The sequence below is a fragment of the Microcebus murinus genome, chromosome X, assembly GCF_040939455.1.
Source record: "Microcebus murinus isolate Inina chromosome X, M.murinus_Inina_mat1.0, whole genome shotgun sequence".
Lineage (NCBI taxonomy): Eukaryota > Metazoa > Chordata > Mammalia > Primates > Cheirogaleidae > Microcebus > Microcebus murinus.
This window is the reverse complement of record NC_134136.1, coordinates 80,162,175-80,232,989: the sequence shown is the minus strand read 5'-3', so window position 1 is coordinate 80,232,989 and position 70,815 is coordinate 80,162,175. Positions and strand designations below refer to the sequence as shown.

General features: G+C 53.5%; 2 protein-coding genes across 2 annotated transcripts in view; both read right to left on the bottom strand.

The window, feature by feature from the left end:
- Positions 1-35,588: 35,588 nt before the first annotated feature.
- ASMT (acetylserotonin O-methyltransferase) lies at positions 35,589-55,683 on the bottom strand. The gene is made up of 8 exons (XM_075999159.1): positions 55,605-55,683; positions 51,656-51,830; positions 49,606-49,735; positions 47,034-47,102; positions 45,920-46,038; positions 43,789-43,929; positions 39,970-40,092; positions 35,589-35,800 (listed from the first exon to the last, which is right to left on the bottom strand). Exons 1-8 carry the CDS (start codon positions 55,671-55,673, stop codon positions 35,589-35,591), a joined length of 1,038 nt encoding a protein of 345 aa, XP_075855274.1. The 5' UTR covers positions 55,674-55,683.
- An 8,289-nt stretch (positions 55,684-63,972) lies between these two features.
- The window catches only part of AKAP17A (A-kinase anchoring protein 17A), a 10,845-nt gene continuing 4,002 nt past the window's right edge, over positions 63,973-70,815 (bottom strand). Inside the window, exons 3-5 of the mRNA XM_075999666.1 lie at positions 70,713-70,815; positions 67,116-67,356; positions 63,973-65,803 (exon numbers count right to left, since the gene is read on the bottom strand). The exon at positions 70,713-70,815 is cut by the window's right edge and continues 46 nt beyond it. Coding sequence (XP_075855781.1) covers positions 64,913-65,803; positions 67,116-67,356; positions 70,713-70,815 — 1,235 coding nt within the window. The 3' untranslated portion in view covers positions 63,973-64,912. The remainder of the gene's footprint in view (positions 65,804-67,115; positions 67,357-70,712) is intronic.

Genomic DNA, 70,815 nt, shown 5'->3' with positions numbered 1-70,815 from the left:
TGGGAGGAGTCAGCTCTACCTGGGTGGAAACTGCAAGCTGGCGTTCTAGCACCACGAGCCCCAAGGACAGCCCCACGGGGCCGGGGCGCTCACGCTGCCGGGGCAGCAAGGCGTCCAAGGACAGTGCCGGTGTGAGCTCACTCTGGGCTGCAGGATGTGGCTGTTTCCAGACAGGCAGGACGCTGAGGCCCCACGTGGTGCAGCAGGTTCTCTGCAGCCCCCGTGTGCATGTGAGTTTGTGGAGATGGCTTGGATTCTTGGGTTCTCTGCAGCCCCCATGTGCATGTGAGTTTGTGGAGATGGCTTGGATTCTTGGGTTCTCTGCAGTCCCCGTGTGCATGTGAGTTTGTGGAGATGGCTTGGATTCTTGGGTTCTCTGCAGCCCCCGTGTGCATGTGAGTTTGTGGAGATGGCTTGGATTCTTGGGTTCTCTGCAGCCCCCGTGTGCATGTGAGTTTGTGGAGATGGCTTGGATTCTTGGGTTCTCTGCAGCCCCCGTGTGCATGTGAGTTTGTGGAGATGGCTTGGATTCTTGGGTTCTCTGCAGCCCCCGTGTGCATGTGAGTTTGTGGAGATGGCTTGGATTCTTGGGTTCTCTGCAGCCCCCGTGTGCATGTGAGTTTGTGGAGATGGTTTGGATTCTTGGGTTCTAGGCAGCCCCCGTGTGCATGTGAGTTTGTGGAGATGGCTTGGATTCTTGGGTTCTCTGCAGCCCCCGTGTGCATGTGAGTTTGTGGAGATGGCTTGGATTCTTGGGTTCTCTGCAGCCCCCGCGTGCATGTGAGTTTGTGGAGATGGCTTGAAGGGGGAGTCCTACACCCATGTCTGAGTGTCTTGTGCCTGCCACGGCAAATTCCACAGCCCTTGTGGGCTAAAATAGAAATTCGTGGAGCCCAGGAGTGTGAGATGCAGGAGTCTTGGGGTCGCGCTCCCTCCACGGGCTCCAGGGGAGGCTCCTTCCCGCCTCTCCCGGCTCCCGGGGGCTCCAGGCGTCCCTGGGTTTGTGGCCGCAGCCTCACTCCCGCCTCTGCCTCCTCCGTCTGCCTCCACGTGGCTTCTCCTCCGCGTCTGCGTCTCCTCTGCTGTCTCTCACGAGGACGCCCGTCACTGGGTTTAGGGCCCATCCTAAACCAGAATGATCTTGTGATGCTTCATTTTATGTGTTAATTTGACTGGATCATAGGGTGCCCAGATAGTGGGTTAAACATGACTCTGGGCATATCTGTGAGGGTGTTTCTGGATGATATTAGTATTTGAGCTCAAAGGCTGGGAAGAGAAGGTCGATCTCCCCCATGTGGGTGGGCCTCATGCAATCGGTGGAGGGCCCAGATAAAACAAAAGTAAGGAGGAGGGAGAATTCACACTCTGCCTGACTGCTTGAGCCGTGGACATTGGTCTTCTCCTACTCTCTGACCAGAACTCACGCCATTAACTCTCCCAGGTCTCCAGCCTGCCAACTGCGGATCTTGGGACAGCCTCCAAAATTATATAAACCAGTGCCTTATTATAAATCTCTCAGTTCTGCTGTATTTTAGCTGGAAAAAAAAACAAGGAAAAAAGTAAATTAAAAAAATTAAAAAAGAAAAATTATCTTAAAATAAATAAATACATAAATCTCTCAGATGTGGATCTATAACTCCTATTGGTTCTATTTCTCTGGAAAACCCGGACTGATACCAGATCTCCTCATCTCGCGATCCTTTACTTAATCATACCGGCAAAGACCCAATTCCCGGCTGGGCGCGGTGGCTCACGCCTGTGATCCTAGCACTCTGGGAGGCCCAGGAGGGAGGATCACTCGAGGTCAGAAGTTCGAGACCAGCCTGAGCAAGAGCGAGACCCCCGTCTCTACTAAAAATAGAAAGAAATTAACTGGCCGACTAAAAATATATAGAGAAAAAATTCGCCAGGCATGGTGGCACATGCCTGTCGTCCCAGCTACTCGGAAGGCTGAGCCAGGAGGATCGCTTTGAGCCCAAGAGTTGGAGGTTGCTGTGAGCTAGGCTGACACCACGGCACTCACTCTAGCCTGGGCAACAAAGTGAGACTCTGTCTCAAAAAAAAAAAAGACCCCATTCCCAAATAAGTTTCCGTGCAGCACACATGCAGGGGTGAGAACTCAGGCATGTCTTGCTAGGGATGGGGGCATTAAACCCAGGACAGTTCCTGGCCCTGCTCTAGCCGCAAGGGAAGCTAAGAAAATGAGCTTTTTCCCACTTCCCTTTCTATAGGGGCAGGGGTCCCTTTGCCTCACGAGGAAAGGCCCCCTCAGATAGGATGAGGTCTGACTTCTGGGCAAACAAAGAGAGTGGGTGGCCGTCCGTGTGCAGCCCTGATCCGTGGCAACCCCTCTTACCTTTCCAATTGGGGAATGGCGACAGAGGTGGGGCTTCTTATCCTGCTCATCCTCAGGGACCCTCGGCTGTGAGTTCTTGCTTCGGGGCTCTAGAAATCGGTGTGGTGGAGGGGTTAACGCTGGGGTGGCCATGAGGAAAATTGCACTGATGAGTTCTCGGGTGTGGGTGGGAGGTGGCTCAAGACCAAATACAGAAACTAGAGACCGTGGACACCACAGTGGGGTACATTGGAGGGTTTCCCAGTAATGGGGTCACCCACACACTACCCCCCCACACAAGACCAAAGGTATCTTGGCAGTCCCGTTATTGGGACGTGTTACGTTGGCAATGGACCATTCTAATGCAACGTGGCAATGCAAGTCTGGACACATGGCAATACATCCAGACAAGTCGCAGATTTCTCACTTGTACACTGGGAAGCTGCCTTCTCTTCTCAATGGGATCGTGTATTTATCCTCCCCACGCCCCACGAAAAAAATCTGAGGATAATACATTCAGCGTTTGAAACGTGAAAAGATGAAAGAAAGAAAAGTGTTAAAGGTGAACAGAGACGTCATGTCAAATGGGGCCGGGCAATTTTGCAAGACAATGGTAACCAGAATCATTCCGGTCACAGGAAAGTGGGTAATTCACTTTGAGAAAAGATGGCTCTTAAAGAGAAGGTATAAAACAGGCCCTTGGGTTGTTCGGTCGTCTGGAAAACGAAGAGTGCGTCATCTGACCGCAGTGGGAAAAGATCTCCGTTTCTAACGGATTTAACACAAAGGACTACATCAATGTGGATGGCATATAATGTACAATACAAAATGCCACTGCACTGAGAACATTGAGAACCAGCCGGCTAATGAGTGCTGTTAGCTCAAAGTGGATCGAGATAGATTATTATGAGAGGAAAAAAATGAAATGTTATGAAATCCTTTTTTTTTTATATATATGTGACGGCAATCTTAGGTGAAGGACATTATCAATAAGAAATTATAGGCCAGGCACAGTGGCTAACACCTGTAAGCCCAGCACTTTGGGAGGCTGAGGTGGGATGATCACTTGAGGTCAGGAGTTCGAGACCAGCCTGGGCAACATAGTGAGACCTTGTCTCTAAAAAAAAATGTTTTAAAAATTAGCAAGGCATAGTGGTGTGTGCCTATAATCCCAGCACTTCAGAAGGCTGAGAAGGGAGGATCACTTGAGGCTAGAAGTTCAAGACCTGCCTGGGCAATGTAGTGAGACTTAGTCTCTAAAAAAAAATTTTTTTGCTTAGCTGGGCATGGTGGTGTGCACCTGTAGTCCTGGCTACTTGGGAGGCTGAGGCAGGAGGATCACTTGAGCCCAGGAGTTGGAGGCTGCAGTGAGCTGTGATGATGTCACGGCACTCCAGCCTGGGTGACAGAGGAAGATCTTTCTTCTAAATAAAAAAGAAAGAAAGAAAAAGAAAGAGAGAGAGAGAGAGAGAGAGAGAGAGAGAGAGAGAAAGAAAGAAAGAAAGAAAGAAAGAAAGAAAGAAAGAAAGAAAGAAAGAAAGAAAGAAAGAAAAAGAAAGAAAGAAAGAAAGAAAGAAAGAAAGAAAGAAAGAAAGAAAGAAAGAAAGAAAGAAAGAAAGAAAGAAAAGAAAGAAAACAATTATGCTCCACAAAGAAACTTTTCTATATTTTCAATAAAAAAATAAACTATGGTCAATTGTCCTGCAGCAAAGACTGAATTATCGCCCCAGTCCCTGCATAGATTGTATAAAATCGTCACCATACAAAGGTAAGATCAAAGAACATGCCACCAGAAACTGTCAGGAAAATACAATAGTGTCGGGCAGTTAGTTAATTTTAACAAGTTACTTTTCTAGATCCTGTGGTGTTTGGGATGTTTGTTGTCAGCCCTTCAAAACTCCTCCACCTTTTTGGGTCCTGAGAAATGGTTTCACTGTAAGGAACTCCCTTTCTCTGTGTGATGTAGATAAAACTGGTGGGTGGTTTCTTCTGCTTAGAACAGGTCCAAACCCTCCCAATTCCCACCGTTCGCCTCATAAATGTTCAGCTTGTCTGCATGTCCCCATAATCAACAAAGCGCTTTTTAAATCAAACTTTGGGTTGAGCTTCTATCCCCCTCTGTGCACCCCCTGACTCCTCTAGTCATTCTTGCATGCTGGCACATGGAACAGCCTCTCTTTAACACCCCCTCCTGAGAACCCACTGACCCCAAGGAAAAGCACTTCCTGATCAATTGTCCTCACATACTCCTCCCTATAAAAGAGATTTTTTTTTTTTGCCTGAGTCTTTGAGAGGCTGACAGATTTTACAGTCGAGCAACCTTCCTCTTGCAAAATAGTCTTTTTCCAGTGAAATCTCTCCTTATCTACATCCATGTATTTTGTTATTTCTACACCCCAGGAAATCAGTCTACACCCCTCCATGGCTGCCCATCCACCCAACTCCAGAAGAGGAAGGAGAGAAGGAGACTGATTTGACCCTGAGCATCCCAACGGTCACTGTCCATGGTGCTGAAATGAAGGGCAATCTCCCTCCCATATGGCGGCTGATTCGGGTCTGCTTGTGAAGCAGTGTCTGTCCCTTGAATCATGGTACTCACACAGCAAACTGGAGAGTAATATGGAAGAGGAGGGCCGTATCTTTGAGGAAAGGACAAAAAGGAACCCAGGGAGATTATGTTACTGACTCAAAAATCACAGAGGGAATAAATGGAGGATAGAAGGTGAGCTTTGGAGGGAGGCTTGGTAGTCTACAGGGTACGTGAAACATCCGTATTAGTGGATGCCCGGATGTGAACATTCCATATGAGATCCTCATCTCTGCAAAATGGGATTGGGTGAGAAAGCATATTCGGCTTCCTGTGTTTCTAATTTGAAAGCAAGGGCAAAACTTAGTGGGCTTTTTTTTTTTTTCCTGCCTTGGTTGTTTTGGACCAATTGCTATAGAAGACGTGATTGTTTTGGCCTCCTGGACTGTTTGCTAGGGACTGTGGTCTGACCCTCTGCTACTCTGACGTATATGTAGCAGGCTGCCTTGATGGGCAGGTTATTGCAGATAAGGAGTTGGTTTTCTGGTCAAGTTGCTATAGGTTGTGGGTCAGAGTTTTATTTTTATCGATGGTCTAGCTGTTATCTGTTTGACTATTCAGTTGGCTCATCACCATATATATTGATTCATGCTTATTAAAATGGTTTATATCCTTTTTATTGCTATCTGGACAACTCGTCCATAAATTCATTCTCACTCGAAAGAGTCGCATGATAGGATCACACAAATTTTGCCCGTGCCTGCTTCACACTGTCAGACTAGTTTTCCTTCTTCCTCCAGGGACCCTCTCTTAATAGTTTTTGGCTTATTCTTCTTGTCTGTTATCTGTCTATATTTTCATTAAACACAGCTATTTTTTTTAAATCCCTAATGCAATTGTAAAATAAAAACTGTTGTGCAACTTGCCTTTTCTTCCTTCATGATCTGTCATTGGGGAGACCTCCCTGAGTCTGTTCCTATTTGATTTTCTGGACCACTCACATCACCTTGTAGCATACAGTGGCACCAAAATTCATTTTTGCCTGTAACGGGCATTTGCCCCTGTTTTGGTTTGCAGACTTGGACTGCTGCTTCTACAGGGAGGGGATCTGGTATTGCAGGAATGAGCCCCAGTGGGAGGTCAGGCTTTGATCCCAGGTAGAGAGACCCATGGAGACAAATACTTGTCTCGGCACCATTCCAGAAAGGCTGTGGGGATGTGGTTTACAGCTGGCCAGGTGATGCACCAGGGACCTCGGATTCCAAAGAGGAGATGCCAGGACACAGAAAGAGTTTAGTAATTATTCATGGTGGGAGCGTGAGTCCTTCAACACGGGATTTCTGGGATCCAGGGGTGATGCAACAGGGCTGTGCACTAACTGGGCTATGCATTTCTGGGGCCATGGCTGGTCCATTTCCTATCCACCCACTTACCTGGGTTCCTGCCTGTCTCACTCCCAGTTCTCGGACGGACCCAAGATCTGTCCGTTTCTCTGACCTGCCCAAGACCCGTCCATTAATTTCCTCCACTCAACTAGAATCTATTTCTGTTGCAACCAAAACCCAGACCAGACCCTTAACTATCACCCTCTGAACAAGATTTCGACCTGTTTCCTGCAATTTGCAACTGAATGCTTCTTGCAGGAGATTCCCTTTACATAACCCTTGTGTGCCTACGAGCTGTAGGCTCGACGCCTACAAATTGAATCCTCGGTTCAGCAGATTTGTGCATTTTCAATTTCGTGAAAGAAACTTGTAAATTGGTCATCCGGAATTGGCTTTACCAATTTATACCCTTCACAGAGAACCCTTTCTCCCAACACCTTGAAAACTATCATATCGTTAATTTTCTTTGTATGTTTGCCAGACATACAGGTGACTATAGTATCTTTTAAAAATTTGCATTCCTCTGATTGTTCTTGCACATTGACCATCTTTTCACGAATGCATTGGCCATTTGTGATTATCTATGAAGCACCTGTTACTGAAGTCAGGCATATGGGGAAAAAAACGTTAGTTTTTTTTTTTTAGCAAAAGAATAAAAGGGGTTATATTTTAAAGAAAACAAGTGCTGTTGTGTGGGGGAGTCTTCTCAGATCTCAGACACTGGGGGTTTAACGGGCGGCTCCAGTTGCTGCTCTGAAATCCATGGGAACATTGGCTGCAGAGACTATATGCCCACGGCTGCCCACGGCTGCCCACGCCCACCCAGGACTGACTCAGTAGGGACACTAAGGCAGACCCATTCCTGGGTGTAGCAGCCCCACTGCTAACTTTGGATCCGGGTTTCCTGGCAGCCGCCCCAATGTTATGCAAGAGCCTTTCTTCCTTCCCTGTCTCCCTCGCTTTCTGTAGTGCGGTCAGATCTTCTGTACAGTCAGATCTGCAGGGGCTGGTGAGATCGGTGGTATGGTCATATCTGCAGCATGGTGAGACTTGCGGTATGGCGAGATCTGTGGTGTGGTCAGATTTTCAGTATGGCCATATATTCAGTATGATCATATCCGCAGTATGGTCGTATCTGCAGTGTGGTCATATCTGTGGTATGGTGAGATCTGCTGTGTGGTCAGGTCTGCTATATGGTTGAATCTATAGTATGATCAGACAGTTTCCCTAGCTTCCTCCAGCCTGCTTCCCATCCTCTTTCCCCGGGGTGTGATTCCCCAGCCTTCTCCTACAAGTCTCCTACAGCTCTTACCTCTGACATAACCGTGCTCATCTTGGTGCTGGCTTTTGTAGGAGTCAGGCTAACCTACCAACCTTGTAAGTAAAATAAATTCAGTTGTACAGATTTTTCTGACTCAAAACGGCTGCAAGCCCCAATTCCCTCTCCTTTTGCTAGCCAAGTTCAGCTGTCAACTCCAGTGTGCGGCTACGCAGTAAACGCCGCCTATGCCGGGAGACCGGGCTCAGCCGAGCATCTGGGCTTTGACAGCTGTGTTGAGATGAGCCAAATCGTGGACTTATAGCCTTGAGCGTGTATAAAACCACCCAAATCCAATTCAGCATTGTAGCCTTTTATAAGTGCTGTGGCTTGAATGTGGGTTCTCCTCACCAAAGCTCAAGTTGAGGCTCGGTCCCCAAGGTTGAGAAGACGTGGGATACTTGGGAGGTGATTGGGTAATAAAGATTATGCCCTTATGAATGGATCAATCTACTCATGGATTAATAGATTAGTGGGTTATCAAGGGAATGGGTTAGTTATCATGAGAGTAGACCTATTATATAAAAACAGGTTGATGCTCTTTCCTGAGGCCCCCCACCATGTGATGCCATGCACCACCACCTCAGAATTCAGCAGAGAGTCCCCCACAACAAAAATGCCCTCACCAGGTGCAGCTGCTCGACTTTGGACTTCCCAGCCTCCAGAACCGTAAGAAATACATTTGTTTTTTTCCTTTGTAAATCACCTTACCTCAGGTACTCGGTTACAGCAACAGAAAATCGACCGAGACAGCAAGAGTTCTCATGTGCCACAGCGGGTTTCACCTTGGTTCCACCCTCTGCAAGCTCCTGCTGGGTGGCCCTATACAAGTTTATAACTATAGCCACCAGCTCCTTTAAGATGGCCCTGATAGAGTTTTGTGGCAGGGAATGCCCCTGGGAAGTTTCAAAAACTCACAAATCATGTCAAAATCTATTTCAATCAAACACTGATCCTTTCCTTCAGAATGTGTCTGAGCTTCTGTGAGAAGACAGGACATCTAGGGGAGGCAGTCTCATGTTCCTGTACAGTGACCTTGAGCAAATCTTTCTCCCCTCTTCAAATCTCTCATCCTTTTAGTGGGGCTGAGGTTGCAGGGAGTGCGATTATCTCAGTAGAAGGTCCTGGTCACTCTGCCTTCCTTTGTCCAGGGGGGGTTGTGATTGGTCATTCCGTTTTACCACTGAGTCTACAGCATCCTTCTCAAAATAGTCCTTCACACCACAATGTACTAATTCCACCCCTGAGGAGAAGCTCCATAGAAATATCTACACATATGCAACAAGGGGCATGGACCAGAATGCTCACGGCTACCTTCTTTACTGTATCTCCAAGTAGGGGACATCCAAAATGCCCATCAGCAATGGAGCAGATAAATAAATTGAGATGTGTTCAAACAAGAGGAGAATGCCAAACATCAATGACAAAGACCAAGCTTCAATGACACATAATGATGTGGAGATGAATCCCACAAATATAATATTGAGCAGAAAAATAAAAAAAAACAGAGCTCCCTCCCCTCCCCCAAAATATCACATACTCTATGATTTATTTACATAAAGTACAAAAATGGGCAAAATGACTAGCAGTGTTAGAAGTCAAGAGTAGTGTCGGGGCTGAGACAGTGACTGTCAAATGGGTATGTGTGAAGCTCTCTAGAAAGCTGGTGGTGTTTGGGCTCCAGCTGGGGGCTGGTCTGTGTTTTGATAGGTTCCATGTGTGGAAATAACCCAGGGGGTGTTCTTATGACGACCTAGAGTTCCATCCGGTACCTGTGGCTGATGAATTGTGCATTCTGTACTGCATCCACATGGGGAAAAAGACAGATGAGCCAGGCTTGCAGGCATCAGAACAAGGACAGATGCAGGACAAGAACTAATTCTTCCCCAGGCTTGTCCCACCCACCCAGCGCTCAATGCCAATCAAGGTCTGTTTTCTGAGCTTACGGTTTCCCTGTTACAGCCTCAAAAGGAGCCTTTACTACTCTTGCATCCAAAGTAGTGTCTGCTATGCTGTGTAGTGTTTTTACTACAAAGCAAATCTAGCACTGAAGTTGATTGATTCTATGTTCTTACGTAGGGTGTTTTGACACAAGTTTGGGAATTGCAACCCCCCCCCCAACCTCATAGAAAAATACCCCAAGAAAAGTCACTTTGCAGTGTAGATGCTGTGGCTAAATTTATACTTGTCACATATTTCAGTGTGTTACATTTGCCTGAAGTCATAATTAAAGTATGATTTGGAACTAAATTTGGGGCTGGCATCTGCTATGACCTTAAAATCTGGCTAAGCTCAAATTCTTCCTTGGCAGTGTAGAGTTGACACTTTTCTGAAGCCCAGGTCATTCCCTGAAAAAGGGGAATAGCCTGCCTGCTGAAATTGAGGGGCAACACTTATACCGGAGTCTGGCTCTCTGAGACCTTCGGGGGCAGAGAAGAGAAGCGTAGCTACATGCCGGGATGAGGCGAAGTCTAACAGAGACACGCAGCTCCCTCTGACAAATGTGATGAACCTCCAAGTCTGACATTTCCAGAAGGTAAACAAACTCAGTCGAGCCGTCTGCGCTCCCCAGAGCAGCTCTGAAGGTCTTTGCTGCCTGCCTGGGAGGTAGTGACTCAATGCCTCCCACAATACAATTTATTCCAAGGACTGGAAAAACACAGTTGAAAAGCTGACCTTACAACCAGCATTAAAGCTGCATCGGGGAACAACAGCACCGATGGCACCTTAGCTAGCTGTGTGTTTGATTGCCAGCAACACATTAGGATCAAGATTACCAGGAACCCCATCTATGCCCACCCTGCTTTCCAGGGGAAAGTTCTAGGCTGCCATTAGGTGGGAGGAAGCCCGGTGGTTATAAGCTCTCAGCCAAGCAGACTGAAGCAGGAAATCCAGCTCTCTCGTGAGTTTCTCTGGGTACACAGCTCATAAGGAAGCTCTCTAGGTCTCCGTTTATGTACTTGCAACTTTGGATAATAACTGCGTACCCATGATGAAGAGGCTGTCAGATGAAATGAGGCAATGCACATAAAGGAAGCTCTTGGGGTAGCCCCCTGGACACTGCAAGAGCTGGGTAAATGTCAACTACTGCCGTTATTATTTTAGTTATTAACAAGAATAAGCTCTGCCTCCAGTTTCCCGTGGCACTCTGAACTGCAAAATCTGGGCGCCTCCTACATCTGGGTTGTTCTATCCACAAAGGGAGTCAGCAGTGGAGACTGATGAGGGACAAAACTACAGAATAGGCAATTCTTGGGACTGTCCTTGTCTCCTTCCAATCCGTCCTGCACATCCTTCCTTCTCCCTACCTCTCATAACGTCAGGCCCTACCACCGGGAGTCATCGCCATGGCACCCAAATAACCCCTGCCCCCTGGTGGCTGTCCCTAGGGACTTCTTTACCATGTCCTCTCAACCTTTGCAAAGAGAGCATCTGTCGCTGAGATCTTCAACACTGCAAGTATAAAAGCATCTTGTGAGCTGGTTCACCCGATCCCTCCAAGCCAGGCAATTTTCAGGTCGTTGGTCTGACCCTGCATCTGTCGGTTGGATATTTTTAACATGGAACACTCAGAGTTCCAGCAGTACTGGAGCTACCATCTCTATCTTGCTTCGCAGACTTAAATGTGGTCACCCCTGGCAGCACACGCAGGGGACGCATCCTGGGAAACCTCCATATTGGGTCATCTCTTTCATTCTGTCCATTCTGCTTCAAGATCCCTCTGCACGGACTGCTTGGGAAAGAACAACAGGGCTACTGCTCCTTTTATATACACGTCCTCGATACATGTGACAATAATCGGGCAAATCATTGCACCAAGGAACACAAGATGGAAAAAGCAGCGGCACTAAGTATCTTTCCACAAAGGGGCACTCTCGCCCTATTATAAACTAAAAATAAAATTATAAGCTCCCAGCTGACTGAACAGGCCCCCATTTGGCTAAGGGCCCCCCCCAGAGAAACCTTAAAACTGAGTTCCTGGGCAGGTGTAATGAGGTGTGTCCAAACAGAGGTTAGACACACCTCATTACACCCCCTCCAGTTTGGAATTGACACAGAACAATTGGCTGCCGTTGATATTAAATCAGAGGTGACAAGACTGACAAAACAGACTCTGTGTGACAATCAGGCACTAAATTATTAACAGGACCTATGGCCCTGCAAGGCAAAAGTTGGGTCACACCTCCAGGCCACCAATTCGCTTAGCAGATCACTGGAATCGTACGCTATGGCTTGTGTCTGACCAGGACCCGGGGTGATGGGGCAGCCCAGTCCTGGAACATTGCCAGCATCAAGGAGATGTTCTGCAGGTCCAAACATGTGCCAGCTCAAATGCAGGCTAACTGAGAACTTACGGAAAAGCACGCTCTGAGTGCCAAAGGTGTTTTGGGCTGAGTGAACTCAGAAATGAGCTTGATACAAGCAGTTTATTGTTATTATTATTTTACAAACAGAAACATTCGATTGATAACAAAAAGCTCTTTAATTGCATCCACCTTAGTCTCCCTGCTGGTAAGTTTTTGTGACATGTGAAAGGAACCCTGAAAGATAAAAAATGTTTTTGCCTTTATTTTTTTTTTTTCCTCACTGTGAATTTTCTCCCCTGGAAGGTGGCTTCAATACCAACATCAAAAGGCCCTCTGTAATCCATTTCGTTTGGATGAAAAGGTCTACCCTGGGTTTTACCCAGAGCCTAGGAGAAGGAAAGTTAATTGCATGGCAGGATTACTCCTAGGGAGCCACGTGCATGTGGCCAGAGAAGGAAAATACACGGATCATTGGGTATGAAATAATTAGAGCTCTCTCGTAGCTCTTTTTTTTTTTTTTCACCTTTATCCTTTTAAAAAAAGATATCAGACAAATTCTCCCCACGACAGACGGGGGAATCCTCAAGACTTCATGCCTTGAGCTGACAGGGTTAAATGTTCCGTAAACAAGAATCTGCTCAGGACACAGACCACACCGTGAGTTCATGGATGGAAGGATCATTGCATTCAGATGCAAGAAACAGCAGGGAAAGCAGGTGGAAAGAGCTCATTTGGGGAGGATTACTCTTTAGAGTTAGGTATCTCACATGCATCTCCATAACCACACGTGAGATCAGTGTCTCCCTTAGGGGTGGGGAGCCCGCAGCCTTAAGGCCACATGTGGCCTTCTAGGTCCTCAAGTGCAGCCTTTTCACGGAACCCAAATTTTTGCAGAACAGATCCTAATATTAAAAGGGGTGCAGCAGCACAATTCACAACTGCAAATCTATGGAAACAACCCAAGTGCGCATCAATTCATGAGTGGATTAATCAAATGTGGTATATGTATACCACGGAGTACTACTCAGCTTTAAGGAACAATGGTGACATAGCACCTCTGCATATTCCTGGATACAGCTGGAACCCATTCTGCTAAGTGAAGTGTCTCAAGAATGGAAAAACCAGCACCACATGGACTCGCCAGCAAACTGGTATTAACGGATCAACACCTAAGTGGACACATAGGAGTAACATTTATCGGGTGTCCGGCGGGTGGGAGGGGGGAGGAGGGGAGGGGTGTATACAACCACAACGAGTTAGATGTGCAACGTTTGGGGGATGGACACGCTTGAAGCTCTGACTCAAGGGGGGCATGGGCAATATAAGTAACCTTAACACTTGTACCCCCATAATACGCTAAAATAAAAATAAATAAATAATCTGGAAAAAAAGGGTGGGTGTGGCTGAGAAACTTGAGGCTTTTCTTGCCTCCTTCGGTGCTAACAACAACAAAAAAAAAGAACAATCTTGAAATGAGCCACAGGTTCCCACCCACATGGAGAGCCACGGTGGATAGGAGGCGTGAGGACCCACACCTGGTGACAAGGAGCTGGGCTGAGCCACCAGGCTCAGTGTCTGGGTCCTCAGTTTCCCCCCGGCACACAAACTTAGAGCCGTCCTCAGAGACCTGACCCCATGGTGAGCCCCAGAGAGCTGCCAGGAAGAAGTACAGGGTAGGACTTCAGCCCCAAATCAGCCACTGTCTCAGTGCAGCTCTCTCCCTCCCCTGCCCAAAGAAGACCCTGAAAAGGAAAGGGTTATGTGCACAGGAATTACGTCCAGGGCAGTGCCGGGGTGCATGGCTTGAGGTGGGCAGGGAACAGAGAGACAGGAACAGAGAGACAACGACAGAGGGTTTGTTTTTGTGTTGTTGTTTTTTTTTTCTTTTTTTTTTTTATTATTTCAGCATATTATGGGGGCACAAATTTTAAGGTTTCAAATAATGCCCTTGTCCGCCCTCCCCCACAAGTCTGAGCTTCAAGCATGACCATCCCCCCAGACGGTGCATGTCTCACTCATTATGTATGTATATACCTGCCCCCCTTCCACCCTCCCAATACCCAATTACTGTAGTTCCTATGTGTCCACTTAGGTGTTGATCAGTTAATACCAGTTTGCTGCTGAGTCCATGTGGTGCTTGTTTTTCCATTCTTGGGATACTTCACTTAGTAGAATAGGCTCCAGCTCCATCCAGGATAACACAAGAGGTGCTAGATCACCGATGTTTCTTAGAGCTGAATGGTACTCCATGGTGTACATAGACCACATTTTAATAATCCACTCGTGGATTAATGAGCACTTGGGTTGTTTCCACAGCCTTGCAATTATGAATTGTGCTGCTATAAACATTCGAGTGCAGGTGTCTTTTTTGTAGAGTGTCATTGGATCTTTTGGGTAGATGCCCAGTAGTGGGATTGCTGGATCTAATGGTAGATCCACTTGTATTGCTTTGAGGTATCTCCACATTGCTTTCCACAGAGGTTGAACTAGTTTGCAGTCCCACCAGCAGTGTAGGAGTGTTCCTATTTCTCTGAATCCACGCCAACATCTATTGTTTTGGGATGTTTTGATAAAAGCCGTTCTCACTGGAGTTAAGTGACATCTCATCGTAGTTTTTTTTTTTTTTTTTTTTTAGCAATTAGACTGAGTGGAATCATCGTAGTTTTGATTTGCATTTCCCTGATGATTAAAGGAGTTGAGCATCATATGTGTATGGCCATACCACCCTGAACATGCCCGATCTCATCTGACAGAGGGTTTTCATGAGCGGCAGCTTGGGCTTGGTGCCTCTGGGCCTTTCTGAAATGGTGGGACATGCTCCAAGCTGTCCCACCGCAGGACAAGGAAGCCGGGTCCTTCCGTCTCTACCTCCCACCTCTGGTCGATATTAACACGACGGCGTTAACTCCCAGGCACCTCCCCCAGGTAGAGCTCACCCTCACACAGACGGACTGAGGAACCCACGTTGTGGCAGCACATGGAAACCATCTGCAGGTGGCATCCAAGGGCAGCTTCAGAATATGGACAAGACAATGACAGCATCTTCTAGACCCTCCAACTCAGATCCCAACACTCGGGAAGAAATCAAAGAGAGGCCTCCCCCCATGAAAACCAGCAAAATCAAAGTGGGAGAGAGAGAGAGAGAGAGAGAGAGAGAGAGAGAGAGAGAGAGACAGAGATGTCAGGAGACCCATGCCATGCAAGAGAGGAACCCCCTCCACCCTTCTAGGTTCAACAGCTGTGTCTACGAAGTCAAATGACAGCAGGCAGATTAACATGACAAATGGCTTACGAATGCATTATTGTTTAATGCCACATGCATGGGGAAACAACAGGGGGAAATGTGCATGCCCCGTAACCAGCAGTGAGATTCGGAAGCTTGGATACCATCTTCAGAAGGGAGGGGTAGGAGGAGTATAGACAACGTAAGAGAGTCGATGATTTTTAGGAAAGCACCAAACTCCTTCAGTATTTCCTTGTGTCACATTCAATCCCGCCAATCACAAGGACAAACTTTGGATGAAATATACAATCACCTGTCAAAGACACTGAAGAGGAAGCATGCCAGCAGACGCCAGAGGAGGTGGGACCTGCTATAAAAAGGATCCCACATTTGGGGGATGGTCATGCTTGAAGCTCTAACTCGAGGTGGGAGGGGGGCAAGGACAATATATGTAACCTTAACATCTATACCCCCATAATATGCTGAAATTTAAAAAATTAAAAAAACAAAAACAAAAGACAAAAAAAGTTATCTTACAGGTGAAGTTGATACGAATTGAGCTGGTTCTCCGAGGGCCGCCAGACCGGTTCACCCTGCATCTCGGGATGGGGTGCACACAGAAAATGCCATCTCGCTGGGTGGGCTGAATCGTGAGAGTGAGAGGTCAGGACTGCCAGCGTGGGTGGAAACTGAGGAGGTAAACTCTGAAAAGGAAGGAACCATGTGCTGTGGTTTCAATGTCTGTCCCCTCCAAAACTCAGGTTGAAACTCAATCCCTGGCCAGGCAGGGTGGTTCATGTATGTAATCCCAGCACTCCGGGAGGCCGAGGTGGGAGGATCTTTTGAGGTCTGGAGTTTGAGACCAGCCAGAGCAAGAGCGAGACCCCATCTCTACTAAAAATGGAAAAATTAGCCGGTGCAGTGGCACACACCTGTAGTCCCAGCTACTCGGGAGGCTGAGGCAGGAGGATCTCTTGAGCCCAGCAGTTGGAAGTTGCAGTGAGCTATGATGATGCCACCACACTCTAGCCAGGCGACAAAAATAAAATAAAGTAAAATAAAATAAATTCCTATTCTTTATAAATTACTCCGTTTCAGGGATTCTGTTTTAAGCAACAAAAATGGACCAAGACACTATCAAATATCAAAGTTTACAGAAAAAATTCCCCTCCTATCTTGGCTGGCTCTCCAGTTGCATGTGAGGCTCCAACAGCTAAGAAGACAACAGCAGGGATTTTGGCGGCCGCCCACTGCTGGGGAAATGGGGTTTGGTGTCTTGTCCTGCCACGTGACACGGTGCTGACAAACATCTCAGACTTTTCTTGGAGACCCCCAACAAGCCAGGCCTTGGGGATAAGGTCTTAAAAAAATACATCCTAAGACTAAGGGCAACACAAAAATCAGCCCATGCTATCAAAGCTTAAAACCAAGTGTCCACACGATTGAACACTCCTGTAGCTGCTCCTGCAACAAAACCCCTCTTTAGAAGAAGATGAGATAGTGCAAGGTCTATAATATATATTCCGCAGATTCAGTATATCATAAAATGAGCAAACAAGCAAAAAAAAAAAAAAAGTCTACATGTGTAAAGAAAGAGAATGATCGAATCCACAAGGCAGAGGGAAAAAAACAGCCGATACAAACAGACCAAGAGGCAGCCTTGATGTTGGGCTTAGCAGAAAATGACTTTACATAACCATAATAAATATCTTAAAGAGCCTACATGAAAACATTAATAATTCTGTCAAATAAATGGACTATTTGGGGGAAAATGATTAAAACTAAAAAGAACCAAATAAAATTCTAAAACTAAAAAATACAGTATCTGAAAACAAAAATGTACTACCAGAAGTAATAGCAGATTTTTAAAAAACAGAGAAAAAAGATCTGTGAGCTTGAATTAAGGCCAATAGAAACCTATTCAACCTCAAGAATGGAGAAAAGTATTTTTTAAATGAGCAGAAAGGAGAGAGAATGCAACAGAAACAAACAAAACAAATACTCTCTGACAAAATTGCAATTGTGAGCAAAAGTAGGTAACTTATATTTGAATAGCTCAGCAAATCCAGCAAAGGGCAAACACAAAGAAAACTGCATAGTCAGACTGGTAGAAACCACATATGAAAACCATAAAAATGGCAAGTAATTTTTAAAAAATCATCTTATAGAACAGAACAAAAATAGGAATGCATGGAAAGCCATGCTTACTTCTCACAACAAGGAATGATGGCCAAAAGACAACAGAATAATAATAATTTAAAAAAAGACAAAACCTGGCCGGGCGCTGTGGCTCACGCCTGTAATTCTAGCTCTTGGGAGGCCGAGGCGGGCGGATTGCTCAAGGTCAGGAGTTCAAAACCAGCCTGAGCAAGAGCGAGACCCCATCTCTACTATAAATAGAAAGAAATTAATTGGCCAACTGATATACATATAAAAAAAAAATTAGCCGGGCATGGTGGCGCATGCCTGTAGTCCCAGCTACCCGGGAGGCTGAGGCAGAAGGATCACTCGAGCCCAGGAGTTTGAGGTTGCTGTGAGCTAGGCTGACGCCATGGCACTCACTCTAGCCTGGACAACAAAGCGAGACTCTGTCTCAAAAAAAAAAAAAAAAAAAAAAAGACAAAACCTGTCCACCTAGAATTCTGTAACTCCACAAAATAGTTTCGAAAAGTGAATGCAAAATATGCATATTTTCAGGAAAGGCAAAACCTGAGAGAACTTGCAAAATGGCAAAGTCACATCGCAAGAAATTTTAAAGGCTGTTCGTTTGGTTAAAGGAAAATGTACGAGGTATACAGGAAAGAATAAAAAAAAGAGTAGAAATAGCGTGTGTGTACATATATATATATAATATATGCACGCATATATTTTCTTTCACTCGTATTTAAGTTACTTGACTCTTTGCAGCCAAAAAAACTTGCAAAGCTCATAATCCACATAGAAGTAAATTAAAACAGCACATGGTGTGTGTCTATGTGTGTTGGCGTACCTATATATGAAATATATATACAGACATATATTTTCTTGCATTCCTATTTAAGTTACTTGACTCTTTAAAACAACAACAAAAAAAACCATGTAAAGCTCACAATCTCTATAGAAGCAAAGTAAAATAGCACAAACGCCTGTTGTTGAAGCCACCGACTCCATGGTGTCTCATTGTAGCAGCCCAGACAGACTAAGACATCCAGTGTCTAGCCTGTGGGTTCACGCATAGCAAAAAGGCAGAGAGGCCGGGCGCGGTGGCTCACGCCTGTCATCCCAGCGCTCTGGGAGGCCGAGGCGGGCGGATTGCTCGAGGTAAGGAGTTCGAAACCAGCCTGAGCAAGAGCGAGACCATGTCTCTACTATACATAGAAAGAAATTAATTGGCCAACTAATATATATAGAGAGAAAAAAAATTAGCCGGGCATGGTGGCGCATGCCTATAGTCCCAGCTACTTGGAGGCTGAGGCAGGAGGATCGCTTGAGCCCAGGAGTTTGAGGTTGCTGTGAGCTAGGCCGATGCCACGGCACTCACTCTAGCCTGGGCAACAAAGTGAGACTCTGTCTCAAAAAAGAAAAAAAAAAAAGCAGGGAGACTGATTTATGCAAAGTTCCATAAAATTGAGAACAGTAGAGGCTTCAGGTCCTACGGGTAGACATTGGGGGATCTGACCTGCAGTGGGCACAGGGGAGACAGAGGCGGGGAGGAAGAAAAAGAAGAGGAGAGAAAGAAAAGAGAGACTGTTCTCCGAACGCAGAGCATTACCCAGGCTTGCAAGCAGTGAGCAAATGCTACAGGGAAACACGAGTGTTCGTTCTAGATTTAGTGGCTTTCCCTTTATGCCAGCCACAAAAGAGAAAGCCGGGGGTGGGGAGGAATGACTTGGGATCTCATTAGGACGTAAGGAATTAGAGTTCTTGGAACAAGAGGTTCCCCTGAGCCGCGACGATTCCCACGGCCTGTAGAGAAATCCCGGGGCCTCATCCTGCCGTCCTCAGCCCTCACTTGCAGCCTCCAAAGCTCAAGATTTAAGTCAAGATCCCAAGGACCAGGGGGGAAAAAGAAAAAAACAAAAAAAAATAAAAGCCCCAATCCACGACGCAGCTGCAGCGAGGCCCTTAATAAAGCACCTGGCAAGTCTGTTATAAAGAACGTGCCACTGATCTTAAAAAGCCTTCCTTCTGGTGGGCTCCGTTTTGGAGGCATCTACTGCAAAAGGAAGGCGGGTGCGGGTTTTGAGGCTCGTGTTTGGAGTCCCTCACTGGGGCAGGCTCATCGTCCTGCCCCGGCTACAGCGTGGCTGGGACAAAGCCTCGGGTCCCTGTCATCGTGTGCCAACAGGGACCGGTTGAGGACACGCTTGTGCACACGGCCTGCAAGAGCCGTCTCCAGCCTGCTTCCCCCGAGCTCCCCGAGAGAGGCGGCCCCACGGGGCTGCTGCCAAGAGCCTTTATAGCAAGAACCGCCGGAGCAGCAAACCCGGGCGTGGGAGGCTGGGACTCCAGCAAGCCGCCTGAGCAGAGAAAGGAGCTGCCATTCGGGGCTCTCTGGTTCCCCCGTCATCAGCCCTGTCTTAACAGCCCGGAAAGTTCCCCTTAACCCGTCCCACCCACCCCTGTCGTCTCTGCCACTTTGCTCACAGATGAGCAAGCCTCCACCTGCTGCCTCCGCCCCGGAGACTGGATGCCCAACATTGCTCCAGGAGTGGCGGGAACCAGTCTGGCATCTCTCGCTGCTTCTCCTTTGCACCTTCCAGGGCTGGGGCCTTTTTTTTTTTTTTGAGACAGAGTCTCTCTGTGTTGCCCAGGCTAGAGTGAGTGCCGTGGCGTCAGCCTCCATCACAGCAACCTCAAACTCCTGGGCTCAAGCGATCCTCCTGCCTCAGCCTCCTGAGTAGCTGGGACTACAGGCATGCACCACCATGCCCAGCTAATTTTTTCTACATATATTAGTTGGCCAATTAATTTCTTTCTATTTATAGTAGAGACGGGGGTCTTGCTCTTCTTCAGGCTGGTCTCGAACTCCTGACCTTGAGCGATCCTCCCGCCTCGGCCTCCCAGAGTGCTGGGATGACAGGCGGCGTGAGCCACCGTGCCCGGCCGATTCGTTGGACCTTCTTAGTCGTCAACAATCAGCCACAACCAACGTCCTTCTCTTGATGCCCAAAGACAGGCTTAAAATCCCAGATGGTCACGGCCACTCTTTCGGCCGGGGCTGGTCAGTGCCACCCAGTTCTGCGGGCAGAGGACACAGGATGACTTCGTGGAGGATGGGACATGTCGGAAACCCATTTCTCACTGACAGAAGTTGAGCACCGCCCAGGGAGGTTGCTTTTTTTTTTTTTTTTTGCAAGAACGATGAAAAGGCTACAAAACCGCAAAGATCCTGTCCTGCCCCAGCCCGCTTCTCCGATGAGGAATCTCCAGGTCTGGGCGAAAACTCAGTCTTTTCCCTTACCTGCCAGAAGGAATAATTCCAACACCTGGGACAGGTACTGCTACAACACACCAAACCCATGCCGACATCCGGGCGTCCTGTTCTGCGGACAGGGAGGGGAGTGAATCTTCATCTGTTCACGGCCAGTGTGCGGTCACTTCCCAAAGACGCGGCCTGCCCACGGCCGACCGCCAGACCGTGCCCGAAAACAGACGCCAGACCCGCCACCTCTGCGGCAGTGGCTCCAAAACGTTTGCCTGGGACGTCATTCATGCCTGGCAGCCTCCCTAATTTTTGTCACCACTTGCAACTTGGAACCAAGCAGTGAAAACCAAACGGGAGCCCTAACCGGTCACACCGGACACCCCGCTTCTAGCGAGCTGTCTCCGGACTTCCCCCGCTTGCTAAGGCGAGCTCTGCACAAAGTAGCCTCCGCTTGTTTGCGTCTAGGGGGGGGTCTTCATTTATGTCCGCACTTTGCAGAGGGAACAGCGGGTTGGGTTCTCCTCGAACAGAAATGAGCATGTATATGAGATTCCACCTGTAGACAAAAAAATAAAAATAAAAATAAAAATAAAAAAAAAGAAATGAGCATGCACGTGTTGGCTGTGTGTGTGTTTACAATCCAGCTGCACCTCCCCGTCCATCTGCATACGCCTTGTACACCCTGAATAAAAATCAAAAAATAAAATAATGCCGGGTGCGGTGGCTCACCCCTGTAACCCCAGCACTCTGGGAGGCCGAGGTCTTTCTCAGGCTAAAATTCTAAGATCCTGTTCTATGGTGCCCTAAATTCAAAATGACCCCCTTCATAAGCTTTATGTTAAAATGAGGATGTTTTGGAGACCTTGGCACAAGCAGGGGCAGAGAAATTGCTCAGGCTTTGTAAGGAATCTTGTTCAGACTAATCAGGTCTAATATAGTTGCCTGCGATCACTTAGGATTGAAAAACATCCTTGGCCGGGCTCGGTGGCTCACGCCTGTAATCCCAGCACTCTGGGAGGCCGAGGCGGGAGAATCACTCGAGGTCAGGAATTTGAAACTAGCCTGAGCAAGAGCAAGACCACATCTCTATCAAAAAATAGAAACAAATTATATTTTTTAAACTAAAAATATATAGAAAAAATCAGCCGGGCATGGTGGCACATGCTTGTCATCCCAGCTACTCGGGAGGCTGAGGCAGGAGGATCGCTTGAGCCCAGGAGTTGGAGGCTGCAGTGAGCTATGATCACACCACTGCACTGTAGCCCAGGTAACAGAGTGAGACTCTGTCTGAAAAAAAAAAAAAAAAGATCGGATAGCATCATAGCGTTGGATCATATGCCAATATCAAAATAAAATAAAATGAATAGCCCTGAGGCTATACTAATAATAATATATGCACACATATATAAAGGCTATACTAATAATAATATATGCACACATATATAAGGCTATACTAATAATAATATATGCACACATATATAAAGGCTATACTACTAATAATATATGCACACACATATAAAGGCTATACTACTAATAATATATGCACATATATATAAAGGCTACACTAATAATAATATATGCACACATATATAAATATTGAATCAACACACATATAAACAGGGGAGAAGCACCCGTAGTCTCTTCCTTACAAAAAAATTCTAATAGGCTGGGTGCGGTGGCTCACGCCTGTCATCCCAGCACTCTGGGAGGCCGAGGCAGGCAGATCGCTCGAGGTCAGGAGTTTGAGACCAGCCTGAGCAAGAGCGAGACCCCGTCTCTACCAAAAATAGGAAGAAATTAATTGGCCAACTAAAAAAATTACAAAAAAGTTAGCTGGGCATGGTGGCGCATGCCTGTAGTCCCAGCTACTCAGGAGGGAGGCTGAGGCAGGAGGATCACTTGAGCCCAGGAGTTTGAGGTTGCTGTGAGCGAGGCTGACGCCACGGCACTCTAGCCCGGGGGTGACAGAGTGAGACTCTGTCTCCAAAAAAAAAAAAAAAAGATTGAATCAACACAGAAACAGGGAAGAAGCACCCGCAGTCTCTTCCTTACAAGAAAACTCTGATTAACACCAAGAGACACTGCTTAAAAAAAAAAAAATTATAATTATCACAGGGAGGTCCGCGCCCCTCCAGGGCAGGCCGGCGGCTGCAGTCCCCGCCCCAGAGGAAGTCTCTCCTACCGAGGTGCTTCTCATGAACAGACACTGGAGAGAGAAACACAGGGCTCCACACACCTGGCAGGTGCGATTTTCACCTGGGCATGGGGGCTGCCATGAGGGACGTTTTACAAAAATACCCGGCCTCGACTCTCGAGAAAGATGTCAAGGCCTTAAGAAGGAGAGAAGTCTGCAGAGCTGCACACAGACTGGAGGGAGGAAGATTCCAAACGATGCAGTCCTTGGGAATAAATCCTGAATCCGAGAAGACGACGACATTACCGGGAAAACCAGTGACACTTAAATAGGCCCGATCCGCGTGCCCGCTGCATTGCACCCACGTTCCTTTCTCCGTCCCGATAATCGCGCCGAGGTTTCCTACGATGTCAGAGGCCGCCGGGCGAAAGGCAGGGCCTCTCCGTGCCGTGCTGGCAGCTCCTCTGCGCGGCTGTAATTATTCCACACTTTCCAGAAGCTTAAAAGATTCACTTACCCATTTTAAAAATCCGAATCTGACGTAGATTAATCGCTTGACATTACCTGCCGTTTCCCCACGAATATCTGAGCTAATAAATAAGAATCGTGTGCAGTGCAAAGAGGGGGGGTGGGGGAAAAGCAGGCTTGATTTGATTTCCTGAAAGCTATTATGAGCGTCCGACGCATGAATGTCGGGGCTGGACGGATCACAAGCCTCATTATTAGAAATCCGCGTTTCTCTAGTAACGAGATGAATTATGCAAATTCTGAACTATGAGAAAGCCAGAGAGACCTTGTGGAGCATAGAAGCCAAGTAATTACCGCAGGGCGTTCAAATTGGGGCTGTCGGAAACACTCGTCAAAGACCCAAGATGGATTTCAAAGTTCGCCGTGACGCACACATTTTAGCCCAAAGGATGCTTTTAAAAAAATCACTTTTCCTACAGCCTGTTTTTTTTTTTTTTTTTTTTTTTTGGAGACAAGAGTCTTGCTTTGTCGCCCAGGCTAGATTAAGTGCCGGGGCATCAGCCTCGCTCACAGCAACCTCAGACTCCTGGGCTCAAGCCATCCTCCTGCCTCAGCCTCCTGAGTAGCTGGGACTACAGGCATGTGCCACCATGCCCGGCTAACTTTTTATATATATATGTAACTAATATATATATATTTTATATATAACTAATATACATATATTAGTTGGCCAATTAATTTCTTTCTATTTTTAGTAGAGACGGGGTCTCGCTCTTGCTCAGGCTGGTCTGGAACTCCTGACCTCAAGCGATCCTCCCGCCTCGGCCTCCCAGAGTTCTGGGATTACCCTACAGCCTCTTAATGATTACTTTTCTCTCGTTGGGGTTTTTTTCTTGTTTTTGTTTTTCAAACAAATCCAGACTTTTTGTCTGAAAGCTGTGCTCTCCTAAAACATTGATCCTAAGCTGGCTTTATTTTTTATTTCATGTTTTTTGAGGACAGGGTCTCGCTCTGCCACCCGGGCTGGAGTGCAGTGGCGTCATCACAGCCCACTGCAGCCTCCAACTCCTGGGCTCAAGCGATTCATTCGGGGATTTTTAGTAAAACACCATCCTTTAAAATTTTCATATGCTATCCATTCCCTACCGAAAATCTAATTTTTCAGGCAGGGGCATTATAATCTTTATTTTTACTGAAAATGAAGAGGGATGACAGAAAAGAAAAAAGAAAGAAAAGAAAAGAGAAGAGAAAAAAGAAAGAAAAGAAAAGAAAAGAAAAGAAAGGAAAAGAAAAGAAAAGAAAAGAAAAGAAAAGAAAAGAAAAGAAAAGAAAAGAAAAGAAAAGAAAAGAAAAGAAAAAACAGAAAAAGAGTAAAAGGAGACGCGACCCTCACCCGGCGGACCGCAGGAGCAGGTGCACCGGCCCCGGGACGCGAGGCGCGCGCGCCCCCTGCTGGCCGCGCCGGACTCCGGCTCCCGAAATGACACCTGCGCCCTGCCCGCCGCCCCCAGACCGCAGGAGAGGCCCCCCGGACCGCAGGAGAGGCCCCCGGACCTCAGGGGAGGCCCCCAGACCTCAGGGGAGGCCCCAAGATTACAGGGGAGGCCCCCAGACCTCAGGAGAGGCCCCCGGACCTCAGGGGAGGCCCCCAGACCACAGGCGAGTCCCCCGGACCTCAGGGGAGGCCTCCGGACCTCAGGAGAGGCCCCCAGATTACAGGGAAGGCCCCCGGACTCAGGCGAGGCCCCTGGACCTCAGGGGAGGCCCCCAGACCTCAGGGGAGGCCCCCAGATTACAGGGGAGGCCCCCGGACCTCAGGCGAGGCCCCTGGACCTCAGGCGAGGCCCCCGGACCTCAGGGGAGGCCCCCAGATTACAGGGGAGGCCCCCAGACCTCAGGGGAGGCCCCCAGACCTCAGGAGAGGCCCCCGGACCTCAGGGGAGGCCCCCAGATTACAGGGGAGGCCCCCAGACCTCAGGCGAGGCCCCCGGACCTCAGGGGAGGCCCCCGGACCTCAGGCGAGGCCCCCGGACCTCAGGGGAGGCCCCCAGACCTCAGGGGAGGCCCCCAGATTACAGGGGAGGTCCCCAGACCTCAGGCGAGGCCCCCGGACCTCAGGCGAGGCCCCCGGACCTCAGGCGAGGCCCCAGACCTCAGGGGAGGCCCCCAGATTACAGGGGAGGCCCCCAGATTACAGGGGAGGCCCCCGGACCTCAGGGGAGGCCCGCAGACCTCAGGCGAGGCCCCCAGACCTCAGGGGAGGCCCCCAGATTACAGGGGAGGCCCCCGGACCTCAGGGAGGCCCCCGGACCTCAGGCGAGGCCCCCAGACCTCAGGGGAGGCCCCCAGATTACAGGGGAGGCCCCCGGACCTCAGGGGAGGCCCCCAGATTACAGGGGAGGCCCCCAGACCTCAGGGGAGGCCCCCAGACCTCAGGCGAGGCCCCCAGACCTCAGGCGAGGCCCCCAGACCTCAGGGGAGGCCCCCGGACCAGAGGGGTGGCCCCTGCCAGCCAGTCGCTCCCCCGAGCGGTGCTGCTCAGCATCCTCGGAGAGCCGGGGCACGGCCCGTGCCAAGACCCCAGGTTCACCTGTGCCTGGACCCTCCCCGTTTCACGCACCCACCCTGCTCCTGCGTCCCTCGCTCACTCCTAGGCACCCCACGGCTGCGCCCAGCCCCTGACGCTCCTGGGAACTGTCCCCGCCCTACGGCCCTCCCCACACCCAAGCCCCTCCCACACGCCCAAGCCCCTCCCTATCCCAAGCCCCTCCCCCACTCCTAAGACCTTACCCCACACCCAAGCCCCTTCCCCACTCCTAAGACCTTCCCCCACTCTTAAGCCCTCCCACCCCTAACCCCCTCCCCCACCCTTAAGACCCTCCCCCCTCCCAAGCTCCCTCTCCTACTCCTAAGCCCCTCCCCCACTTTTAAGCCTTCCCACCCCTAAGTCCCTCCCCCACTCCTAAGCCCCTCCCCCACTCCCAAGCTCCCTCCCCCACTTCTAAGACCCTCCCCCACTCCCAAGCTCCCTCCCCCACTCCCAAGCTCCCTCTCCTAAGCCCCTCCTCCATTCCTAAGCCCCTCCCCCACCCTTAAGCCCCACTCCCAAACCTAAGCCCCTCCCCCACACCTAAGCCTCTGTCCCACTCGTAAGTCCCCCTCCAATCCCCATGGCCCAGCCCCACTCTTACGTCCCTCCCTGACTCCTGGGTCCCCTCCCCCACCTCAGGTCCCTGCTCCACACCTGTGTCTCTCCTACCCCCCTCCTGTCCCCCTCCCCCCAGGTCCCCTCCCCCACCCCAGGTCCCTGCTCCACACCTGTGTCTCCCTACCCTTACGTCCCCCCCCACTCCTGTCCTTCTCCCCCCAGGTCCCCTCCCCTATACCTATGGCTTTCACACCCATGCTCCTCCCCAACTCACATGCCCTTCCCCCACCTCTAGGTCCCCCTCCCACTGCAGGTCCCCTCCCCGACACCTGTGCCCCCTCCCTAACTCCAGACACCCTCCCGCACCCCCAGGCCCCCACCCCTACCCCATCCCAGGTGTGTCCTCCCAGGGCCCTCCGCGCCCGCCCCACAGGTTCCTGCCTCAGTCTCCCTGAGCCGGCCTCCCCTCCCCCTCCCCCTCCCGGGGCCCGTCCCAGCCCGCCAGCCCTGCCCCTGGGGCCACCCTTCAGCTTCTGCCAGGTCATTGCCTCTGCTACCGGGGCCGACTTACTGCGTGTCTCTCTAAATCGTGAAAAAACCCCAGAGACCCCAAAAAAAATACCAGGCAGCTTCGTAGGAACAGCCGAGCTGTGTGGGTCACTGCTGTTCTCTTCCGTTGTGCGTTCCTTTCCTTTCCTTTCTTTTTTCTTTTTTTTTATTGTTTTGCCCCAAAAAATATCATTATAGGTGGATGTTTATATGGCTTCATGGGTGATGATAGAAAAATGGCTATGCTTATTTTTTAATTTTATTTCCTCAACTGGCAAACGATAATTACACATGTCCATGAGGTCCCTAGCGATATTTCCATGCACACAGCGAGTCAGACTGGGGTCGTTAGCGTGTCCGTCGCCCTAAACGTGCACCGTTTCTTTGTGTTGGGGAACGTCCGGCATTCTCCTTCTAGCCACTGGAAACGGCATGATATGTTACGATTACGTGAGCTAAAAGTAAACTCCCCAGCCCTCTGCTAACGGAATGCACTCGTGTTGGCCAACAGGACGGGAAATCGCGTGGAAAGTGAGCTCCCAGCCGGGAGGGGCTGGGGAAAGAGATAGCGCCCTCACACATGGCCGTGATTTCCCTCCACAGATTTTCATGGCTCCCCCTACAGCCTGTCGAATGTGCCCGTTGGACCACCCCGCTCTGAGTAAAGTCCTGCGCTGCATGCCTGTCTGGCTTCTGGCTGGGGCTTGCACTTCCCAACCTGGTGGAGCGGCCGCCAAAAAGGTGCTGATTTTGACGAGAAACTAAGCTCTCCCTTTTCCGACGTACAAATCCCGCTAACTTTTTTTCTTAGTTGACAATGAACTGCAGCGAGCCTGCAATGCTATACGGCACTAGCCCACGTCACTCCGATCGAGCGTTAACGGTGGGACTGCAAACAGGTGCAACCTCTGCGGAAAGCAGTATGGAGATCCCTCAAAAGAGCTCCGAGTGGAGCTACCGCTGCACCCAGCAACCCCACGACTGGGCATCTACCCAAAGGAAAAAGAAGACATTCTATGAACACATAGGCACCTGCACTCGAGTGTTTATGGCAGCACAGTTCACAGTCGCAAAGATGTGGAAACAACCCGGGTGCCCATCAGTGCATGAGTGGGTTAATACAATGTGGTCTATGTACACCATGGAGTTCTACTCAGCCACAAAAAAAAAAAAAAAAAAAAAAACAATGGTGCTCTAGCACCTCTTGTGTTATCCTGGATGGAGCTGGAGCCCATTCTACTAAGTGAAGTATCCCAAGAATGGAAAAACAAGCCCCACATGGACTCACCGTCAAATTGGTATTAACTGATCAACACTTAAGTGCACAGATATAGGAACAACATTCATCAGAAATCAAGCAGGTGAGAAGGGGGAGGGGGGACGGGTAAATTCACACGTAACAGGTGCGATGCACACTGTCTGGGGGATGGGCACACTCATAACTTTGACTCAAATGGCACAAAAGCAAGTTATGTAACCAAAACATTCGTACCCCCATAATACTCTGAAATAAAAGAAAAAAAATTTTTTTGGATGCTTTAACAACTGTTTTCCTGTGGTCAAATAGCTCTCTAGGAGGAAAAGAGAAAAGAAAAAAAAAATTAAACTCCTACAAGGAATTCAAATAACCCAGGAGCTGAAAATATTTCCCCTGGAAAATGTCCCGTTCTGCATACTTTGTAATCCCCACATGGAAGTTTATACACTTGCAGAAACAAGATATTAGTGGTTTTTCGTTTGCCATGACAACCTTTTAAAAAGAACAGTATTTTTCTTTTTCTTTTTTTTTCCTTTTCTAACCCAAAGCTGCCATGCCCTACTGTGTTTTTCAGCGACTTTTCTCTCTAAGCAAATACGACCTAATTCACCCTGAGAAATTTGTCCTACGTGGGTTCATCCCAGGACAATTGTCGCCGATCAGATTTGCTTTTATGTCCGTCCCAGCTCCTAGCATTTTCATTAGCAGCTTTGTGGTCTTAGCCTTGCGTTAGATGAGGTTCAAAGGCGCAAGCGTGACGACTGCTGCTTTCCTCGAAACCATGACTTTCATCACATCCCACCACGAAAATCAGATTCCCTGTAAGCGCACCTTACCCTGTGGACATTCGTTACAACCGGCCATGGACCCGTCTCGGGGAAGGTCGGGATCCGAGCGCACAAAGAGCAGACTGCCTCCCGCTGGGATGTTCCGAAGACATAGTCCAAGGCAAGCAAAAAAAAACTATAACCGGAAACGACCACGGCCGACCTTAAAATAAAAACTAGCGTCGTCTCCGTCCCCGTCTTCCTACTGCAAACCTCCAGGAAGCTCACGGGAATCGTGCAGAAGCGTGCATCTGAGCCCCTGGCAGCGCTCAGCAGGGAACACGCAGCAAGAAATGTGAGCCACACGCCTGTCATCCCAGCACTCTGGGAGGCCGAGGCGGGAGGATCGCTCGAGGTCAGGAGTTCGAGACCAGCCTGAGCAAAAGTGAGACCATGTCTCTATAAATAGAAAGAAATTCTATTTCTTTACTACTACTACTATAGTATAGTATAGATATACTATAAATAGAAAAAATTAATTGGCCAACTAAAAATATATAGAAAAAATTAGCCGGGCATGGTGGCTCATGCCTGTAATCCCAGCTACTCGGGAGGCTGAGGCAGGAGGATCGCTTGAGCCCAGGAGATTGAGGTTGCTGTGAGCGAGGCTGACGCCACGGCACTCACTCTAGCCTGGGCAACAGAGCGAGACTCTGTCTCAAAAAAAAGAAAAGGCCGGGCGCGGTGGCTCACGCCTGTAATCCTAGCTCTCTGGGAGGCCGAGGCGGGAGAATCGCTCAAGGTCAGGAGTTCAAAACCAGCCTGAGCAAGAGCGAGACCCCGTCTCTACTATAAACAGAAAGAAATTAATTGGCCAACTAATATATATAGAAAAAATTAGCCGGGCGTGGTGGCACATGCCTGTATTCCCAGCTACTCGGGAGGCTGAGGCAGGAGGATCGCTTGAGCCCAGGAGATTGAGGCTGCTGTGAGCTAGGCTGACGCCACGGCACTCACTCTAGCCTGGGCAACAAAGCGAGACTCTGTCTCAAAAAAAAAAAAAAGAAAAAAGAAAAAAAAGACATTTGGGTCAGTCGGGGAGGCTGTCAGCCGTGGGTGGTAGACTGGGACTAATTTCTGAGATCTTTCACGTCCAGATTCGCTCCGTGAGTTTGACAGCAGGAAGCAGAGACCGCCTGTTTTGCGAGTTGACAGAGGGCTGAGGTCTTTAGCCAAGGCCATGGCGTCTGGGAAAAGGACACCCACTGTGGGTTGGAATCCCCCTTCCTGACTGGTTTCGGCGGTCATCTTCCCGAGTGTCGCGGTTTGGGGGTGCCTCCTTCGGGGGGGGGACCTGTGCCAGGGAGGACCTGTTTCTCTTCATCCCTCGAGGTGCCGAATATCGGGTTAGACTGCATATCTGTTGCACGCCTGGACACACGAGCCAGGCCCCACGCGCATTCCCGCAACACACACCGGGTTCCCACCGGCGCTCAAGATCCTCTTTCTGCTCTGCGCCACTCCCGCCGTCCCCACCTGCCACGCTAAGCCCCGGAATCAAACCGGGCGTTTTGCAGCTGTAAACAGGACCTTGCAATATTGTCGACTTTGCAGAGGGACACATTGCATGCTTCGGTAAGGTGGAAGAAATGCAAGTCACCCCAAAACATCGCCCCAGGGTTAGATGCAGGTGAGGCGACCGTTGAACATCATCGTGGGGAGAACGGTAAAAAAAACAAAAAAAAAAAAAAAAAAAAAGTCGGCCCCTTGCTTCCTCTCTCGGGGCTGGCTCCGCAAGGGGCTTGGCATTCCTCCCTGTTTCCAGGGAACCACACTGAAAATTGTATTGCCGTGTGACACCTGTGGACAAACTGACACATGGCCACTTCCCGCCAAAAGACGCCCACGTTGCAATGAAATCCACGCAAACCTCTGAATGGTGCATTGCGCCGAAAAGTAGGGGCGGGGTTCGGAGGACTTCGCACGAGTGTTTAGGGGTCCCCAGATGGGGAGGTCACCCCGGGGTTTTTCGTAAAGGGCGGGTGGGGGGTGGCTCTCAATGCGACCGCCCTTGTCCTTGTAAGGGGCAGAAGGAGATTTGGTGACACACACCGAGCACAAGACCACACAGAGACGGAGCAGGCATCGGAGTGAGTGACACAGCCACAAGCCGAGGGACGCCACGGATTGTTCGCAAACACCAGGAACGGGAGACAGGTGTCCAACAGGTTCCCCCCCACCTGGAATCCCCAGAGGGAACCAAGCCCACCCGCCGCAGCACTTCCATCTGGGACTTCCAGCTCCAGAACCGGGATTCCCGTGGTTTTAAAGCCGCCTGAGTTACCACACGGCCTCCTCGGGGAACTCACGCAGCGGTAGGCAAATAAACGTAAAGGTCACTCTGAAGCCACGCAGCTGAGGACCGCCACCTGCTCCGCTGGAAGCCAGTCGGGGACACAAGGTGACAGCAAGCTCTCAGGAGCCCCCGAGTCCCCTCCAAGGCTGCGCCCACTAGGTAGGAATCATCCTTTCTCCACCCCCTTCCCCGAGCACGGACTCCAGACGCTGCGTGGTTTTGAAGCACAGCTCAGCGGCGTTCTCAGGGTGTGCAGTGTGCAGAGACATCCGGGGAGAGAAGGGTGCCAGCTACCCCTAGTGGCGGCAGACCCAGCCGCTTCCATCCCCGGCAGAGTTCCTCCCTCCCGGGAAACAGACCCGCGTTCAGCCGCGCGCGCCCTCCCTGGATCTGTATTTGAACAACAAGGTGGTCACTGGAAGGCAGCCCATCAAAACGTAAGCCACAGAGATTTTAAAATTAGCCCGAGCTCTGTGTGTGTGCGCGTGTGTGTCCCGGGTGTCGGGGGAAATAGAATTACGAATAAAAAAATCCTGCTTCCCGACCCGGAGAACCCCTCCTCAAGGTTAGAAGAGAAAGAAAACCCTGCTTTGTTCTTGAACAAGCATGAATTTTGTACGTAGCCACGTGCAGACGACCTGTCCTTTTTTTCACTGTCTCCGGACAAACAGTGAGGCTATCTGGCATCTTTACAGCCGGATGGCTGCAGGTGGGTGTTTGCAATTTGGAGCCTGCAGGTGGGTGTTTGCAATTTGGAGTCGTAGCCAGCTGAAGCTAAGCCCTTTCTCCACCAGGACACTGGCTCTTTTTCTTTCTTTCTTTCTTTCTTTCTTTCTTTCTTTCTTTCTTTCTTTCTTTCTTTCTTTCTTCCTTTCTTTCTTCCTTTCTTCCTTCCTTTCTTTCTTTCTTTCTTTCTTTCTTTCTTTCTTTCTTTCTTCCTTTCTTCCTTTCTTCCTTTCTTTCTTTCTTTTTCTTTCTCTTTCTTTCTCTCTTTCTCTTTCTTTCTTCACTCTTTTTCTCTCTCTCTTTCTTTCTTCTTTCTTTCCTTCCTTCCCTCCTTTCTTTTCTTTCTTTCTTTCTTCCTTCCTTTTCTTCCTTCCTTTCTTTTTCTTTCTCTTTCTTTCTTCTTTTTCTTTTTCTTTCTTTCCTTCCTTCCTTCCTTTTCTTTCTCTTTCTCTTTCTTTCTCTCTCTTTCTTTCTTCACTCTTTCTTTCTTTCTCTCTTTTTCTTTCTTCTTTCTTTTTCTCTCTCTCTTTCTTCTTTCTTTTTCTTTCTTTCCTTCCTTCCCTCCTTTCTTTTCTTTCTTTCTTTACTTCCTTTTCTTTTTCTTTCTCCCTCTTTTGCTTTCTTCTTTCTTTCTTTTTCTTTCTTTCCTTCCTTCCCTCCTTTCTTTTCTTTCTTTACTTCTTTCTTTCTTTCTTTCTTTCTTTCTTTCTTTCTTTCTTTCTTTCTTTCTTTCTTTCTTTCTTTCTTTCTTTCTTATCTTTCTTTCCTTGAGGATCACATTTCAGAGCAATGCCTCCAGGCACTGGAAGGAAGCTTCTGGAGGAGCCGGCAGCCCCTCCTGGGGGCTTGCTTTAAAAAGATTTGCATGCACTTGGAGAAAAGACTGAGCAAGAACTTGCACTTGCCAGCTTGTTAACACAAAGGCTCAAGGAAAAGAAAATGTGGGGGCCGGGGAGGTGGTGAGAGGGACAGGTCTCCCCTAATTTCCAAACGGGGAGGATCCAACCCTCTCAGGTTGAGTCTCTATGTGCCCCTGGGCACGGGAAAATGGCTAAAAGATATCTGGGGGCTTCGGCGTTGTTTTGTCGAGACCAGCATTCACGGGGAGAAAGGAACAAGGTGGGGTGCCCGGGCACCCCAGCCTGCAGGTGGGGTTACCTGGGGTTAAAGCAGACAGAACCCGGTTCCATCAGCCTCCCCACAGCGCCACCTGCTGGCAGATGCGGGGACGACGCTTCCCCTAAGTGGTCCACACGTCGTCACCGTGGCAACAAGAGGGGTGCCCAAGGCTCTGGGCTGTCCTGATTCTGGAATGTACTGCGGGGAGCCCACCCGGCCCCTCACCAGGTCGCTATACCGGAACCAGCGCAATGGAAGCGACCCTTTAAGGCCAGGGGCTGGTTGTCCGACATCTTTCTTTGCACCTTGCAGAGAAACCCTGCCGGGAGGTCCCCTGCCCTCAGGAGGGGAACCAACATCCCCAGTGTCCTGCTGTCCATGGGCCGGACCCAAGCCTGGGCCGGGCAGGGCCAGGCAGACGTGGGAGAGAGAGCCAAGCCTTTCACTGGTGGTCAGTATAAAGGAAGCTCCAACGTGGCCGTGTGTATATGCAAGCTCTCCCAACCTCAGCCCTGCTGACATTTGGGGCTGGGGTGGTGGTGGGCAGCATCCCTGGGCTCCACCCACCAGCTGCCAGCAGATGTGATGGCCCCAAATGACTCCAGACATCACCCAGTGTCCCCTGGGGACACCATCGCCCTGGTTGAGACCCCTGGCTTAGATGCGTCCAACAAGCCATATCACAGGGGGCTTCAGAACCCTCTCAGGTGTGGCCTCCTCCTGGTGCCACTCCTTGCACCTGGCACGAGTCCCATTCTAGCAAGAGTTTCTTTCCTAACTTTACCTATAATGGTTTGAAATTGGACAGTCTCGTTGCTGAGAGCTCCTTCATGGAGACTCGAGAGATGTCCTCAATCCTTTCTTCCAGTGTAATCTGATTTTTAAAGGGTGTCGTGCAACTCCGCACATGTTTGCAAATCACCCTGTCCGTCCTCTGTGAAGGATTTCCTCTTAAACAGACCACACTTTGCAAATAAAAAAAAATAAACAAGGATTTTTTTTATACTTTAGCAAATTTAAAATTTGAAATCCATGCACCATTCTTTGCTATCTCTCTGTGTGTGAGTTTGCTAGGGCTGTCCTAACAAATGGTCCCAAACCAGATGGTTTACAACAAGAATCCATCCTCTCCCGGTCCCGGAGCCCCAGAGTGTAGGACACGGGAGTCTCGGGGCCGCGCTCCCTCCACGGGCTCCAGGGGAGGCTCCTTCCCGCCTCTTCCGGCTCCCGGGGGCTCCAGGCGCCCCTGGGCTTGTGGCCGCAGCCTCACTCCCGTCTCTGCCTCCATCCCCACATGGCTTCTCCTCCCTATTTGTGCATGTTTTTGTGTCTCCTCTCTCTCTCTCTTTTTTTTTTTTTTTGAGACAGAGTCTCACTCTGTTGCCTGGGTTAGAGTGCCGTGGCGTCAGCCTCGCTCACAGCAACCTCCAACTCTTGGGCTCAAGCGATCCTGCTGCCTCAGCCTCCTGAGTAGCTGGGACTACAGGCATGTGCCACCATGCCCGGCTAACTTTTTTCTATATATTTTTAGTTGGTCAATTAATTTCCTTCTATTTTTAGTAGAGATGGGGTCTTGCTCTTGCTCAGGCTGGTCTCCAACTCCTGAGCTCAAAGGATCCTCCTGCCTCAGCCTCCCAGAGTGCTAGGATTACAGGCGTGAGCCACCTCGCCCTGCCCTCTTCTCCTCTTCCTAAAAGGACACCAGTCCTATTGGATTCAGGGCCCACCCTAATGGCTTCGTCTCAACTTGGGTCCCTCAGCAAAGACACTCCTTCCAAACAAAGGCCCCTTCGCAGGCTCTAGGGGGTCAGAACATGGACTTATCTTTTGTGGGACCGAATCCAACAACTTGCTTTCCACAATCGTTCCATTTTGCTTTTCATTCCGTCGACTTTAAGCTGAAAAGAAGCGATTAGACTGCGAGGAAAGCCAATACCAAAATAATTTTTTTTTTCTGAAAGGTGCCCAAGAGGAAGACAAGCAGTAGGAACCCTTACTGCCATCTGGAAAAGTCCCAGAGGGAAATGGGGGTGGGACTGGCAGGGGTGTGGTCCTGCCCTCCCCTGTAGCATCTTCCGATTTATTTCTCTGTGTCCACAGAAGGGGTGAGGTCTAGTCAGACAGCGACAGCTTGGGCCGTGTCTCCGTGGCCACATGAAGAGACTAAGACCAGGGATCGGGACAGGAGAGACCAACAGGACTGTCCCAGCCTGATTTTTCTCACTGCTGCAGTGGCATCGCTACCAAGCCACAGAGCTCAAAGGACACAGCCGACAAGAGGGTGCCCACACTTCACAAGCACCTGTTGCTACCACGCCTACAGAACAAGGACGGCCAGACTATGTCCACAGTGGGCGGCCAAGCTGGACCCCACCCCAGTGGGCGCAGCCCTGAGTGGACCTTGTGAAAAAATCCACAAAGTGAGGGGCAGAAACCTCTGGTCACTTAGCCATGTGAGCACCAAGAACAAGAAATGCAATGGAGACTCATCTCTTTATTATTATATTATTATTACTTTTGCATGTTGATGGCAGTTCCCCACCCACGATCCGTGAGGGGCGCTAATTCCTGGCCAGAATGGCATCATAAATGCCGCCCGTCTTCTTGAACTGGAAGCCGTGGAAGCCGGCAGAGGCGAGGAGGGCGCGGTACTGGCTGGAGGTGCGCTCCCGCCCTTCCGTCTGCACCAGCATGTTCAGCGAGTACAGCTGCGTGGTGAGGGGGCCGCGCCCGTCTTCATCCAGCAGGCTCTCCACCACCAGGAGGCCACCACCTGAGGGGGACTGCATTAGCCTGTCACACACGGACACGGTCCCCACGGCCCCATGGACCTCCAGGAGGGGTGGACCTCACAGAACTGCAGGACATGTCCCCATCACACACACAGAGCTGTGCCCACATTCCCATGGACCTCCAGGAGGGGTGGACCTCACAGAACTGCAGGACATGTCCCCATCACACACACAGAGCTGTGTCCACGTCCCCATGGACCTCCAGGAGGGATGGGCCTCACAGGACAGCAGGGCCCTGTCCCCATCACACACACAGAGGTGTGCCCACATTTCCATGGACCTCCAGGAGGGATGGACATCACAGAACTGCAGGACATGTCCCCATCTCACACACACAGAGCTGTGCCCACATTTCCATGGACCTCCAGGAGGGATGGACCTCACAGAACTGCAGGACATGTCCCCATCTCACACACACAGAGCTGTGCCCAGGTCCCCATGGACCTCCAGGAGGGATGGACCTCACAGGACAGCAGGGCCCTGTCCCCATCACACACACAGAGCTGTGCCCACGTCCCCATGGAGCTCCAGGAGGGATGGACCTCACAGGACAGCAGGACATGTCCCCATCACACACACAGAGCTGTGTCCACGTCCCCATGGACCTCCAGGAGGGATGGGCCTCACAGGACAGCAGGGCGCTGTCCCCATCACACACACAGAGCTGTGCCCACATTCCCATGGACCTCCAGGAGGGGTGGGCCTCACAGGATGACAGAGCACTGTCCCATCACACACACAGAGCTGTGTCCACGTCCCCATGGACCTCCAGGAGGGATGGGCCTCACAGGACAGCAGGACATGTCCCCATCTCACACACACAGAGCTGTGCCCAGGTCCCCATGGACCTCCAGGAGGGATGGACCTCACAGGACAGCAGGGCCCTGTCCCCATCACACACACAGAGCTGTGCCCACATCCCCATGGAGCTCCAGGAGAGATGGACCTCACAGGACAGCAGGACATGTCCCCATCACACACACAGAGCTGTGCCCACGTCCCCATGGGCCTCAAGGAGGGATGGACCTCACAGGACAGCAGGACATGTCCCCATCACACACACAGAGCTGTGCCCACATTCCCATGGACCTCCAGGAGGGATGGGCCTCACAGAACTGCAGGACATGTCCCATCACACACACAGAGCTGTGCCCACGTCCCCATGGACCTCCAGGAGGGATGGACCTCACAGAACTGCAGGACATGTCCCATCACACACACAGAGCTGTGCCCACGTCCCCATGGACCTCCAGGAGGGATGGACCTCACAGGATAACAGGGCCCTGTCCCCATCACACACACAGAGCTGTGTCCACGTCCCCATGGAGCTCCAGGAGGGATGGACCTCACAGGACAGCAGGACATGTCCCCATCACACACACAGAGCTGTGCCCACGTCCCCATGGGCCTCAAGGAGGGATGGACCTCACAGGACAGCAGGACATGTCCCCATCACACACACAGAGCTGTGTTCACGTCCCCATGGGCCTCAAGGAGGGATGGACCTCACAGGACAGCAGGACATGTCCCCATCACACACACAGAGCTGTGCCCACGTCCCCATGGACCTCCAGGAGGGATGGGCCTCACAGGACAGCAGGGCCCTGTCCCCATCACACACACAGAGCTGTGCCCATGTCCCCATGGGCCTCAAGGAGGGATGGACCTCACAGAACTGCAGGACATGTCCCCATCACACACACAGAGCTGTGCCCACGTCCCCATGGACCTCCAGGAGGGATGGACCTCACAGGACAGCAGGACATGTCCCCATCACACACACAGAGCTGTGCCCACGTCCCCATGGACCTCCAGGAGGGATGGACCTCACAGGACAGCAGGGCCCTGTCCCCATCTCACACACAGAGCTGTGCCCATGTCCCCATGGACCTCCAGGAGGGATGGACCTTACAGGACAGCAGGACATGTCCCCATCACACACACAGAGCTGTGCCCATGTCCCCATGGACCTCCAGGAGGGATGGGCCTCACAGAACTGCAGGACATGTCCCCATCACACACACAGAGCTGTGCCCACGTCCCCATGGACCTCCAGGAGGGGTGGACCTCACAGGATGACAGAGCACTGTCCCATCACACAACAGAGCTGTGTCCACGTCCCCATGGACCTCCAGGAGGGATGGACCTCACAGGACAGCAGGGCCCTGTCCCCATCACACACACAGAGCTGTGTCCACGTCCCCATGGACCTCCAGGAGGGATGGACCTCACAGGACAGCAGGGCCCTGTCCCCATCACACACACAGAGCTGTGCCCACGTCCCCATGGACCTCCAGGAGGGATGGACCTCACAGGACAGCAGGACATGTCCCCATCTCACACACACAGAGCTGTGCCCAGGTCCCCATGGACCTCCAGGAGGGATGGACCTCACAGGACAGCAGGGCCCTGTCCCCATCACACACACAGAGCTGTGCCCACGTCCCCATGGAGCTCCAGGAGGGATGGACCTCACAGGACAGCAGGACATGTCCCCATCACACACACAGAGCTGTGTCCACGTCCCCATGGACCTCCAGGAGGCATGGACCTCACAGGATAACAGAGCACTGTCCCCATCTCACACACAGAGCTGTGCCCACGTCCCCATGGGCCTCCAGGAGGGATGGACCTCACAGGACAGCAGGGCCCTGTCCCCATCACACACACAGAGCTGTGCCCACGTCCCCATGGGCCTCCAGGAGGGATGGACCTCACAGGACTGCAGGGCCCTGTCCCCATCTCACACACAGAGCTGTGCCCACGTCCCCATGGACCTCCAGGAGGGATGGACCTTACAGGACAGCAGGACATGTCCCCATCACACACACAGAGCTGTGCCCATGTCCCCATGGACCTCCAGGAGGGATGGACCTCACAGGACAGCAGGACATGTCCCCATCACACACACAGAGCTGTGCCCACGTCCCCATGGACCTCCAGGAGGGGTGGACCTCACAGGATGACAGAGCACTGTCCCATCACACAACAGAGCTGTGTCCACGTCCCCATGGACCTCCAGGAGGGATGGACCTTACAGGACAGCAGGGCCCTGTCCCCATCACACACACAGAGCTGTGCCCACGTCCCCATGGGCCTCCAGGAGGGATGGACCTCACAGGACACCAGGGCCCTGTCCCCATCTCACACACACAGAGCTGTGCCCACGTCCCCATGGGCCTCCAGGAGGGATGGACCTCACAGGACACCAGGGCCCTGTCCCCATCTCACACACACAGAGCTGTGCCCACGTCCCCATGGACCTCCAGGAGGGATGGACCTCACAGGACAGCAGGACATGTCCCCATCTCACACACAGAGCTGTGCCCATGTCCCCATGGACCTCCAGGAGGGATGGACCTCACAGGACAGCAGGACATGTCCCCATCACACACACAGAGCTGTGCCCACGTCCCCATGGACCTCCAGGAGGGATGGGCCTCACAGGACAGCAGGGCCCTGTCCCCATCACACACACAGAGCTGTGCCCAGTTCCCCATGGACCTCCAGGAGGGATGGGCCTCACAGGACAGCAGGGCCCTGTCCCCATCACACACACAGAGCTGTGCCCACGTCCCCATGGACCTCCAGGAGGGGTGGGCCTCACAGGACTGCAGGGCCCTGTCCCCATCACACACACAGAGCTGTGCCCACATTCCCATGGACCTCCAGGAGGGATGGGCCTCACAGGACAGCAGGGCCCTGTCCCCATCACACACACAGAACTGTGTCCACGTCCCCATGGACCTCCAGGAGGGATGGACCTCACAGGACAGCAGGACACTGTCCCCATCACACACACAGAGCTGTGCCCACATCCCCATGGACCTCCAGGAGGGGTGGGCCTCACAGGACAGCAGGGCCCTGTCCCCATCTCACACTCTGAGTTCAGCCCAGTCTTGACAGAATTTGGCCAAGGTGAGGCCACTGAAGCTGCCAAGAAGATCTGAGTTTTCTCTTCTCTACGTGGTTTTCGTTATCTACTGGATGTTGACACCAGTCAGCTGCAGACACTTCCCTGGAAGACACGGCGGCTGGCGGGCTGTCCCCACTTACCTGTGAGGTTAATCCAGCAACTGCCTTTCGAGGAGACTGCTGCAGTCCCACCTGGACCCTCAAGCACCCTCAGACCTGCGGCCCCACCACCTACCTGGCCTGCAGGCATGCCAGACCCTCTGCAGCAGCCGTGAGCACTTCTCGTCCGCCCAGTCGTGCAGGACCCTGGCCAGGATGTACAGGTCCGCCTCCGGGAGGGGGTCTTGGAAGAAATCTCCTGCGAGGCAGGGCAGGCAGACCCTGGGCTCAGCCCCCAGCCCAACCCTACCGGACTGAACCTGCTCCGGCAGGGAATGTCACCTGGGACAACCACACCCAGGTGTTCCCAGGTAGCGTCCCGAAGACCTAACCCTGGATGACACGAAGTCTCAGCACACAGACAGGAACAGGATAGTGACATAGGTGACTTCTTGCCCTCCTTCCCGTCTGCAACGTGGCTGTGCTACTCATTTCCCTTCCTGACGTCCCCACGCCGATGCACAGCTCCTGACCCAGCCCCACGCTGTGGCTCTCACCCTGGGCACTACGGCAGCACGCCCGCCGGATGAGTTGCACTGAACCCGCACCCAAGACCTGTTGTCTGGATTGAAAAGAAACACCCAAGAGAGACTCGTGTTGTGTGTGGTGTCAAACGCTCAGCTGTTATGGTATTTTTCTGCAAAATCAAAAACTACCGATTTCAGCCTACGGGCAGTGGTGGCTCACACCTGTAATCCCAGCACTTGGGGAGGCACAGGCAAGAGGATTGCCTGAGACCAGGCGTTGGAGACCAGCCTGAGCAACATAGCAAGACCCCAGCCCAACAACAAAAAAAATTTTTTTAATTAGCTGGGGGCCAGGTGTGTGCAGTGGGTCACGCCTGTAATCCCAGCACTCTGGGAGGCCGAGGTGGGAGGATGGCTTGAGCTCAGGAGTTCGAGACCAGCCTGAGCAAGAGCCAGAACCCATCTCTACTAACTATAGAAAAACTAGCCCGGCAAAATGGTTCACACCTGTAGTCCCAGCTACTTGGGAGGCTGAGGCGGGAGGATCGCTTGAGCCCAGGAGTATGAGGTTGCAGTGAGCTATGATGATGTCACGGCACTCTATCCTGGGTGACAGAGTGAAACCCTGTCTCCAGAAAAAGAATAAATTTTTTAAAATAGCATAAATAAAAGATAAAATAATAAAAATTAGCCAGACACGGTGGCGCACACCTGTAGTCCCAGCTACTCGGGAGACTGAGACGGGAAGATCGTTTGAGGCCCAGGAGTTCCAGGCTGTGGTGAGCTAGGATGGCACCACAGCACTGCAGAGATCCTGTCTCAAAAACGAAAGAGAAAGAAACAGAAAAAAAAAAAAAAAACCTCCCAATTTTGGAAGAGATCTTGGATAGCCCTACATAGTAAAGCGCTAACCCAGCAGACCTGTGTTGTCCAAACCCTGCATGTTGTACAGAAAGGATGAACTGTTCACCAACCAGCAACTCTCCTCTCTAACAACGCCCCGCCTCCTAAGGGTGCCTCAGTTTACCTGGTGCTTGGGCCACCCCAGACAGTCCACACGAACGCTGGGACGGGTTTACCGTGGGGACTTTGAGCAACCTGACCAGCGTGGTCTCCGGAAGGGCTGAAGACCGAGCTCGGCCATGCAACTGGTCCATCAGGTCTATGGGACCGACCCCCAGTAAAACTCCTGGACCCCAAGACTCAGTAGAGAACCGAGCACCGCTGTTTACCCGAGGACCTGAACCTGTAGGGACGGCCCACCTCCTGCCTGGCACCTGCCCAGACGCCAGGATTCGATTGTGACGTCCCCTAAGAGGTCGGAGATGACGGGGAAAACAAGGATAGCCATGTGGCCGTGGAAGTAGGAGAGGGACAGGGCTGACATCCCTGCCTGGTGTTATTATTCTCATCAAAGAGAGAGAAAGGGCCGGGCGAGGTGGCTCACGCCTGTCATCCTAGCACTCTGGGAGACAGAGGCGGACGGATCGTTTGAGCTCAGGAGTTCAAGACCAGCCTGAGCAAGAGCGAGACCCTGTCTCTACTAAAAAAAAAAATAGAAAGAAATTAATTGGCCAACTGAAAATATATAGAAAAATTAGCCGGGCGTGGTGGCGCATGCCTGTAGTCCCAGCTACTCGGGAGGCTGAGGCAGGAGGATCGCTTGAGCCCAGGAGTCTGAGGTTGCTGTGAGCTAGGCTGATGCCACGGCACTCACTCTAGCCTGGGCAACAGAGTGAGACTCTGTTTCAAGAAAAAGAGAGAGAGAGAAAAAACTGCAAAAGCTCAATTTCTTTCTTGAAAGGAGGCTGAGAGAATCTGCAAGTCAGATTGGAGCTCCTCAGAGAGAAAGACAAGCAGAGAAACAGAGAGAGAGAGGGAGAGTCAGAGAGAAAGAGAGAGACAGAGAGACAGAAAGAGAGAGAAAGACAGAGATGGAGAGAGAGACAGAGACAGAGAGAAAGAGAGAGAGACAGAGAAAGACAGAGATGGAGAGAGGGAGAGAGAGAGAGACACAGAGAGTGAGGGAGAGAAAGAGAGAGACAGAGAGACACAGAGAGAGAGGGAGAGAGACAGAGAGACACAGAGAGCGAGGGAGAGAAAGAGAGAGACAGAGAGACACAGAGAGAGAGGGAGAGAAAGAGAGAGACAGAGAGACACAGAGAGTGAGGGAGAGAAAGAGAGAGACAGAGAGACACAGACAGAGAGGGAGAGAAAGAGAGAGAAAGAGAAAGAGACAGAGGGAGAGAGACAGAGAGACAGAAAGAGAGAGAAAGACAGAGATGGAGAGAGAGAGGGAGAGACAGAGAGAAAAAGAGAGAGAGGCCAACAGAGAGACAGAAAGAAAAAGACAGAGATGGAGAGAGAGAGAGAGACAGAGAGAAAGAGAGAGAGAGAGAAAGACAGAGATGGAGAGAGGGAGAGACAGAAAGAGAGAGACAGAGAGACACAGAGAGAGAGGGAGAGACAGAAAGAGAGAGACAAAGAGACACAGACAGAGAGAGAGAGAGAAAGAGAGAGAAAGAGACAGAGAGAGAGACAGAGAGATAGAAAGAGAGAGAAAGAGACAGAGAGACAGGGAGAGAGACAGACACATTGCAGGGATGGAGACCTGGTGTTTCCAAGGCAACACGAAGCCCCTCCCAGGCCTCCCACGTTCGGTTCCTCTTACTCTCCTGTGTGTGTGGCTCTCCCTGGTGTCTCCTTCGACCCGCGGACTTCCCTGCCAGTCCACAAGTGCCTTGGGTCAGGGTGAGGGTTAGCTGTATCTGTTCCCTGGGCTGCGCAATCAGTCCCCATAAACTGGGAGCTCAAACCACAGCGACGTGTCCCCTCTGGGTCCCGGATCCCGGGAGTGCGGGACGCGGGAGTCTCGGGGCCGCGCTCCCTCCACGGGCTCCAGGGGAGGCTCCTTCCCGCCTCTCCCGGCTCCCGGGGGCTCCGGGCGTCCCTGGGCTTGTGGCCGCAGCCTCACTCCCGCCTCTGCCTCCTCCGTCTGCCTCCACGTGGCTTCTCCTCCCCGTCTGCGTCCCCTCTGCCGTCTCTCACGAGGACGCCTGACACTGCATTTAGGGCCCTCCCTGATCTACAACCACTTCATCTTTAATTGCATCTGCAGACACCTTATTTCCGAATGAGCTCCCCTTCGCACCTGCCAGGTAGACGTGAGTTTGGCGAAGGAGGGAGGGAGACCGCCATTCACCCCAAGGCAGGACTCAAGAAAGAATTAATGAGCAGAAAAGCGCACGCCTCCTTCCTTCTTCGCGCAGGCCGCCCTCCATCACGACTAGCGCGCAGGTGCAAGTGGGGGTAAGCGCTTATCTCGGGGGTCCCGGAAGCCGCGCCAAACGCCCACCACCTCCCCGAGAGCACTGTCCGCGGAGCAGGGCTGCATCTCCTTGGGAACAAACCGGCGCAGGGGCACCCACCTTCGCGGAAGCCGACCCGTCCTTCCGCGGGGAACGCGCCGTGCTCCCGGGCCGCGCGCACCACCTCCGGGATGTCGAACACGGTGACCTGGCAGCCGGGGTACAGAGACGCGCACTCCCTGGCCAGCGCCCCGGAGCCGCCTGGAAGAACGGGCGGAGAACCTGTGAGCGTCGGCGACCCGCCGGGCAGCGTCCCGCCCCACTCGCCAGGGCACGGTCCAGGCTGCGCACTCGGTCCTCCCCATCTGCCGCGCAAGGTTCCGTCATCGTCCACGCGGCCCTGAGTCCCGGTGGTCTTCCTGCGGGGGGCCGGGCCGGGCTGCAGGCTCCCCGCACTGCCTCGACTTACCTATCTGTGTGCCCCTGTGGTGGGCGCACCTGCCTGGCCTGCCCCGACAACGGGCAAGCGAAGGAGACGGAGTGAAACCTCCGAGAGGCGCGCGCTCTAGTCCCTCCTGCGCCCCGCAGACCTGCGCTCCGCGCCGCCTGCGTAGTTTTGTCGCCCCACGCTGCTCCCCGACAAGGCAGCCCCGAACCCCACTCGTCCTCACGGCATCTCATGATAACTCGAAATAAATAACCCATCGCAGTCATGATCCCTGCACACGCTCTTCCTCCTTCCAAGAGGGACCTGCCACGACCCCGGGGCTGCTCTGCGCGACCCCTGCGTGCACACACGCGCGCGCTTAACCATCACGCCGGCATCATCCCAGCTCTGACATACACCTGAGGAAAACTGAGGCACCGGGAGAACCTGTGCAAAGTCACGCAGCAAGGGACGGGGCAGAAGGCGCTTTGCTACCCAGGCAGGCGGCTTGTGGCTCAGTGTTAAACCCCCGAAGCGGGGCGCTCGCTGCCCGCAGACGGCAGAGGGACGCTGCACTGGAGATCCTGCTTGGAGACTTTCCTCAGTTTACCCCTGTTGCTGCCCTGTGGGTTCCGGGGGACACCTGAGAGCCAGGCATGGTGGAGTGGTGCCTTGAACCCTGACGTCGTCACAAGCAGCAGCAGCTAAAACCCCCAAACCGCTGCGGAGCGTCCCCTGGTGTGGGAGGGCCATGCCTGGCGACACCATCCGTGCCTGCTGCGCCTACCCCAGACGGCATCTCAGGCTCGCGTTTCCCTCCCAGGAGCTCACGTTTCTGGCCGTTCCTGGCGCCTCCCCCGCGGGGAGGAGCGCGGGGCGGTGCAGACAGCGAAAGGGTTTGCTAATTAAGCACCCCAAGAGTTAGACCCTGACTCCGCCCCTTCTGCCTCGATGGAGCTGCGGGTTCCTAACCGAGATCCTCCCGGGACCTGGTGCGCCCGGCGACTCACCCCCGGGAGACGCCCCTGCGACACCCAGGTGCCCCGCTCCCCCGCCCAGCGCCAGGCCACGGGGTCCCCCAGGCGGAGGGCGGCATCTGCGCCCCAGAACCCCGCCTGCTCGCTGCAGGCTAGGGCGGTAAGTTGCCTGCACCCCCAAGGGTGCAGCGTGAAAAGCCGTCAGCGTCAGCTCCAGGGCGCTGCTGACGGTTGTCCCGCAGCGGGAAGCGCGGGCCTAGCTGGCTGGAGGCAGAGAAGGACGCCACGGCCTAAAGCACCAGCCTCAGCCCAGGTGCGGGGCTCACTGTCGTAGAATACAGGGGAGTCACGGGACTTTTGAGGTTCCGCGAGGCCAGCAGGCCAGGAGATGCTGGCGTGGGAGAGGAGGTGTGTTACCCACAGACGCCCAAAGGAGGAGGGTGGCAGCCACCCCGTGGAGGTCACAGCGGGGGCCACGTGTGCTCCCCGCTGTGGGAGGGAATGAGAAGAGAAAGTGGGCAGGGGCTTTCCTTGTGCATCCCAGGGGAAAGAACAGGTGAGGCAGAGACAGCAGGTTTAGGATTGGCTCGTTTTCCACACATTGATCGAGTATTGCAAATATTGTATCACGCTAACAGCCACGTGAGTTGTATTTAACTCACGCTCGTTTGGGGGAGCCGAGGCCCCGTGAAGCGTGTGTAACTCACACCCGCACTCTTCCCCTCGGGAGAGCGGCGTTTCAGGTTGCGTCAGAACCCAGAAGACAAGAGCCGGGGCCCGACTAACGCGCTCCCCACCCACGCGGAAGGCGGGGCGCAGCTCCGGCGCTCGGGGCACGGGCACTCACCCCCGAGGTCGCAGACGAGCGGGAACGGGGACAGGTCGAAGGCGGCCAGCACGCTGCGCCCGGCGACGCTCCAGACCTCCTGCAGGCCCCGCGTGAACCGCAGCCGCTCCGCGTCCGACCTGGGGCGCCGAACCACGCGCGTGAGTATCTTGCAGCGTCAGGTGCGCGCGCTGTGGGCAGCGGCACGGGGACCCTCCACGGGGGTGGGGGACAGAGCCGTGCCCCGAGGGTGCGTGTGACAGCTGGGGGGCCTGGGCTACCCTAGCAGGACATGATTTGGGGTGGGGGCGTGTAGGTCCGCCGCCAACGCACTGGGCCCAGCTCTGGGAACCTGCAGCAGGCTCAGGGCGGGGAAGGAAGGGTCCGTCCCTGTCCTGCTCTAGGCCTCAGCCAGCCGGAAATGCAGGAAGTGTCAGTAGCTCACCGCCAGATAGACATGCTGATGCTACAGCTTCTTGCAAACTCCACCGCCGTGTGCAAAAGCAAAGCAAGGCAAAGAACCGCGGCCTTGCCCGGGCACCTCCGGGCAAACAGAAACCAGGGCCTCCCTTCCCTACGTAAACCTGGGGCTTGTATGCAGTTTCGCTTGGCCGGAAGGCCCGATGACTTAGCATCTACTTAGGAGTCTGCTCAATACAGGCATCAGGATGGCAAAATTAAGGGTGAGAGGGGGCAAGGGAAGGTTATTATTTTAAACTAAATACCAGTGTCCTTCTCGGTTGTCTCGTGTTGGACACACCGATGGATCGATTCTTGTAAGTACTTTAACACATTAACTGCCACGTGAGTTGTATTTAACTCACGTTCGTTTTTAGCCCGGGGCCTCAGGGAGCATATGTAACTCACCCGTCTCTTCCCCTTGGGAGCCTCGAGAATTGGTTTTCAAATACATATAACTCATGCATGGAAAACAATTAAAAATAACAAATTTTTCTTGTCATGTTGTTCTTTCTGATTTTAAATGATCATTTTGTTCTCGAAGTTCTTATTCTGTCTTTGTAAAATAAAACACCATGGCCCCAAGAAAAAAAATGTTTTTTTTCTAGTGGGGCAGCCCATGAGTTAAAAATTAGTGTGGTCTTACCATTGGTGGTTTCGAGGAGGTCAGGGTTACCTGTAGATGGCACTGAAGAGCTCTTCTGAGGGAACGCCAAACACCTGCAGGTACCGGTTCTTCCCTTCTCTGACAAAAGGGAAAAGAAACTCAGACAGGTACTGGGCATCACTGAGCACACACAGGCGGCCACAGACCCTCACCGTGAACCCTCTACGGGACAAGCAGGAAACATAAATAAGTCGCCTGCACACACAGACTCCTAACCAGTGCTCAATCGGTCCCTGTGCAGAGCTGAGGGCCAAGGTGAGCAAGGAAGAAATGAACTTTAGCGACCATCTGGAGACAGCGTGGACAGGGCACGCAGTTGGGTATTGGATGTCTCACCGGCTGGGGTCTACAGACAGGAAACGCCTCGCAGGTGGATGGACATCCTGTCTGTCTATCTGTCTATGTATCTGTCTACCCATCCATCCATCTATTCATCCATCTATCCATGCATCCATGATGCATCCATCCATCCATCTACCCATCCATCTATTTATGTACGTATCTATCTACCTATCTGTCCACCCAGCCACCCATCCATTCATCCATCCATCCATCCATCCACCTATCCACTCATCCATCTATCCATTCATCTATTATATCCACCCATCTATCAATTCATCCATCCATTTATCCATCTATCTATCCATCCATCCATCCATTTATCCATCCATCTATCCATCCATCCATTTATCCATCTATCCATCCACCCATCCATCCATCCATCTATCCATCCATCCATTTATCCATCTATCCATCTACCCATCCATCCATCTATCCATCCATTTATCCATCTATCTATCCACCCATCCATCTATTGTATCCATCCATCTATCAATTCATCCATCCATCCATCTATCCACCCATCTATCTATCCACCCATCCATCTACCCATTCATCTATTGTATCTATCCATCTATCAATTCATCCATCCATCTATTTATCCATCCATCTATCCATCCATCCATTTATCCATCCACCCACCCATCCATCTATCCATCCATCCATTTATCCATCTATCTATCCACCCATCCATCTATTGTATCCATCCATCTATCAATTCATCCATCCATCCATCTATCCACCCATCTATCTATCCACCCATCCATCTACCCATTCATCTATTGTATCTATCCATCTATCAATTCATCCATCCATCTATTTATCCATCCATCTATCCATCCATCCATTTATCCATCCACCCACCCATCCATCTATCCATCCATCCATTTATCCATCTATCTATCCACCCATCCATCCACCCATCCATCCATCCATCCAGCTACCCATCCATCCATCCATCTACCCACCCATCCATCTATCCATCCATCCATTTATCCATCTATCCATCCATCTATCCACCCATCCCTACCCACCCATCCATCTATCCATCCATTTATCCATCTATCCATCCATTTATCCATCTATTTATCTATCTATCCACCCATCCACCCATCCATCCATCCATCCACCCATCCATCCATCCATCCAGCGACCTACCCACCCATCCATCCATCTATCCACCCATCCCTACCCACCCATCCGTCTATCCATCCATCCATTTATCCATCCATTTATCCATCTATCTATCCATCCATCATCTATCCATCCATCCATCCATCCATCCATCCATCTATCCACCCATCCACCTATCCATCCACCTACCCATCCATCCATCCATCTACCCACCCATCCATCCATCCATCCATCCACCTACCCATCCATCCATCCATCCATCCATCTACCCACCAATCCATCTATCCATCCAGCGACCTACCCACCCATCCATCCATCTATCCACCCATCTATCTATCCATCCATCCCTACCCACCCATCCATCTATCCATCCAGCGACCTACCCACCAATCCATCCATCCATCCACCCATCTATCCATCCATCCCTACCCACCAATCCATCCATCCATCCACCCATCTATCCATCCATCCCTACCCACCCATCCATCCATTTATCCATCCATCCATCAATCCATCCATCTATCTGTTTATGTACGTATCTATCATAGTGGTTTCTAACTAAAGGCCATTTCATGCTGAGGGGACATTGGGCAATGTCTGGGGACATTTTCATTGTCACAGCTGGGTGGCCTCACTGGCATCTGGTGGGTGGAGCCCCAGAACGCTTCTCTGTACCCGCAGCACACAGGACGCCACCTCCCCACCAACCCCCCACCTCCGAGTCACCGCCCCATGTGAAGACTGCCAGGGCTGGGACAGGCCGACAGGTAGCAAGTGAGACAGGTGACAGGTAGCAGTGAGACAGGTGACAGGTGGCAGGTGAGAGCCACTCCCCCGGGTATTTTTCCTCCACTGTTCTGAAGGTCCGTCTCCTCCCCTCTTGTCCTGGCAAAGCGGCGCAGCCTGCTGTCCCGGGGTCACGTCGCTGCAGAACGGAGCGCGTTCTGCTGGCCAGCCCCAGGCGAGTGCGAGGCCCTGCTCCGGTTCACGTCTGGGCAGTGTGTGCACGTGTTTCTACACAAGCCCTGACTTCCCTCCTCCTCCGACACCCTCTATCTGACCAGCCCCGGGCGCCGAGGCTCAGCGGACACCCCTGCACCACGCCCACCTCACGGCCTCGGCCAGGTGGGCCCAGCAGCGGTAGGTCGTTCTGGCCATGTAGAGCAACATGTTGCGCTGGCACGTGGGGCTGCCGCTGGCCAGGTAGGTGCTGGACAGCTCCGAGTTTCGGTAGAACGCTGCAGACAGGCAGAAAGAACAGGACAGAGCAGTGAGACCCCGGTCATGGCCAACATGGGCAGCCTGTGGACTTCCACGTGATTCCGGCCTGGGGGCGTGGATGTCCCTACAGCCAGGGGCTCAGAGACAGGGAGCAAAGGTATCCCTCAGGAAAGGGGGTCACCTAACCCCTAACTCTAACTGTGCCCCTGACCCTGCAGATGGTTTTTGCAAAGGTAACCCCAGGGCAGGGGGTCACCTAACCCTAATCCTGCAGATCATTTTTGCAAAGGTGACCCCAAGGCAGGGGTCAACTAACCCTAACCATGACCCTGCAGATGGTTTTTGCAAAGGTAACCCCAGGGCAGGGGGTCACCTAACCCTAACCCTGCAGAGCATTTTTGCAAAGGTGACCCTAAGGCAGGGGTCACCTAACCCTAACCCTAACCATGACCCTGCAGATGGTTTTTGTAAAAGTGACCCCAGGGAAAGGGGGTCACCTAACCCTAACCCTAACCCTAACCCTAACCCTAACCCTGCAGATGGCTTTTGCAAATCCCACTGGAAGTTTGCACGGAGCATATTCGAATGTAAATTTGCGCCTTTGCCAGTTCTGAGTCTGACCCTACATCCTTTCCTCCTCCTCCTCCTCCTCCTCCTGGGACCGGGTGCCCACGGGACCCCGTTGTTCCGCATGGGGCTCTACCTGGCCCTGTTCCTGGTGCTGCCCCCTCTGTGTTTCTCTCCGGACAGGGAGAGTGGCTTTCCCCGTTCCTGAAGAAGAAGGTCTTAACCTTGAACTCCAGCCCGAGCGCTGTAAGTTCTCCACCTGGCGAATGACACCTGTGGGCCACGCATGTGGACCTCTGGGGCAGAGCCCAGAGGATGCATCACCCATGTCTCGGGGCCCAGGGGCAGGGGTGGTGACGGGGCAGAGGGTGCTGTCTGCAGACGCCGGCTGTGGTGGCTGTAGCCAACCCGCACCCTGCCTGGCTTCCGAGCGGGCTGTCTCAGGGGCGCCGAATGCTGCAGTGATATTTCCGGGTCAGGTTGACCCATCCCCGATGTTTGCACCCCAAAAGCCAACCGGTCCAAGCCCCCCCTCCCCCCGCCAGCAAAGAGGTCCCCACCCGCCCCTCTTAGGTGGGTGTCCCTATCGAGCAAGTTTTTGTAAATCCCATTGGAAGTTTGGGCAGAGCACAAGCGGAAACCTATATTATAGTCAATGGAAGATTTTCAATAAGGACTTATTTAAAAATAGAAAAGCAGGGATGCCTACTTTAGATCAGACCAGACCACACCTCCCTGTTCCTTCATGCATCCACCCAAACAATGGTTCCTAGGCGTTGCGATTTCATCGATCTACAAGATGCAAAAACAATGTGGCTGTGCACACAGCATTCATGCTTTTGAATTTTGCAAAGTGAGAACATAAAAAACAAAACCCCAGACTGACCCTCTCTTATCTATCACTCATCGTGATCCATAAGAGAAAAGACACTTCAACACAACAACACAAGAAGAATATCCTCTCATCATTGGGAATGACAGACCTGTAACTTCATATGTGTGGCTTGATGGAAAATTGCTCACCTACCATTTTTCCCCCCACCCTCTGTCTCACTCCTTGGACACTTTATCAGGGCGCAGATGCACACTCTAAGGTTGCAACTTCCAAACGGCAGTCAGACAGCTACAGCCCATGTGCTGTTGAATGCGGCCCCCCATTTGTTTTTATAAATAAAGTTTTATTGGAACCCGGCCACGCGCACTCATAGGCACAACGCCCCCGGCTGGCCTGATGTTGCCAGGGGCAGAGCGAAGCAGCTGCCGCAGAGACCGCAGGGCCCACAAAGCTGAAAACATTTCCTATCTCAGCCTTTCACAGCAAGCGTGTGCGTGTTGCAAAATGCCTCCTCCAAAATGCCACGAGCCCTCACCTCTTCCTCCTCTCACTTCTACCTTGAGCAGCTTCAGGGCGGCGCAGGTGTCCAGCAGCAGCTCTGTCCCGTGGGGGCTGCAGCCCAGACGGGAGGCCGCCGCAGCCGAGTCCAGGGGCCCCGGGGCCTGGGCGAGGAGGTCGAACACGCCCAGCTCACAGGCGGCGAACAGAACCTGGGAGCAGCAGCAGAGACAGAGGGACGGCGGTCAGTCCCCCGGGAACACGCACACCACGGCCAGCCGGAGCGGACGTGCTGTTTTCGTGTTGCTTCTATTATTTCAGAGTTATTACGGGGGTACAAACGCTTTTGGTTACATAAATTGCCCTTGCACGGCCCGAGTCAGAGCCGCAGGCGTGCCCGGCCCCAGACATCTCCCAACCGCGCCACTGCTGACATCGGGGCCGGGCCGGTAGTTCCTTGCCGGGAGAGCGGGGGGCGTGCTGTGCGCCGTGGGGTGTTCAGCAGCGTCTCTGGTCCTCACCCGCTAGGGCAGGGCTCCCCAGCCTACGGTGAGTCCTGTGATTATTTCGTTATATATTGCAACGCAGTAAGAATAGAAATAAAGTGCACGATAAATGGAATGAGCTTGAATCGTCCCAAAACCATCCCCCCAACCGGTCCCTGGAAAAAACTGTCTTCCGTGTAAGCGGTCACCCGTGCCAAAAAGGTTGCGGACGAGTTTCTAGAGGATGTCGCACCTTGCTCCTCCCAGAGGTGACGAGCAAATCTGTGCAAAGTCCCCGAGAGGGAGCCACTGTGATAACGTTCTATTAACTCACGTTCAGTTAAGGTTGTGCTCCCTGTTGTTACAGCTGTATTCGCCCTGGTTCTGTTAAGGTCCTGTTAGCTCTCCTTCTCTTAAGGTTGCATTAATTCTTATTCTGTTAAGTTTGCATTGACTAGTTTTTCTGTTAAGGGTGCAGTAAGTTTTATGCTATTAAGGTTGTGCTAGCTCTTGTTCTGTAAAGGTTGCATTAATTCCTGTTCTATGAATACTGCATTAAGTAATTGTTCCGCTAAGGGTGCATTAGGTTTTATCCTACTAACATTGTATTAACTCTTCTTCTGTTAGGGTTGTATTAATTCTTGCTCTATTAAGTGTGCATTAACTAATTGTTTTGTTAAGGGTGTATTAAGTTTCATCCTATCAAGGTTGTATTAACTCTTGTTCTATTTAAGGTTGTATCAATTTTTGTTCCATTAAAATATTGCATTAACTAATTGCTAAGGGGGCATTAAGTTCTATCCTATTAAGGTTGTATTAGCACTTGTTCTATTAGACTTGTGTTAAAATGTATCCTATTAAGGCTGTAGTAGCTCTTGTTCTATCAAGATTGCATTACATTGTATTCTATTAAGTCTGTATTAACCCCTGCACCATTAACGTGTTAACCCTGTGCTACTAGGCTGTATTTGGTTTTATTCTATCAAGGTTGTATTAATTCTTGTCCTGTTAAGGTTCTGTGAAGTGCTGGTTTTATTAAAGGCTGTACTAAGTTTATTCTATTAAAGTTGTGTTAGCTAGCCCTGCTAGGTTAAGGCTGTATTAACTCTTACTCTGTTAAGGTTGGGCTAAGTTTTATCCTATTTAGGTTGTATTAAGTTTTATCCTATTAAGGCTGCGTTAAGTCTTGTTCTCTTGAGGCTGCATTAACTAATTGTTCTGTTGAGGGTGCATTAAGTTTGTCCTACTGAGGCTGCATTAACTAATTGCTCTGTTGAGGGTGCATTAAGTTTGTCCTACTGAGGTTGCATTAACTAACTGTTCTGTTGAGGGTGAAATAAGTTTTATCCTACTGAGGCTGCATTAACTAATTGTTCTGTTGAGGGTGCAATAAGTTTTATCCTACTGAGGCTGCATTAACTAACTGTTCTGTTGAGGGTGTGTTAAGTTTTATCCTACTGAGGTTGCATTAACTAATTGTTCTGTTGAGGGTGTGTTAAGTTTTATCCTACTGAGGTTGCATTAACTAATTGTTCTGTTGAGGGTGTGTTAAGTTTTGTCCTACTGAGGTTGCATTAACTAATTGTTCTGTTGAGGGTGCAATAAGTTTTATCCTACTGAGGTTGCATTAACTAATTGTTCTGTTGAGGGTGCAATAAGTTTTAGCCTACTGAGGTTGCATTAACTAACTGTTCTGTTGAAGGTGTGTTTTGTCCTACTGAGGTTGCATTAACTAACTGTTCTGTTGAGGGTGCGTTAAGTTTTGTCCTACTGAGGCTGCATTAACTCCTGTTCGGTTAAACTCGTGGCAACTCACGTAACGTGCTACCGGGTGTCCCGAAGTGATTTTTCTCTCGAGATCTGCAACCCAAGGACCCACCCCTGAACCCCACCGTGACCCGGCACCTGGCACTGAGCGGGCACCGGGCAGCCCCCCGCCGGCCACATACATTCCGACGAGGGGAGGGAAACAAATCTGAGTGTGTCCTGTGGGCAAATGCTCCCTGTCTGTATTCCAGTGGCTCTAAAATAGTTCATTCTTAACCGCTGGGAGCCCACGGACAGAATTCGGAGGATCCGTGGACTTGGACGGGGAAGAAATTTCACTTTACTTGTCACTAACCGCTGGCTGAGCCTCGGGCATCTCTCTGCCTAGAGGTGGTTTGGCCACAAAACTGTCAAGACCTGCGTCCTCAAAACTGAAGTTTCACTCAATAACAAACAAGCAAGCAAAAGCATTGGGGGAAAAAAAAAAAACCCTATCGCATGAGAGAAGCCCAGTCTCACCCGGAAAATTGAGCTCGGGAAGCGTTAATTCTACCTGCACATTTAGATCCTCGGTGCACGGGGCTGCTCGGCACCTGGACCACCAGACAGAGACCGAGTGCCCTGCCGTCCGGCACAGCACGCTGGGCGCCTGGTTGGGACCACCCCCAAGTTTAATGTCCTTGTTCAACAGACCTAACACCTCTGGGTCTTTGAGAAAATAAAATCTAACTCTCTTAATTTTTTTTGAGACTTTTGCTCTGTTGCCCAGGCTAGAGTGAGTGCCGTGGCGTCAGCCTAGCTCACAGCAACCTCAAACTCCTCGGCTCAAGCGATCCTCCTGCCTCAGCCTCCCGAGTAGCTGGGACTACAGGCATGCGCCACCACACCCGGCTGATTTTTTATATATATATATTTTAGTTGTCCAGCTAATTCCTTTCTATTTTTTTTAGTAGAGACGGGGTCTCGCTCTGGCCCAGGCTGGTCTCGAACTCCTGACCTCGAGCGATCCTCCCTCCTCGGCCTCCCAAAGTGCTGGGATTACAGGGGTGAGCCACCGCGCCTGGCCTAAGATCTAACTCTGACTTCTCTCAAAGCCTTGAAAGTAAAACCCACGTCACAGAAGACTCACCGTTAACCGTTTTAAAGCGGACGGTTCAGTTCACAAAGCTGTGCGACCCCCACCTCTGTCTAGTTCCAGAACTCTCTTGTCCCCCCAAACGGAGACGCCGTCCCCATGAACACTCACTCCCCACGCCCCCTCCCCAGCCCCGGGCAAGCACGAGCCCACTCTCTAAGGGTCTGTCTGTTTTGCAGACATTTCATGTAAATGGAGCCATGCAAAATTTTCGACCTTCTGCGTCTGGCTTTGTCACCGATCTTGGTGCTGCTCAGCCAGGAGAAGACATGACGTACGGACGCACCTCCAAATCCCACCTCTCCGGTAAACGGGCTGCCTTTTTGCACACTCACAGACACACACACACACACACGTATATTTTGCTCTATCTCAAACTGCCTTCTTCACCGCTTCAGCAGCTGTCCTTCCATCCCCGGCGTCTGCTCTGTCATCCTACACGGTCTACTTCCAGCTTTGCAAGAACAGCCTTCTGAGGCCGGGCCCGCGGGTGTAGACAGACCCCGAGACAGGGTCCTCGTCCGTGGAACTGCCCGGCTGCGGCTCGATGACCGTGTGCGTCTCCCTTGCCCGTCCCCCCTGTGCCGTGGCCCCCATACCTGGGACACCATGAAGCCGTTGGAGTACTCGTTCAGGAGGCGGTAGGCGTCGTCCTGGGGGGACCCCATTTTCCTCCCGGTTGTGAGAGCCCCCCGAACGACGGCAGCAAGGTCCCCGCTGCAGAGCGAGCCAGCCAGCTGGGAGTGGCCGCCTGAGGCTCCCGCCTTATTTCGGCTGCACGGACCGCCCCAGCAAAATTCCACTGAGCTTATGAAGGGATCACACGCGTGTGGGCGGTGCCCTGCCTGCCCCTCACGCCCTCTGCCCTGGAAGCGTGCACGGCCCTGGAACAGCCCGCCCGGTGCCTTCCAGACCTCAGCCGTAGAGCCGATCCCAAACCGATCCCACACCCATACACCGGCCCATCGCCTGCATTGATTAGTCATTTCTTGGCGTGGACAGTGGCTGGTCTCCTCCACACGGTCTGGACCGAAGCGGGTGTGTTTGTTTCCGGGTGACCGTGGCAAAACGGCAGGAACCGGGTGGCTCTAAACAGTAGCTCTCTGCCTGTTCTGGAGCCTGGTGTCCACTGTGGCCATATCGAACGGGTCGTATGCTGGTTGCGCTGACAAAGACCTGTTTCCGAGTCACTCCTTTCACCAGTATTGGGAATTAGGGCCTCAACACTCCTTTCTGGAGCACACGGCCCAACCCAACCCACAACGGGAGGGAGAGCGGGGCTTATCGAGTTGGAAGTTGGGCTTATCTCACCGCTGGAAGAATTATTTTTGTTGCTGCTGTTTTTGAGACAGGGTGTCGCTCCATCACCCGGGCCAGAGCGCCGTGGTGTCATCATAGCTCTCTGCAACCTCAAACGCCCGGGCTCAAGCGATCCTCCTGCCTCAGCCTCCTCCTGAGTAGCTGGGACTACAGGCATGCGCCACCATACCCGGCTAATTTTTTTTCAATTTTTTAGTAGAGATGAGTGTTGGGAAAATATGATTGAGGAATTAATGAGATGTGGCTCATAAGACCATTATTCTGTTGCATAACCCAATATTGCTATATTAAAGACAGAAACAGGAGTTTGCAGGGTTTTGCCCTGAAGGCATGTGTGGACTCGATGGTTCACTTATCAGAGGCTGGTATCCTGGGAGAGCCCTCAAGTCTCCAGTAGGGATGTTTTCCAGGAAGGCTTCCCGATATCTCAAAATCTGTGACCCTCCCCTGTGTCTTGAAAGCAAGTACCTGTCATCCTAGCTCTCTGGGAGGCTGAGGCAGGCGGATCACTCGGGGTCAGGAGTTCAAAACCAGCCTGAGCAAGAGTGAGACCCCGTCTCTACTATAAATAGAAAGAAACTAGCTGGACAACTAAAATAATATATGGGAAAAATTAGCCGGGCATGGTGGCGCATGCCTGTAGTCCCAGCTACTCAGGAGGCTGAGGCAGGAGGATTGCCTGAGCCCAGGAGTTGGAGGCTGCTGTGAGCGAGGCTGATGCCACGGGACTCACTCTAGCCTGGGCAACAAAGCCAGACTCTGTCTCAGAAAAAAATAAAATAAAAGAAAGAAAGACAAGGCAAGGCAAATATGGCCCACAGGATGGGAGCCAGAGACAATGAGTGCACTTTGCCCAGAGAGGCGCCCCAGTGGTTATAAACAACCTGTTTTATAGAGATGGGCTTCCTGCTCTCTCCTGTCTGTCTACCTTTAAGTCCACCATAACTAATCAAAGAAATATAGAGTCACCACACCTCTTTTGTTATACCTTTGTTAATTGACAACTACCTTTCAGAACTTAGAAGTTAGCCCTACCTAAAAGACTCTGTACCTGTTTGTTCACCTAGATAGATTAGAAGCCCTTTGAGAGGACTTTTGACCCTAACCCACTACCTGTACATTCCTGTCTCCCCTAGCAACTGCATTCCCTGAGATATGCAAATATGTTGCCGTGACAACTGGTAATTGATGTCTGTGATCATAAAAACCTGTATGAATCTAACCGTATTGCTGGACATTCACTGGGATATGTCCAGTCTCCTGAGTAACCCCGCTGCTATGTCTGATCTTTTATATAAAACTATAAACTATACCTTAGTCTCTGTGTGTTCTTTTATTCTATTTCCTATCAGTTTCCTTATCTATCCTCTGTGGCGACCCCTATCTTAGAGAATTGGCTCTGTGGGGAGAAGCAGCTGACCTCCTCTCGGGCCTGCCTCAACTACTCCCCTGCAGATGGGGCCTCAGTCTTCCCCAGGCTGGTCTCGAACCCCTGAGCTCAAGCTATCCTCCCGCCTGGGCCTCCCAGAGTGCTGGGATTACAGGCGTGAGCCTCCACGCCCCTTGCTGGCTTAAAGGATCTTTAAAACACGATCCGAAACACAGCCCTTCTTGGCTTTCAACAGCAAACAAATTGTGTCCCAAATCATTCTCTCAATGTCCACGTTGAAATTATTTTCCACTGCGTTTTTTTTTTTTTTTTTTTTTTTTTTTTTTTTTTTTTTTTGCTGCAACTAAATATATGTAGGAAGAACACCGGCGGGAGGGGGTGCTCAAGAGTTGCCTCTCAAACGTGGTCACGTCACTCATTTCCCGTCTGCAGCTCCCCATGCACCTGCAGCTCCCCATGCACCTGCAGCTCCCCATGCACCTGCAGCTCCCCATGCACCTGCAACTCCCTGATGCACCTGCAGCTCCCCATGCACCTGCACCTCCCCAATGCACCTGCACCTCCCCATGCACCTGCACCTCCCCATGCACCTGCACCTCCCCATGCACCTGCACCTCCCCATGCACCTGCAACTCCCTGATGCACCTGCAGCTCCCCATGCACCTGCAGCTCCCCAATGCACCTGCACCTCCCCATGCACCTGCACCTCCCCATGCACCTGCAGCTCCCCGATGCACCTGCAGCTCCCCGTTGCACCTGTAGCTGAGGCAGCTGCCTGAGCTTCCTGGAGCCCCCCACTGCCCCCTCCCCACCACCAACTCTCCAAGCACCTGAAGACACACTCAGGGCACAGAGACTGGACCCCGATTTCTCCCCTGCATTTCAGTCCAGGGAACTAGCATTTGGCCTGTGACTCTGCATTCGCTAGCAGGGACCATTTTTGCATTTCAACAAATCCGCAAAATACACGCCATGCAAGTGAACAAAGTCTCTGTGAAGAATACCATCGAGGTTGCCTGAGGGGCAGAGGAAACTTGCATCAGGGACGGGCGTCTCTGTTCCCGGACACACGGACTCCCACTGAGACCCTAGCGCGGCGGGAGGGGCAGCCACGACAGCCCCGCCGAGCTCCATGTGCACGTTCGCTGCACTTCCCGTGGGAACAAAGGCAAAAGGGATTTGGAGGCCGGGGCTGTAAGTTTGATAAGCTGCTGGCTCACGGAGACCTGCCCGCCTGGCCGAAGCTGGCATCCCACGGCCCGCACGAGGCCCCGGCTGCCTGGATCAGAACCGTGGGCTTCGGGCTTCTCAACTGCTCCCCGGCTGACCCCAAAGTGCGAGCGAGGTCGGGAACCGCAGCTGTCGTGGGAGGGAACAAACATCCAATCGAGGAATTAGAACAGGCTCTCTGGCTGCAATTCCAAAATGCGTTTTTTTGGTTTTTTTTTAAATAATGCTGCAACATGTCTGACATCGGGATGTTGGAACCAGTGTCCCACCTCCAGATTCCTAGAACCTCAATCTGTGACCTTATTTGGAATCTTTGCAGATGTGATTAGTGAAGGGTCCAGAGGTCAGACCGTCCTGGATTAGGGTGAGCCCAAAACCCAGTGGCAGGTGTCTTTAAAAGAGACGGCAGAGGGGACGCAGACGCGGAGGAGAAGCCACGTGGAGGCAGACGGAGGAGGCAGAGGCGGGAGTGAGGCTGCGGCCACAAGCCCAGGGACGCCTGGAGCCCCCGGGAGCCGGGAGAGGCGGGAAGGAGCCTCCCCTGGAGCCCGTGGAGGGAGCGCGGCCCCGAGACCCCTGCATCTCACACTCTCGGGCCCCAGGACCGGAAGGGGACTCGGTCCTGTTGTTTAAACCCCCTAAGTTTGTGGAGTTTGTTATAGCAACCACAGCACATAGATGCAGGTTTCTTACCATGCAGGAGAGCGATGGGTGGACGGCGTGTTTTCCCTTCTCTGAGTCGCACACGCGTGTGAGGCTGCATCCTGCTGGGCACGGGATCTGAGGTCGATGGAATCCCGGGCTGCTGCCGGGGAGAGAGCTCAGTGAGAGACGCCGAGGCGGGAGAAGGGGGACACCCGGCCCCACCCGTGTTTCTCTGAGCCCTGGGAGAGCCCAGAGTGAGACCCAGAGCACTGATGTCCTCGGCTCGGCCTAGCGCCAGACACCCGGGGCAGGGTCCTTTACCCACCCCAGTCCCGGAGCCAACAAGACTCTGGAACCTTCCTGAAGACCCAGGCATCCAGGGAACTAGACTCAGTGAGCCCAGGCCCCCAGGAAAGGGGAGACGGGAGAAAAAGGCCAGAACTCTGCAGACTGAAGTTCTCACCGTGCTAAAATGCAGACGACATGCAGCTGACCCTGTGGCCACTCTAAACCTCGTAACTCAGGGTCAGTGAGCTCAGTCGCCATGTTGTGCAACCCCCACCTCCGTCTAGTCCCAGAACATTCTCACCACCCCCAGAAGGAGACCCCGTCCCCATCAGCAGTCCCTGCCCACCCCCAACCCCCCAGGTCCTGGTGTCCACCAAGCCAGGTCCTGTCTCTGCGGAGCTACCTGTTCCGGACGCTTCCTATAAGCAGAATCACGCACTATGTGCCCTTCCATGTCTGTCGGCTTCTCTCTCTGAGAACGATGTCCCCAGTGTCCCTCCACGCCATAGCAGGCGTCAGAGCCTCGTCCCTGTTCATGGCTGCGTAATATTCCACTGTGTGGGCGGACCACGCCGTGTTTACTCACGTATCTGCTGGTGGGCACTCGGGCTGTTTCCGCCTGCTGGATGCTGTGAGCATGGCTGTGAGCACGCGTGTCCGTGCTTTCATCGCGTGTATGCCAGAACAGAATCGCCAAGTCACACAGTGGCGACTCTTGAGTTTACCTTTTTGCGGAACCTGCAGACTGTTGTCCATAGCGGCTGCACCATTTTACATTCCCGCCGGTGGGCTGTGCGCCGGCTCTCCGATTTCTCCACCTCCTCACCAACACTGCTTTTACTATTATTATTACAGCCATGCTAGTAATTATGGCTGTGTGCTATACACTTAATTTTAACACTTGATGACACTACATCAAGTTTCAAGGTTATCTCTTACTGTGTAAAAGTTATCCATTTCAGACCGGGCTCACGCCTGTCATCCCAGCACTCTGGGAGGCCGAGGTGGGCGGATCGCTCAGGTCAAGGAGTTCGAAACCAGCCTGAGCAAGAGCCAGACCCCCATCTCTACTATAGATAGAAAAAAATTAATTGGCCAACTAATATATATATACAAAAAATTAGCCGGGCCTGGTGGTGCATGCCTGTAGTCCCAGCTACTCGGGAGGCTGAGGCAGGAGGATCGCTTGAGCCCAGGAGTTTGAGGTTGTTGTGATCTAGGCTGACACCACGGCACTCTAGCCCAGGGAACAGAGTGAGAGTCTGTCTCAAAAAAACAGAAAAGATTTAAAAAAACAAACAACAAAGAAAAAACCCAGGTGAACAAATTAATGGTAATTAATGTCATACTGGGACTTTTTTTTTTCACTTGTAAGCCTATTCCCTACCCACCTCCCCGCCAGGTACTGCGTTTTTTGTGTTTGGAAGTTCACCTCAGCAGCCCATCCCGCGTCTCTGAAATAAACATATGTAAATCGAAATTGTATGTGAATTTGGTTTTTTTTTTTAATTAATGCCAATGTAGGTTTTTAAGTGTTTCCCAAAGAGATCTCTCTGTGAGGGCACTCCGGAGCACGTACGTTAATCAGAGCACACCGTGAACGTGCACTTGGACCCCCGGTTGAGTCTCTGTTGGAAATTCCTCTCCTGACAGGTGCAGGGGTGCGGGCGGCGGCAGGGGCTTCCTCCAGCCCAGGCCAGCGTGAGCACCGCCTGCTCTTCTTCAAACGAAACCGAGCGCCCAGAAAAGGCGGTGGGCATGGGAGTGTGGCCACGTTTCACTTTGGTCTCGGCCCACGGCCCTGCCTGGCGGTCTTTCTCCCACGCAAGGCGGAAAGCAGAGGGCAGCACGGCTGTGCCCACCTAGGGGCCTCTTCCCTTCTCACCCAGACCTCAGCACGGGGAGGCCACGGGCGAGCAGGTGGAAGGCGCCCCGGTCCTGTCCGTACCCCAAGTCCCACTCCCCGGGCAGGGCGAGTTCTTCAGCAGACAGCGAGAGAGAGACCCCCAGGAAGCTCTGCCAGCTCAGGAGCAAACAGCCCAGCAGCCCCGAGTCCGATTCACCGCGTGCGAGCTGCAAGAATCTCGCCTTTCTCACTTCTGCGCCTGGAACGTGTCCGCTGTTCTTTCTAGACGTTCTGCCCGTGGGACGTGCAATGAACATGGGGGCTTCAGTGGGATGGTTTCCATACCCCGTACGGGATAGGGAGAGGGGTGGGGAGACAGCAGGGACGGGGCTGACCCCCGGTCCACCCCAGCCGTCTGTTGATGGGGATGTGCACGGGACTCATGCCTTCCATTTCTTCCTCCCAGCTTCACGGGGGAAGACAAAATCTACTCGCTAACAGACTGATTCCAGTTAATTTCCATCTGAGCTACTCACGGTTACTTAGTGCTAACAAATTCATGTGCCATGGAGAAGAAGGACAACTTCTGAAAACTAAGTGACATCATTGGTGGCACAGATAATGTCGCCCTCACTGGTAAACGTCCCAAGTGTCCAGGCCTGGGGGAGGAGGGGGACAAGGGGCTGGGGTCTCAGAGCAGCAGCCCGGGCCCCCCCCCCCGCTTGGTACCCAGAAGGTGGGCTGCCGGGGAACGGCTCAGCATCAGGGGCTGAAGCTCCCGAACCCACAGGCTCTGTCCTTCTGCTCCTGGGCCCCTAGAGGTGACTGCAATGTCCCCCCTCCCCAGCGGCAGCCCTCGATGCCTGTCCCTCAGAGCCCGGCCTGGAGGGCACACTGGGGCCACGGGCCACCCCCCACACCCCTCCCACAGAGGTGTGCACGCCTCTCTGTATGAGATTCCCACTTTCCACGGAGACTCAGAAGCAAAATCACCTGTAGCAAAGATGACAAACCAACGTCATCTTTGTCAAAGATGACAAACCCAGGCCCCACAGAGACTCCACCCTGACGGCTGGAGCTGTCCACACCCCCTCTGAGCACCTGGAGCTGTTGCACCCCCTCTCAGCACCAGGTAGCTCAGCTCGGGCAGGCGGGCCCACGCGGCAGGGTCACTCCCCGACTTTGGTTTTGTAGCTAGCAGTTCTTACGCACAGTCAAGTGCACACGCACAGACCTGCAGGGCGTGAGTGCAAAACCCAGGCGCCCAGATCTCTTCTGCAGGGAGGGACCCCTGATTCTGTAGGTGGGGGGGGGGGCGGCAGGGTGATCATCTCCAGCCACACACCCCCACAGGGCCACACGCACCCCAGTTTGCCAGCTTCTCCCCTCCCGTCACCCCCAGCCCAATCCAGGGGCATGAGGCAGGGGGACAAGCCCTGCCCATCAGGGCCAGCATGAAGCCCTCCTGTCTGCCACCAGGCTGGGTAGGGAGCCGGGCACACCTGGCCCTGCCTGTGCTGACCTGCTTCGCCCCCACCTATGCCTCTCCCTGCTGAAGCCGCTGCCACACCCCCTCGTGGCCCTGGGACACCATCCGTCTGCCCCTGCACTGGGCACACTCCGCTCCAGGGGGACCTCCCTGGCCTTGCTCCCGCCTGCCGGACTCCTCCCTCCCTCCTGCACCTGCTCAGTCAGCCTCCGTCCCCACTGCCACAAGGAGCTGCGTCCCACCCGGCACATTTCCGAGGTGCCCGGGCAGCACAGTCCTGGGAACGATCTCATTGCAGCTGAGCCAGAAAACAACCCACGCTGGGCTGCAGGCACCCGTGTTTCAAATGCCTGGCGTCTGAGCACACCCAGGATTGCAGCTGGTGAGGAGGCAAAAAGCTGTCTGAGGCAGAGACCTGGCGTGTGCCGTGCCCAGCTCAGTGTCCGACAGTGACGTGCGCATGTGGCTTCGGACCCGGCCAGCCCTCTGATTCATGCACTTTAACTAAACACAGACAAAGGGAAGGAAAGACTGCTTTTCTGAATGCACTAACATTGTTGTCAGCAAACAAATCCAAGCCCTCCGAGGACTGGGACCCTCCTCTGGGGCATTTGCCATAGGACGGCAAAGGTCTGAGACGCCCCATTGTGCCAAGGGTCCCATCAGTGCGGCATGGACTCAGCTGGGCCTCACTGGACCACCCAGCCCAAAGACCATAGAGGCAGACACACAAAAAAACGTCAAGCGTGAGAAATGCAGTTCATTGGAAAAGGATTTTATTTCGCCATAAAAATGCAAACTGGAATAAACACCATCTCTCCTAACGCGAACGTTACAGCTATGTTTGAGTATTTCTGAGCTTCACTTGGAGAAGCAAATGATTATAAAATTTTAACAAGTTTTGCAGCCTTAAATCTGTTTGAAACATTCCAAGTAAAAATAATTTAGCAAAAACGGCTTCTTACAAAAACCACACACGCTAAACCTTTACTAGAAACCAAAGCTTTAAACCAACCTTGTTTATGCTTAATTACTTGGAGTCGTAAAAAGTGAATGTTTCTGAAAGAGCATCAGACCTCTCCCAAGCGCTTGCCCACACACCGACATCTCACCAAGAACGGCATGCCTGAGTTTTCCTTTCCGTCTCTGAGGACTCGTACCGTCCTCGCCTGACCCGATGTACCACCGCACCTTCCTTTTTGGAAACCCACTCAGGCCATGTCCCCACTGGTTGAGATTACAAGGACAGGAAGGTGTTTTTCTTTCCAGCGCCCTGCGTGACTGTCGCGGGCCAGGCTTTGGACAATGCGCCCCTGGCCGTGCGGGCGCCGGCGGAACCGCCCTCGGCATGCGCAGAAGGCTACGGAGGCGGTGCGCCGCCGTCCTCACCGCCCGGGGTCTGAGCGAGTTTCCGGCTGGCGAGGAGCTCGCCGTGTTAAAGCTATCGGATCACAGTCTGGAAGGGACACGAAAGCTGGGCCGACGACTACACGCCGGAACTGCAGCGCCAGGTTGGCGGTCGGGAACCGAGGCAGGCGGGCCTGGGCGTGCGGCGCCTTCCCCGGGCGGGCGGGCGGGCTTCTGCGACCTTCGCAGCTGCGGCAGAGACGCGGCCTTGCGGGCGGACGGAGGGGTGCGGAGGCCAGGACGCTGGCGCCGACCGGGCCTTCCGGGGCGGGCCGTGGGGGCCAGCCCTTCATTACCTGTTCCAGGTGCTGCGGTGCCTGCTCGGGGACCGGGAGCGGGAGCGCTCGGCCCTGCGGCGGTGGCGGCTGTGCTTCCTGCCCGCGCTGCCCCTGCGGCCGCGGCTGCGGTGCCGCCTGTCCTTGCTGTGTGACCTGCGGGAGCGCGCGTGGTCCGGGCTGGCGCTGCGCCGGTGCGGGCTGTCGTCCCTGTCGTGCTTCTTGTGGGGCCGCCGTTCCTTTCGGGGGCGCGCGTCGTCCCTGCTGCCCGCCCGCCGGGCCCTGCTGCGCTCCAGCTGCGGCTCGTCCCCGTCTCCGCCTGCCCGGTCCCGACCGGCGCTGGGCTCGCGGTTGCACTTGTCCTGTTCCGACCGCGCGTCCTTCTTGGGCGGGCCCTGGTCGCAGGCGGGGACGCCCTTGGGCTGCTGGTTGTTGTCCGGGATGCAGGCGAGGACGCCAGGACACCTCTTCTCGGGAGAGCCATCCCCCGGGGCGCCGCAGCGCATGCCCGGACCCTCCTTGCCCTGGACGTCCTTGGCCACGCCCCCGTTCACGCTCTGGGGCGGGCAGTCAGCCTCAGGGCGGGCCGGGGTCTCCTTGGGGTTGCCCGCGGGGGGCTGGCCTACGAGGGGGTGCAGCGCGGCGGCGCCGGCGCAGCCCGAGGACACGGTCTGCAGGATGTCCAGCACGGGCTGCAGCAGGTGTGCGTGCGCAGCGCCCAGCTCGCCGTGCGCGGCGCCGCCGTCCGGCCGCTTGCTCAGCAGCAGGCTCAGCAGGCGCTCGCGCAGCTCCTGCTCCTTGCGCTGCAGGCCGAGCGCGCGCTCCTTCTCCTCCTCCACGCGCCGCAGCTCCGCCTCCTGCAGCCGCCTCCGCTCCTCCTTCCGCTCCTGCTCGCGCAGCTTCACCGCCTGCGGCAGAGAGGACACGCCCCTGAGTCCTGGCCCTGGCGGTGGCGCAGCGCGCGGGAGGAGCTGGGCAGGTGTCTGGACGGCCTGTGGCCGGCCCGGGGCCGCTGCAGAGACCGCCTGGCCGGCTGCAGCCCAGGGGCGGACATCTCCTATGGCCTGGGCCTCGCGGGTGAGGTCCGACCCGTCCATCCCTGGGCTCCGCCGGCCATGCCCGGAGCAACCATGCGCCCGAGCGAGAAGGAAACCCCTTGGCAAAGGCTCAGCCCCGGGGTGGCCGCCTCAGACAGGGCCTGGCCCCGCCACGTCGGCACACGGGGCCTGCTGTTAGGTCACAAGCGGCGCCAGCAACAGGGCCCAGATGGCGGCGCAGACACACGGCGCCGCCGCCGCCGCCGCGGGCGAGCTCGGCCTAGCCTGGGTTAGTGTCTTCAATATTCACCATGAAATGAGAACTGAGCGGCCACATGTCTCAGCCTCTTGCCTTGCTCCTTCCCGGAGACTTATCACAACTGTAATTAGACAACAGGTTATGGGGTGGCCCGCCCGGGCCCCAGGGGGGACGCGGCCCTCCCGAGCACAAGGAGCGTGCTGGGGGTTCCTGCGCCAGCGTCGGCCCTGGGCTCCCGGGCGTTTCCAGTGGCGCCCGCGGGGGCTCAGGGAGGCTCTAGGCGCTGCCCGGACCGTGGGCGCCAAGGAGACCCTCCAGGCTCACAGCTGTGAGGGACCCGGGCGGTAGCCCGTCCGCACAAAGCGAGCCGGCCCTCTTCTCGTCCCGGAGGGGCTGCTGCTGAGGTCAGAGCCAGGCCAGCTGCCGGGATGCGGCGTGGGCAGCGTATCTCCGCCGGAGGGGCCCCACGGGGGCAAGTGCGCTCTGCACTCTCTGCCACTGCCCCTCCCCCGGGGAACCGCAGAGGCCTCTGCCCCAGCCGCCCCGCATTTGGCGGGCCTGAGTGCCCGCGACGCTGACTCAGTTTCACCAGCTGTGTGCAAGGAAAGCACAGCGCTGAAACCTGGAAGGACAGGGACGCGTCCTCCACTCTAAAGTTTATTTCTGTGTTACGGCTGCAACCACCTGGGGTCCGGGACCGTGATGCTGCGTGTCCCAGAGGAGCACGGCTGGGCCGGGGAGAACAGGTGCCCGGCGGCAGAGACCCCCAGACCCCCCGTGGGTACCTCGGCGCACCCGGCTGCAGACGCCTCCGACCCCTGCGGGTACCTTGGCGCTCGGGCTGCTCCCAGACCACACTCGGGTACCTTAGCATGCCTGGCGGCAGGGGTCCCCCCACCCCCGGCTGCAGGGCCCCGCGGGTACCTTGGCCCTGGCGAGCAGCTCGGCGACGAGGCGGATGGACTGCAGGTTCCGCTGCGCCAGCAGCAGCTTGCGCTCCTCCAGCCGAATCTTCTCCTGCAGCTGCCGCTGCTCCTCCGCCTGCAGCTTCTCCTGCCGCTTCTGGCTGCGGCGCAGCTCGCGGGCACGCTGCTTCTGCTCGCGCCTGCGCAGCTTCTCCTCGCGCTTGCGCTCGCGCTCCAGCTCCTCCAGCTCCTTCTGTTTCCTGCGCGGACACGCGGCTCGTGAACGCGCGCCCCCGGCGCACACGCACAGGGAACGGACGCGCCGAGCCAGCGAGGAAAGCACAATGCCGGAACGACTCCGTACCCAAACATGTAAATGCCAGGTGGATCAAAGGAACCCCGGGAGCGGGCAGGGCAAGGGCGGCCCAACCCTGCAGGGGACTCTCCCGGAGTGTGACCACGACCCCGAATCCACAGAGAAAAGGACCAGCAGCTCGGACCACACCGGAAGTCCGATGCTGAGCAAGACGCGCCCCGCAGGCAGAAACGCAAACGGTCGATGAAGAAGCACCTGCGACAACACAAGACGCTCCACCGTCCCTGCGCCGCGCGCCACAGCGGGCAGGCAACGCCCGACAAGGGACGCGGCACACCCCGGCAGGTCACACAGGGCTGCCCCACCTCGGCAGGACACACGGGGCTGCGGCTCGGCCCAGACGCCGGCTCCGCCCGCGGGTCGTCCACAGGCAGCACTCCGCACAGGGCGGCCGGTTTCGGCTCAAAAAGGAGGATTCACTGCTAAAGTACAAGTGGCGGTCACAGAAGACCACGGGAGGGCGGAAGGAATGAAACGCAGATGTGCCCAGCCAGGCGGAAGATTCCAGAAGGCTTACGCTAAAGTGGAAGATCAAACACAAAAGACAATATACTGTGTGTGCCCGCTGTTCTGTGAAATTCTAGAAAAGGCAAACCCACGATGATGAAACCAACGGCCCGCCCGGCTGCCCAGCCCCCGGCGAGGGGCGTCCAGCGGTGCGGACACCAGGGCGCTGGACACGCGGGTTTAGACAGTGACGTAATGCCCGCAGCCGTGTGCAGAACCCCGCACGCTTCAGCGCCACCTCCGGGACCAGGGCGGCACGGCACGCACACAGCCCTCCGGGAGGACCCAGCGCACCCCCGACATCCACACCGCACAGGCAGCCCCCGAGGCCCTGCTCCCGGCCCCGCGGGGCACTGACGCACCGCCAGGGCAAGATGGGTCCCCAGCGAAGGCACAGACGCGCCAGGGAAGCCGCTCTGGCATCAAAGGGCACCGTCATCCCATGGAGAGAGACCCTGTGAGGTCGCCATGCTCCTGCCACTTGGGGACTTCTCTTTAAAACCACCCCACGCCACGCCCACACAGCTCGGATCCTGACCGCGCTTTTGTGGGGAGGGGAGGCCTGGCATGAGGCCCCAGGGCCCTGGGAAGAGGGACGCAGGGCCCTGGAGAGCTCTGGGGTGGGGGAGCAGCTTGCCTGGCTCACCCTCGCCTCCCTCTGGCTTTAAAACTCACGCAAGCCACCGACCACGCAGTAAAAACGTCAGCGCCACTCCCGGTGGGCCAGGACGCGGAAGCTGAGACCGTGCAGCCCAGGCAGGCACCGTCAGGGCCGGAAGGACAGCCACTGTGCGCACGTGCCTGCACACACACGCGCCCCTCCGCCCCAGGACCACGGGCGCCCAGGCTGGGGCAGCCCTGAAAAGCAGCACCAGTGAGGGGGCGAAGGTTCCCCTCGGAGCCCCAGGAGCCGCAGTTTTAGCGCACTAGGAGGCCACGCCCCTCGAGCTCAAGGTGTGGCTGTCCCGGCAGCCGCCCTCTAGGGGGACTCGCGCTGAAGCCCCCAGCCTGGCCACCTGTGCAATACAGAGGCTGCCCACGACACTCCGTCACCTGTCGCACCTGAGCAGCCTGGACGCACACCACCTCCACGGAGACCAAAATGGCAAGATGCACGAATGTATGGGCACCAGCATCCCACACGGCAGTGAGAACCTTCCACCACCGAGGCCGCCCCCCGCCTGGCCTCAGACGCGGCCCCACCCAGGGAAGTGGGGCCCAGCCCAGCGGATGGCAGCTCCCGGAGCTGCCTGGAGCCCTCCCGACCAGCTCCGCCTGGGGCAGGCCTGTCCCCACCCCTGCCGCCCCAGACACCACGGCAGAGAGCTGGCCTCCTGTGCAGGGACCCGTGCTGACTCCCTTCCCTGAGCACCCGGCCGGTCTGCAAGGCAGGGCGGCGCCCCCAGGCAGGAGCGGGAGCAGAGGCACCTCTCTGTGCTGACCACCACCTGCCACCGCTCTCCTGGCTCTGCCTGGCGCGGCGGACACCAAGGACTCCAATTCCACACAAAATGCAAACTGCCCTGCAAAGCCGCCCGCCGAGTGGAGGCGGTTATGCAGTTAGCACACCCACCACCCCAGGCGTCTTCCTCTCTGAACGGCCGGCTGGCCCATCGGAGGCTCTCTGGCCCCAGTCCACAGCCACACGTCACAGGGAGGGCACACCCGTCTCGTCCTGGGGAACGGCAAGAACGCCACACGCAGTCTGGGCCTGGGACCCAGGAACTCGGTCCCGAGACTCGCGCGCAAGACAAAAACGGCAACACGCACAGACGTCCCGGCACCAGCAATCCCCACGGCAGGGAAAATCGGGGAGAAAACCGGCACCCGACCAGGTCAGGGCAGCCAAGAGCTCCGCCAGAAGGCTGTCAAACACGTCCAACCTGCCTCACGCTCAACGTTCCGCACACGGAAGCGCAAGGACAACGTGGGAGACAGACAGGCACAGGAAGGTGCTAGAAAGAAACGCCGCGGTGCTGGCACAGGGAGAATCTCTGCGCACAAAACCCGTGCCTCACAGCTGACGGCGTTTACGAGGCTAAAAGCAAAAGGCCAACACGGAGGGAAAGTGGAACCTGGGTTTGCCTTTGACAGCTAAGCCGCGGAGAAAGACGGAGGCGACCACCTTAAACAAAACAGGGCTTTTGTTCCCTTTTGTTTTCACGTTTGCCAGCATCATGGGTTCTCTGCTTCATGCTGTCCGCGGCACTTCACCCTAAATGCACAACTGCAAACCGTCAAGTCGTCCTGCCCATTTCGGCAGGACACGTGGACCGCACACGGAAAGCACACGGCTCCAAAGGATGGTCTGCGCTCACGCCGCGTCAGAACCGCAACACGCGCTGGGGAAAAGGGAGAGCAGCACACGCTTCCTGCAGCGCCTCAAGCAGCTGCCAAACAGGGGCACACGCATACGCACATCTGCACACGCTCAAAAACACATGCACAGGCATGCATGCACACACGTGTACACTGCACACACGTGCACACTGCACACACGTGCACACACGTGGATGGGCACACGCTCGTGCACACATGCAAGAACATGCAAAGGTACGCACACGCACAAAGACACGTGCACGGGTACACATGCGGTACACACATGCACACAGCAAAAACACGCAGATACACATGTATACATACACATACACAACTGACACGCACGCACGCGTGCACACACACACCCAGGTGTCAGGCACCGGCGCCGAGCCCCGCTCCGGCGGAAGAAGATACCTTTCCTCTGCCCGCTGCCTCTCCTCCGCCTCCTTCTCTCTGCGCTTTTGTTCCTCTCGCTGCTGCTCCAGTTCCTGCAGCTTCTGCCTCTCCAGCTGCCGTT

Coding starts and splice junctions, on each gene's coding strand:
- ASMT (XM_075999159.1), bottom strand. CDS start 55,673: ATGGGGTCCCCCCAGGACGACGCCTACCGCCTCCTGAACGAGTACTCC. Junction 46,039..47,033: donor CTCTTCAGTGCCATCTACAG/GTAACCCTGACC, acceptor TCGGCGCCCCAG/GTCGGACGCGGAGCGGCTGC. Junction 43,930..45,919: donor GCTCGTCTGCGACCTCGGGG/GTGAGTGCCCGT, acceptor CCGTTCTTCCAG/GCGGCTCCGGGGCGCTGGCC.